At 34.0% G+C, this 69,378-nt stretch overlaps 11 protein-coding genes, 1 long non-coding RNA gene and 2 other non-coding genes across 25 annotated transcripts in view; 6 read left to right on the top strand and 8 right to left on the bottom strand.

Moving 5' to 3' along the window:
- LOC116346524 (myosin-IIIb-like) overlaps nt 1-3,998 on the bottom strand; it is a 31,096-nt gene extending 27,098 nt beyond the window's left edge. Inside the window, exon 1 of one of the 2 annotated variants that reach the window (XM_031776610.1) lies at nt 3,611-3,998. The gene's annotated coding sequence lies outside the window, so the exon portion shown is untranslated. The remainder of the gene's footprint in view (nt 1-3,610) is intronic. The other variant, XM_031776607.1, reaches the window with a different exon arrangement.
- A 4,936-nt stretch (nt 3,999-8,934) lies between these two features.
- LOC116346569 lies at nt 8,935-12,555 on the bottom strand. The gene is made up of 3 exons (XR_004201593.1): nt 12,395-12,555; nt 11,907-12,284; nt 8,935-11,834 (listed from the first exon to the last, which is right to left on the bottom strand). It is a non-coding gene; the product is annotated as an uncharacterized LOC116346569 (long non-coding RNA).
- A 2,105-nt stretch (nt 12,556-14,660) lies between these two features.
- Nucleotides 14,661-20,334, bottom strand: LOC116346539 (putative cyclin-dependent serine/threonine-protein kinase DDB_G0272797/DDB_G0274007). Of its 2 annotated transcripts, none has more exons than XM_031776647.1 (6): nt 19,835-20,334; nt 18,991-19,076; nt 18,494-18,601; nt 17,747-17,826; nt 14,983-16,203; nt 14,661-14,907 (listed from the first exon to the last, which is right to left on the bottom strand). In XM_031776647.1, exons 1-6 carry the CDS (start codon nt 19,877-19,879, stop codon nt 14,798-14,800), a joined length of 1,650 nt encoding a protein of 549 aa, XP_031632507.1. In that variant the 5' UTR covers nt 19,880-20,334; the 3' UTR covers nt 14,661-14,797. The 2 variants fall into 2 exon arrangements, with proteins under 2 accessions (XP_031632507.1, XP_031632508.1); XM_031776648.1 differs by having other exon boundaries at nt 14,794-14,918.
- A 5,190-nt stretch (nt 20,335-25,524) lies between these two features.
- Nucleotides 25,525-25,866, bottom strand: LOC116346511 (heat shock protein beta-6-like). The gene has a single exon (XM_031776592.1). The coding sequence runs from the start codon at nt 25,864-25,866 to the stop codon at nt 25,525-25,527; it is 342 nt and encodes a 113-aa protein (XP_031632452.1).
- Nucleotides 25,867-31,829: 5,963 nt separating this feature from the next.
- LOC116346562 (putative uncharacterized protein DDB_G0282133) lies at nt 31,830-32,546 on the top strand. The gene is made up of 2 exons (XM_031776703.1): nt 31,830-32,242; nt 32,309-32,546. The coding sequence occupies exons 1-2, from the start codon at nt 31,943-31,945 to the stop codon at nt 32,501-32,503; spliced, it is 495 nt and encodes a 164-aa protein (XP_031632563.1). The 5' UTR covers nt 31,830-31,942; the 3' UTR covers nt 32,504-32,546.
- Nucleotides 32,537-33,854, bottom strand: LOC116346552 (cytosolic Fe-S cluster assembly factor NUBP1 homolog). Its single transcript, XM_031776686.1, has 2 exons — nt 33,162-33,854; nt 32,537-33,089 (listed from the first exon to the last, which is right to left on the bottom strand). Exons 1-2 carry the CDS (start codon nt 33,630-33,632, stop codon nt 32,613-32,615), a joined length of 948 nt encoding a protein of 315 aa, XP_031632546.1. The 5' UTR covers nt 33,633-33,854; the 3' UTR covers nt 32,537-32,612.
- A 219-nt stretch (nt 33,855-34,073) lies between these two features.
- LOC116346560 (protein RER1) lies at nt 34,074-37,247 on the top strand. Of its 2 annotated transcripts, XM_031776700.1 has the most exons (6): nt 34,074-34,158; nt 34,281-34,500; nt 35,023-35,354; nt 35,689-35,890; nt 36,184-36,401; nt 36,482-37,247. In XM_031776700.1, exons 3-6 carry the CDS (start codon nt 35,286-35,288, stop codon nt 36,554-36,556), a joined length of 564 nt encoding a protein of 187 aa, XP_031632560.1. In that variant the 5' UTR covers nt 34,074-34,158; nt 34,281-34,500; nt 35,023-35,285; the 3' UTR covers nt 36,557-37,247. The 2 variants fall into 2 exon arrangements, with proteins under 2 accessions (XP_031632560.1, XP_031632559.1); XM_031776699.1 differs by lacking the exon at nt 34,074-34,158 and having other exon boundaries at nt 34,203-34,500.
- Nucleotides 37,248-38,533: 1,286 nt separating this feature from the next.
- On the top strand, nt 38,534-39,803 carry LOC116346553 (E3 ubiquitin-protein ligase RNF113A). Its single transcript, XM_031776687.1, has 3 exons — nt 38,534-38,703; nt 38,787-39,492; nt 39,563-39,803. The coding sequence occupies exons 1-3, from the start codon at nt 38,637-38,639 to the stop codon at nt 39,735-39,737; spliced, it is 948 nt and encodes a 315-aa protein (XP_031632547.1). The 5' UTR covers nt 38,534-38,636; the 3' UTR covers nt 39,738-39,803.
- A 607-nt stretch (nt 39,804-40,410) lies between these two features.
- Nucleotides 40,411-41,925, bottom strand: LOC116346554 (phosducin-like protein). 2 transcript variants are annotated; one of them, XM_031776688.1, is made up of 2 exons: nt 41,692-41,925; nt 40,411-41,605 (listed from the first exon to the last, which is right to left on the bottom strand). In XM_031776688.1, the coding sequence occupies exon 2, from the start codon at nt 41,577-41,579 to the stop codon at nt 40,686-40,688; it is 894 nt and encodes a 297-aa protein (XP_031632548.1). In that variant the 5' UTR covers nt 41,580-41,605; nt 41,692-41,925; the 3' UTR covers nt 40,411-40,685. The 2 variants fall into 2 exon arrangements, with proteins under 2 accessions (XP_031632548.1, XP_031632549.1); XM_031776689.1 differs by having other exon boundaries at nt 40,411-41,601.
- Nucleotides 41,926-42,079: 154 nt separating this feature from the next.
- Nucleotides 42,080-43,829, bottom strand: LOC116346546 (lipoyl synthase, mitochondrial). Of its 2 annotated transcripts, none has more exons than XM_031776672.1 (4): nt 43,634-43,829; nt 43,242-43,565; nt 42,736-42,950; nt 42,080-42,677 (listed from the first exon to the last, which is right to left on the bottom strand). In XM_031776672.1, the coding sequence occupies exons 1-4, from the start codon at nt 43,682-43,684 to the stop codon at nt 42,146-42,148; spliced, it is 1,122 nt and encodes a 373-aa protein (XP_031632532.1). In that variant the 5' UTR covers nt 43,685-43,829; the 3' UTR covers nt 42,080-42,145. The 2 variants fall into 2 exon arrangements, with proteins under 2 accessions (XP_031632532.1, XP_031632533.1); XM_031776673.1 differs by having other exon boundaries at nt 43,640-43,828.
- A 372-nt stretch (nt 43,830-44,201) lies between these two features.
- Nucleotides 44,202-49,610, top strand: LOC116346550 (neuronal membrane glycoprotein M6-a). Of its 7 annotated transcripts, none has more exons than XM_031776679.1 (6): nt 44,202-44,319; nt 44,744-44,840; nt 46,403-47,959; nt 48,594-48,913; nt 48,990-49,143; nt 49,216-49,610. In XM_031776679.1, the coding sequence occupies exons 3-6, from the start codon at nt 47,683-47,685 to the stop codon at nt 49,491-49,493; spliced, it is 1,029 nt and encodes a 342-aa protein (XP_031632539.1). In that variant the 5' UTR covers nt 44,202-44,319; nt 44,744-44,840; nt 46,403-47,682; the 3' UTR covers nt 49,494-49,610. The 7 variants fall into 7 exon arrangements, with proteins under 7 accessions (XP_031632539.1, XP_031632542.1, XP_031632538.1 ...); XM_031776682.1 differs by lacking the exon at nt 44,202-44,319 and adding an exon at nt 44,327-44,453 and having other exon boundaries at nt 47,392-47,959; XM_031776678.1 differs by lacking the exon at nt 44,202-44,319 and adding an exon at nt 44,327-44,453.
- A 1,890-nt stretch (nt 49,611-51,500) lies between these two features.
- Nucleotides 51,501-52,696, bottom strand: LOC116346563 (pheromone-binding protein-related protein 6-like). Its single transcript, XM_031776704.1, has 5 exons — nt 52,581-52,696; nt 52,414-52,489; nt 52,257-52,341; nt 52,010-52,196; nt 51,501-51,592 (listed from the first exon to the last, which is right to left on the bottom strand). Exons 1-5 carry the CDS (start codon nt 52,668-52,670, stop codon nt 51,575-51,577), a joined length of 456 nt encoding a protein of 151 aa, XP_031632564.1. The 5' UTR covers nt 52,671-52,696; the 3' UTR covers nt 51,501-51,574.
- A 7,037-nt stretch (nt 52,697-59,733) lies between these two features.
- Trnal-aag lies at nt 59,734-59,815 on the top strand. Its single transcript has one exon. It is a non-coding gene; the product is annotated as a tRNA-Leu (tRNA).
- Nucleotides 59,816-62,110: 2,295 nt separating this feature from the next.
- Trnal-caa lies at nt 62,111-62,221 on the top strand. The gene is made up of 2 exons: nt 62,111-62,148; nt 62,176-62,221. It is a non-coding gene; the product is annotated as a tRNA-Leu (tRNA).
- Nucleotides 62,222-69,378: the final 7,157 nt, after the last annotated feature.

The following is a 69,378-nucleotide window of genomic DNA, read 5'->3' as shown; positions in this document are numbered from 1 at the left end:
TCAAACCGGTCATAGTATCTTTCTTTTTTCTTGAGCGTTTTTTTTTTCTTTCGAGCTTATTTTGCACTTTTTGAAAATAGACATACGCGTCAGGCCATAAAAGGTCATCCTCGAAAACAACTGTTGTCTCATTATGGATCATACTGGGCAATGTTTTTCGTCGAATGACGTGATGAATTAGACTTTGGCTTTTTTCAAGACGTGAAAGAGAAATAGCGAGTAGAGAGGAAAGAAAACACACACACACAATTTTGTGGCCAGAAAATTATATATGGCGCTTGTGTGAATGATGAAATCGCATTTACGATTTTGCGGTCATTTACACTGCCACTGAAAGAATATGCCATTTCAACGAAAAACACGCGCGCGCGCGCACACAAATACTGCACAGTGTTCAATCGGTTTTTTACAATTTCAAGCTAGTGTATGAATGCGTGTGTGTTGAACACAAAAAAAATGTTTAATTGTTTGGCTCGAGTTTTTTTTTTCGAGAAACAAAAAAAAAAGAAATTAAATTCTTTCGCTCGCGTGTTTCTTTCTCTGCCTCGCAAATTGTAATAATAATAATGAAGCCAACAAAAGAGTCACCTTTATTTACATGTAAGCTGATTGTTGTCAATTTTGCCTCTGCGTGTGATTATAAATACAAAATTTCACTGTCTTCATCAACGCCGTCGTCGTGCTTCGTCGCCACAGACATAAAGGCGAACAAATTGCATTTTTATTCAAAATGAAAAAAAAATAATCATAATAACAAATGAGAACAATGAGCAACGAGATGAAGAATAGGCGCTTGCACAACCATATTTCAATTGGAATTTGTGTGTTTGCGGTGTGGTGTATATGTGTGTGTGTGACTGTGAGGAGGAGAGGGAGAGAAAGAGCACAAAAGTATCAGGCCGTATCGATCTAATACGCTATTTAATCTCGATTAACTAATTGACAATCAAATGTTCTTGTAAATATCATTCTATTTCAGAATACTGAAAAAAAAAACCGAAAATACAAAATTCTCTTTGTTATGCATCAACGTGTCATTGTCATCATCAAAGTTTCGGTTTTTGTTTTGTTTCGCCTTTCTCATTCGTTGTTCGCTTATTTTATCTCTTGCTTTAATTTTTAGTGTGTTTGTTGCGCAGTGTGTTTGCCCGGGTCCATGTGATACGAACTTGTAAATTTAGGCAGCAAGCACTTCTTTCGATCTCGACACAAGATTGTTGAAAGGTGAATAATTCGGCGTGCAGATAAAATACAATGGGTGAAATTCTCTAATTTACAAGCAATTTTACACCGTGTTCCGTCGTCGTTTTTCCATTCAATTTTCATCTCTTGAAACCATCGTTGGTGTGCCTGTGTGTGTGTGTGTGTGCCGAAAAAAAAACAAACTCATGGAAATGCGCCAAAAGAGCGCCATATCCATGCAATACACATTTTTCGTGCCGTTCAATAGACAAAGCGCACAATCTCGTCAAAATTAAAGACTAGCATTACTTGGAAACGGAACCTATGCTACTCACAGTTATTGAAATTGATATTATAATACCTATAAACAATGAAGCTGTAACAACAACAACAACAGCAGTGAAATACATTCATCCCGAAAAATTTATCTCTCTGAAGAGGCATTCTTTTCGAAAAAAAAATTTGTTTTCTTTCGCTGGTCATGAAAAAAAAAACGCCAAATGAAAAGAAATCGTGCTCTTTTCAATGGAAAGAAGCATTTTGCATGGTCAATGAAAATTTGCCAGCACATTTATTTTTCATTCATTCTTTACAATAGAGCAAGAGATTTTGATAAAAACTTTACTAAGTAAAATATGTTTTGATTGATATACGTGATGTTAATGCGAGAAATTAAAATAAAACCGAAAACAAAACTCCCATTGGAGTGGCAAACCTACGTGCTGTGCGATTTAAATTCGATTCGAAAAATGACTTGTGAATTTGTTGCTATTTTGCACATACACAAATTTCTGATTCATTAGGAATTTAAGAACATTGGCCCGTTACTTACAGAAACGAAAGAAAATGAAGAAAAGATACTTATATTACTAATCAATGTTGAAAATGGTATGTAATCTTTTTTCCATACAATTGTGATCGTGTTCTTATTATCTGAGCGGTTGTTGTTTTTTTTTTCTTCTTCTTCTTTCGGCGAATGTTCGAATGAATTACACATGACGAACATACAAGTGCTTAGAAGTTAGATCGTTCCGAATGATGTTGATGATGATGATGACGATCATCAATAATAAACGCCGCAGCAGCAAACACACCATATCAGTGATCTGCAGATCTATTTAGCACAATCGTCTTCTTTCCGAAACCACATAAGCACACCAACACACACACACACTCAATTTCCCCTCATAAACACCACAGCACACCACAGATAGAGAGAGAGAAGTACACAACAAAACCGAATGAATCGACTAAATCAAAACAAAACGCACGATGCGCTAAGTGAAACACAATTCCAACAGAATGGAATAGAGATAGAAAATAAAGGTTTAAATACTTTCTACATTGGCAGCAATATCACATGAGCGCGCACAAAGAACGCAACACAAGAGATGCAAACCACACAGCCTCAACACTCAAATATATAATGCAAAGAGCACTCAAGCACACCGAAAAATTCAACGAAATGAAAACTAGAAGAGTGAAATAATTTGCGCATGATCAATCAACACAATTTATATGGATTCAACTAGGGATCTATCAATGGATGCACACAGAAAATGAATAAAAGATGCGTCTCAACCGATCATAGGAAAAATTCTCGGCCACAGTCTCTGAAACACATTTTATAAAAAAAAAGCAAATCACAGCGTATACCGCGAATGGGCAATCGTTTCCGGAAGCCAAACATCAAATAAAACAAATGTTTGCATCACTGTCCATATATCTCTCTTCGTGTGTCCATCGCAATCAATTGCGCCAATCAACAATTACTGCTCATGCTACCAGCGATGTGACCTTCTGTGTGATCATCGCAAAATCAACACAAAAACACATTCACACACCCAATCACTGTATATATCAGACACCCAATCACAATATATCACTGGGTTACATCTCATGACGGCTGTTTTTTTTTTTTTGTTGCTCGCATCTATTTTTTTTATAACGCGTGCATCTGCATTACAATGATTTGCACTGTATATAATGAAATAGCATCGTTGGTCAGCCGTAATTGGATCAATATGAATGAGTTCTTTTGTTCTCGGCCCCTAGCGCAAATTAAAACTACACCCATATGCTATATTATCGAATTTTTGTATTGTTTGTTAGTGTTTTGTATTACGCGCAATTTTGCTCTTTCATCTCTTGATTAAACAATAACTGATCTATATATTGTGAAATTCTTTCGAAATTAATTGCTCCACCTGATGTTCCATTCAATTCAATCTAAAAAAAATTCGTTTGTTATCTTTAATTGAGAGATTTTGTTATCTTCTCTGTGTGTTTGTGTTTAACAACCAGATTAATAGTCGTTTCACTAGAACTGATGTGTTGAATGTTTTTATTTTTAATTTTTTGTTTTTGTTGCCGCCGTAGATTTTTTTCGCTTCTGCTGTGTAATTACGAAAGAAAAAAACAAACTAACCGTATTCTTCAACCGTTTACGTTTGCACGAAATACATGTGGACACACTGGACATGCGGTTTTGCGCGTTCTCGCGCAAACCTTTAAATAATAATGTTTGTTTTCAACACTTGTTTTGATAACGGGATGAACTGATTCTCTTTTCTTTTTTTTAATATAAATTATTGCATAGAACATAGAATTGTTAAATGAAATACACATATATACACACTCATGACATCGAATGGGATATTGGTAGTCACACATATACAATATAAATACAAAAACCGAGAGAAACTGGTTCGCGAGATCGCTACAATAGAAGCGCGCGATGGACGCGATTTTCGAACCAAAAAAAACGGGCGCACGCTTACTATTTTCTCTGTCGTCCCGAATAAATACACCAACCATACACGATCGAATCCAGTATACAACTGACTTAGCACTTCACATCAAGAGATGAGACTAGCTGTCGGCGCAATCGCACAACTCACCATGTACACAACCATTTCTCTCTGCTCTAACAGATTTGTGTTTATTGTTTGTTACTTCGTTCGCTATAACGGTTCGTTTGTGTATTTTGTTTCGGATTATTTCGTTCGTTCGTTTGCGTTAGCGCTGCATTTTTCTATATATTTGCCGATTGAAAGAATATGAGAAAACATTGGAAAAATTATTATGATGCGCTCTCTTCTTGCATCATCAACTTGTTTTTTTTTTCTTCTTTTACTTCTTCTTCGGTGTATGCAATTCGATTTTTCACCTGTATGCATAGCTTTTGCATTTGAAATTGTACATACATACAGGCCATTCAAGTTTCGGAAGTAATGTGTGTGTCTCTTTTGACAATTTACAGTGTTTGGTATTAGCTATGTGTTTTCCGTTAAGTCCGAAATGGGATGCATGCTGCATATTTAACCATCTTTTATTAACGTAAATAACTTTGGTCAGTTTCCATTTGGTGATCAATTTCCATTTTGGTGATCAATTTTGTTTAATGGCCACACAATGTATGTGTGTACAGCGGTGTGTTCAATGTATGCTGTGAACCGATTTTAAATACTTTTCCATCAACAAAATGTATCTACAGTTTACTAGTGTAAACACTATACATATCAAAATGTTCATGTTGTTGCCGCTTTTAAAAGCCAATTTTCCATTAATTGGAATTAATTTTTAACAGCAATTGCAGCATCTTTATGGGTACCATCCATACAAATGCGACATTTTGCGCTCACCACACTGCACTCTACAACTAAGTATATTACACTTTTATTGCTCGTTTGGGTCATGACACAATAAATCATGCCGCACGCACGCACAATACACTTTTTTTTCTCTTTCGAATCTATTGCACTTACTCATTCTCTATATCGTCTGTGTTCGCCACCACAGACACCAGCCAGCATACATCAATCAAAATTTGGTCATCAACATTACTTACTTACGATTATGTCTGTCGGTGCCTTTAATAAAATTCGAATTCACATCAAATTAACCATTTAACTCAACGTTTAATGCAATTTTGGTCGTTGAACATTCAGTTTTAAACGACTTTTGAACGACAAAAAAAAAGAATCGCAATTGAAACAATTTCATTGAGTGATTTCGTTTCTGGATAATCTAGACACTACGCACACCAAATGACTTTGAAGAGAAGTCATTTTCTGTCTCTTTCGATCTTTTACGATATTGTCACTGAAATATTAATTCAAAGCACACATGATGCATTCACGATAGCTACTACGGAAATTTTAGCAATTCGATTTGGTTGACTCAAACATCGCAAATCTATTTCCAAATACATTTTGTTAATAGCATTTTAAAACAAATTATTGCCAAATGCAGATATATTTATTGAATTGCTGTTTCTTTTTAATTTGGACAATTAGTTTTGAATGCTTCAGTTTTTAATCATAAACAAAATGGAAAATGTTCAATATAATCATTACAAAATGCGTTTGTTCGGTCATTTTTATGTTGTTGTATTTTGTTATGTTAAATCGGAAATCATGTTTCGCATCGTTGAATTAATTTTACAAAATTCTCAAACCACTTACACTCAGCACTACTGTATGACATTGCATTTTATGATTTTACAACAGCATTCGTTATGTGATTTAAAATTGCAGCATCATCAAACATTTGAGCACAATTCATCCTGACAGTGTTTTACATCTCCTCAGTTAGTAGCAAAAAATGTGTTTTATAGGTAGGTGTAGACTTCGAGACTCAAAAACGTAAACGTGTCAATAAATGTTGGTTTCGGTGAAATCTTTTCCTGAATTTCATAGTTTTTTCTCTTCAGAGGATTTTTGTTAAAAATCAGGAACTTCTCTTCTATTTTATGGCGCAAAGTAAAGGACATGTCAAAAATGGCAACAGTACGTATCACGATTCTGTCCCAAAAAAAAATTACGGATGCCATTCATCAGTTAAAAGCGACAGTGGATGTTTTGGACGAAAAACGCATTTCACTGTCTCTTATGGTTGATCAGAAACTGAGCAAAATCAAATGAGCATAAATCCATAAATAAACATAGATGTGAAAAGAAAGTTGTGCGAATTAGTTTTGTGTATTTGGCCAGCCGGTGTGGTCGGTCTCAATTTTTTTTGTTCGTTTTCTTCCGATTTTCATTCGATTTAATATACGATCTTAAGTAAGTGCGCGAAAGTAGCAACAAGATCCACCACCGATTATTTAATCATCATTTTGCAATCATCGTTCGATGCGTTGACCAAACAACTTATTAAATGGCCGTTAAACGGAAAAAAAGATGCTTGTTTTTTTCAAACATTTTCGCATGATGCTGTTTGTGCGTGGTAAGTGTACTTGTGAACGATTTTGTATGTGTGCGTGACAGTGCAAAATAGGTATCGAATGCATGATAACATTCGCTCAGATCCATTATCACCATACTTTACGATCAATTAACATTCAATGCAGCGTAGTTCAAAGCCAGGAAAATATGGCTCGAAGATATTTTGTATTCCGTTTAATATAAGCTTATGATTTTATTATAAATCGCAATGTAGAACTAGTTCCGCATGAGTATAGCATAGTTGAAGGTGATTTCTCCAATTCGATTTAATGCATTTGCTCGCCATTAAATTGCATTACAAATGGTTACATGTCACAAACACAACCGATTTGTGCCCAAGACACTTCTCGTATATAACACATTTTACGCAGACATTTTTATCGCAACGAAAAACATTTGACTAATTGGAGAAAAAAAAACAGCAATTTCAAAATAAACAACACACCTTTGAGGAAGTACACTATTTCGAATATTTTGAATTCATTTCATCACAAAATATGTCCCATTTGTCATTCATTTTCCAGAGATTTCATATCTAGAAATTATTTGAATAATTGAGATTACCATACAGAAATATTTCGATTTTTTATACTATAAAAACTGATAAATTCAATGTATACCCATATAACTCATTTGCGGAGTAATTTTGTCGATGACGGGACTGTGCGGAGTTCGGCGGAGATAGCATCCAAATGCTGTGTGTACGAGTGCAACAGCATTCTTTGCTGTTCATAGATTTATTTTGTCCAAACGAACATCTTAGTAGCCGTACACACAGCTAAGTTACTAATCATCTGCGTAAGAATGATGCACATAGAAGTGCTGTTACCCTCGTACACACAGAGCTTGTATTTCATCTCCGTCAAACTCCGCACAGTCCCGCCACCGTCAAAATTACTCCGCAAATGAATTATATGGGTAGTAATTCCGGTTCGTTTCATTTCGAAAAACATTGATGTATAAAACGGTCAATGAAAAGTGCAACTGATATTAATTTTATTTCAAATCTAACATCAGATTCTCTAGCGGAGAAACCTACATAATGTTTTGATTGAAAATAAATCGAAATGATATTTTAGAATTATTCCTCAGACTCTTTGAATATAGACTGCGAGGTCACATATGAGTGCTAGCTCAAAATATTCCCAGAACAAAAATCCTCTCAATGTGTTCAGAATATTGATTAATTTTATAATTCGATTTTTCCTAGTATTTCAGTCTCCTTCATTAATGAGAGTTCTTATTTAAAATGATTGACATCATTATTATTAAGTATAAAATTACCTTTGAAAAAGCATAACCTCTGTATAGAAAGTCTTTGGAATAAATTCAGGCGTTTATTGCGCTACATAACTGTCAACCAATGCACATAGGAGACTAGATGGGACTCCTACTCTACTGTCAAATACAAACCATTCAAATATATTCATTCGCGATGGTGTACAAATTGGATTTACGAAAAAGTGTCTCAAGTGGTTTTTTGGACAGCTAAGTTCAAAACAAATTCTGCATGCGCGTAAAGTTGAACCAATCTGTCTTCGAACCATGCATCGTGTTTCATGGAATTAGTAGGATCTTTAGGAATCAGCAAAATAAGTTACGAAAAAATTCCGAAGGGTGTCATAAATTGGGTGTTTACTTCACCTCATAGCATGTTGCACTGAAAAATTCATCATTTTGGACGGTGAAACATTCATCGCTATATCGAATCACGAATCAAGTGCAAGTGGTTTCTCTTGCATTGATTATATTAGGGCATTACTATATAAGGCTAGAGACGTCGACAACCCGAACTTTGATAAAGGGGTGTTGGTATGGTGGGATCTTCTTTGGAAGGTGTTTTAGAGCCATTATTCGAAAATTTAATGCTAAAAATGAAGGTTAAACCTCCATTACTTGCTCAATTATCAACCAAATATTGTTGAAATCGATAGAATTCGTTGAGAACTATCTGATTAAAGACAAAATTATGATTTGCAAGCAGAATAAACCACAATAATGGCTCACTTCTTGAAAAATATCATTTCCATGAAAAAAGGACCATCTTTTTAACTTCAGAAAAAAACACAAAATTAATTATTTCTAGTCTGTTTTTGGATGTATGTTATAGGTGAAGGTTCAAAATACTTGAAACGTGCAACAATTGGTTGGATGGATTGGTCCGTTCAGTGTAAAGTGAATGTGCTATTCGATAGCCTATGAATAAAAGTTTATACCAATAAAAAAGAATTTAATATTGTGTATTTGTTTTTCAAATGGCGAACGCCTTAATTTATTCCGAAGACTTTCTATACAGATGTTATTCCGAAAAATGGTAGAAAAAAAGATTTTTACTAACCGTTGTAAAACTGGGCTAAAAACTGTAAAAACCTGGAATGTAGAATGCAAACCTCAATTTGAAGTGTAAATAAAATGCATTTTGATAAATGAAAGTAACAATGTTTTTGAACAATTGATCTATTGAATTTATTTCGTACTGATGTTTTTCCAATAATGAATAAATAAATAACTATTTTTGTGTGTTGCAATTATTGGACTGAAATTCACTCAACACATCATGTTGCTATTAAACAATTGAGAGTAAATATGTAAATTTGTTTGCCGTTTCAATGGGTATCATTATCAGCTACAATATTGTAAGAAATATTGGCGAAAATTTTAATGGACCGAAGTATCGACCACAATCTCAATCGGTATATTAATTAGGCTATTGATTTCGCTTGCATTTTGTGTGCATTTTAGCGTGATCAATTTTCGATTTAATATTTATTAGAAGCACTTAATTTTACATAAAACAATTGCAACTCAATCAAATTCAGGATACGTTTCTCGACGAAAGAAGATTGAGAAATCTATAAAATTCAATGAAGAGAACAATTGTATAATATTGAATTGAATGGTTGTGGATCGAAAAAGATCTGATAATCTAAAATCGAGACCTTGAAATGATTTGGAATCACCCTTAGAAAGTGTGTTAGAAAAAAATGTCCAGTTTAGACAAAATATGATTCTCAAAATATGAATTTCAATATGTGAAAAATAAAGTGCATTACCCTTAGAAAGTGAAATCAATGACAAATATGCACGAGACAGTTTTTCCTGAACTACTAATATAACTTTTCCTTCATACCCGTAAAAATTGCGGATGTTTAAAAAAGCAGTTCTGAATAAACTAAATAAAAACAACAACTTCATTTATGATCATCTTCCTTCATTTTCACCTTTTCTTAAGCTTGTGTGTCGAAGTTTGATTTATTTTCAAAGCGAATGTGTGTTCGGCATCTGAAATTTGTTTAATGCTTTTTTTTACTTCCCAAATGTAATTAAGTGATCATATATGATGCCGAAAATGTGATTGAGCTTGTTAGAAGAAGCAAACAAAAAAAAATCAGCTCTTCTCACTTTCGAACAATAATTGTTGAACAATAAACAATTGAGCCAAGAGAAAAATCGTTTTATTTGTCTATTATAATTGTTTTTTCCATCATCAACGTCTTCATTTTCTTTTTCTAAATTTCAAGATTCAATCGTTCTCTCTCTTTCACTCGTTCAAGCATGCAAACAATGCTTTTGATTAAATTTGTCGGCCTGTCATTATTTTTGGTCGATCTTAAGAAAATCTTATTCCGGTTCAAATAAGTTTTAAAAGAACGTTTTAAAGCCACATTTTACTCCCCGCGCACTTGAATTAACCTAATTCGCGAGTGCGACGGTAAGATTTTTGCCGATGCGAGACGCCAGTAAATAATGTCTTTCCACAACAGACGAAAGTCATTAATACCGCATTTCAATGAATATATTATAATGTGAGTTGTTGTATTTTTGTTTCGCTTCATTCTCTCTCTCTCTCTCGCTCTCCCGGTGTGCGTTTTTTTCTCTTCAATTGGTTCAATGTTTTATTCCATTGTCTTTCTGCATACATGATCTCATGAACACACAAAAAAAACACAATAATAACAATTTTAAATGTGAACATCGTTCGAACGCGCGAGCGCGCTCTGTTTCTCCCATTTCATTCTCTGCATCTCACACACTGAACGCATTTGAACTTCATCGTCAAGAAAGTGAATCATCATCATCATCTGATCGCGCGTCGTCATTGTGCGTGCGCAAAGAATGGCAAGAGAAAATTGAAGGCGAAAAATCATGGAAAACAGTTCAACATCTAAATTATCTGGTCAAATTGGAATGTTTTTTTGTTCATCTCTTCTACATAACAAATAAACACAAAACACATCTATATCTAATCTCTTTGCCGTTTTGGGTGCGTGTATTCTGTTTATATTATTATGAAATATAATACTCTTTCACTGATGATCACAAACATGAACATTACTACAACAATGCTCGCATTTCACACACAATCCTGTCAATTCACAACACTTTCCCGCAATCGGCTCATTGTCTCTCAATCAATAATTAATTTTCACATTTAATGTAATTTCAGTTTCGTTTTGAATGGCTCATCACATTTCAGCAAACTCATTCATCACAAGTGATCACACTTATCAAGAGCAAAAAAAACACAAAACAAAAAAACATTTAAGGAGACTTTTGTTCAATTGGAGCTTCAAAAAGTTTTTTTATTGTTTTTGGTGCTGTTCTGGAAAAGCAACGGTGACTACAATTTAAACACCGTTTGGCGCGAACTATTGCATTTTGTTTTGTGTTCTATTTACTTTGGGTAGAAAATGATGCAAAAGAAAATTACTATTTCTTTCGCTGATTTTTTTTCTTTTCAGTTTTCGAATAGAAGAAATTGCCCAAGGAAGTAACGCCTTGAAATTTCATGAGAAAAAATTGTGTATTTTTCGTCGTTCACTCTATCAAGAGGTTTGCTTGTGGATAGTGCATGTCCTAACGTTATTTTTTCTGTAATATGAACCCGCTATTGATGTCGTAAAAGAAAACTCTGAGTCTGGGTGTGGTAAAAGTGAATTCATAACAAATTAATATTCCACAAAGTTATGCAAATGGTGCCATCGATTTTGATCAATTTTTTTTTGCGAATTTCAGAAGTTGCATGTTACATTTGCGTTTTGCGTCTAAGCTAAGCGTTTACATTGGCGATATGTCGATTTAATGCTGTTTTACATGAATTTTCATTTGTTTATTCAAAATCGATACAAATTACGCACAAGTCTTGTTTTTCATACAAACGTATATCCATACCATACTGTTTTCATTGCACGGTGCTTTGACAGGTTTTCAACGTTTGCGAATAAAAATGTATTTATCACTGTTTCTTTGTCAAGAAATGCCGAAAAAAAATCTGCCCATGTGAAGGTGAATGGTATTTATTTATGTGTGTGCTTCGTCCCTTTGGTGACAAACGAGCTCTGAGTTCATTGTGTTCTTTTTGTTCTTTGCAAAAATGTGATGCCGAAACGTCCGGTGTATTTCGTGTAAACCAAAATAGTGTTGCTGAAATGAAATAAATAAGAAATTCACGTTAATCCGTCTCTCTGATCCCCATCGTTCCGTTGAATGCACAACCTGATGCGTGTCATTTAAACTAAATGTGTGCGAGGCAATGTTAAATATTGTGGAATTTGGTTCAAGAATTGTTCTCTATGTGACCAAACATGAAACTGCTGCAGGATTTCTATATATGTTTGTGGTGATTTAATAGTGGCGACACTTCCAATGGCGACGATAACAGATGTAACAGAATCGAATTTCTGGAACACAGACCAATCCGCATGGGTCACAATACGAACGATATTTGCATGACCGCAAGCTGCAATGTGAATGCAAACTAGTACATGGTGAGCACGAGTAACACGATCCGTATGAATAACAGCACAAATCGGTACACATTTTCCTCTCTTTCTCTATTCTCTCTCTGTCTGTCTCTCGCACACTTCTTAACGACTTGCTTGATAACATCGCCGAAGAGTAAGGAGAAGAAGAAGAGGAAAATTCGAAAAGACGTTGATTTTAATTGCAAAATGAAAGTTTACAACAAACAAACAAAAAATCACCTCCAAGAAATGCTTTCCGTCCCCTTTTTTTTAAAACCAACAAAAATCGAACGCTTTGAAAAAGAGCTAAGAAAAAAGGTCCTTGGTCCGCCAAATCAGCGATATAGTCAACTGAAGCGCAAATTCGTTTCTTGCAAATGATGAAGTCACAATAAATTTTAGCTTGGTGTATCTGCTTCGATTTTCTCACTCGCGTACACATCGCGGTTGTTATAGAAACCATTTCAGGCATTGATATAACTTTCAGTGAACTTGATCTATATTTCGTGGCGCAAAAAAAATAATATGCTTTATTCATTCTAAACACGAACAAAGCAGAATACACACATTAACAAAACCAAGCGAGTCTTACAATTTGCGTTTATTTTGGCTTTTTGCTTTTCCATTCGATTTGCAAATAATACTTTTTTGTTTTGTTGTTTGCAATTTCTCAAAGTTCGTATCATAAATTCAGATGACAACAAATTATATGAATAGAATAATTCGAAATACTGAGCACAAACCACATCAGAATCTAATTACAAAATCAATTTTACATATTTATTTGGGACAAACTATACATTTTTATCGACCGAAGCGCGCGATTAGGCAAATATAGAGAAAGGGTTCCGTGCACCAATCATCTAATAAACGATTTGACAAGAACTTCAGCGTATTTATATTGCAATTGACAACCACAAATTATGCTCCACTGACATACATCCATACTTGTGTCGTGGATTTTTCATGTTTCACATTTTATTGCAATCTTTTTTTTCCCTCTCTCACGCTGTAGTTTTTTAAGTTCAATGTTCATGTAAATAGAAATGAAAATCACAACTTTGTTGAAAAATCTATTATAGAAATTGGTTGTGGTTTAATCACAAGACTCATTGAACATGGAAATTGTCCCGGATAGAATTGCTTTGCATATTTCATGGCCATTCATAATCGAATATTTAATGCTGAAGTTTTCTAAATCATATTTCTCGAAAAGAACAGCACTAATTTAGTTCTTACCTACAATCTTGTTCGGAGATAGAGAGAGAGAGAGAGAGAGAGAGAGAGAGAGAGCAAGAGGCATCATTTTGCGTAAGAAAACTTTAATAACGTATGAATGCCAAAAACATAGCAGTATCAATATCTTAGAATGTTATGTGAGATGCACACAATGTTGAGGAAAAGTTCGGATCGAATTTCGAAAGAAAACACACAAATTAATTTAAGAATAAAACGAAAAGTTTTCTTCGCTTTCGAAGACTTATTCGATTTGGAAGATTGGTCGGGATGGGTTGTTGAGTTATTCGACATAAAATAGGTTCGAACTTTGTTCAGATATATTTTTTGCCCTAGTTTATTACAACACACATTGTTCGATTCCAAGCGAATGCATAACGTCATACAATTATCTTGTCTTGCATATGCATCTCCTACAGTAGAAAATAATCGACACACTCACTTAGTTTTTAGTGTTTGAAATTCATAGTTTGAAGAGAAAATTTGAATGGAGCATTTTTTTGTCGGTGACAGTATACATATTACATAGTCTTTTGTGATGGTTCATTTATTTGCAAGAAATTCGATTCAAAACAAGTAAGTGTTCATTGTTTCAATTTGATTACGAACTGAAAGATGAACTTTATTGAACAAAAAAGAAGTTTATTTTGTGGGCGAAGAAAAACAATGGGTGTACTCAGAAGAGTGTTTTGAATTCAAAGCCTGAAATTGTGGTTTTTTAGAAATTCTCTGTGTTTTATGCACTTTTGCTCCTGTTTTAAGAGGCTTTCGTTCATATCTTTTCTTAGCAAGAGAGACTGCTTGTCAGAGCAATAAATGTGGAGCGCTCTGAGGAACTGGAATAGAATTAGATTAATGTTTTAAATTCTGATATTTTGACCCTCACTAAGGACTCCTCCTTACTTCTCCCTTGCTACTCATGGCTCCTCCGGCTCCTCGAAGCGCTCCTTCTTTTACATATACTAGTAAGGTGTATAAGCTCATTTAAGATATGTTTGAACAAATGAACAATTACATCATCGTGCTTAAGCTTTGCGTCGACATGTACCTTTCCAGTCATGAAAAGAATCAGACATAAGCTTGCTTTAAAATGTATCAATAACCTTCTATTTACACAATAGCATTGCTCTGATAAACAGTCTCTACTAAATGACGTCTGACGGACCATTAATATAAAAAAAGGTTCATTTAACCTCCAAAGAGATGTATTTATTTTGATCTTAATGAAATATAATCAAAAATTGCACTTTTCTACATGGTAAATGAAAAAGACGTATATTGTTTTGTATTCTTATCCATGTAAATATTACATCTAAACTAAATAAAAACGAATTTTCGACATCTAAGTCATTATCTAAATATAAACGTGCTATTAATTCCGTGCGACGCCTGCAAATGGCATTTTGTTTAAACGATTGTATTGAATTCACCGGAATTTTCGATAGCTCGTCGGTCCCACATTTTTGCCACCGATTGTACAAAACCAGGTTTGATCCGCACGGCTGAGTTCATTTTACCTGCAATGGAGCTGCAAATTTATCAAACAAAATCCAAGTGATCGATTATGAATATTCAAACAATTTGATACTTACGAAAATCAACTTCGTCGTCTGTACTTTGTGTGCAACATCCATTTTTGCGTGAATTCATTTGAGTGATTGGAGCATCAACATGTTTTCTTGTGCCATTGCGATGATAAACACTGTTGTCGTTTGAGTGATGATGTCGCCGATCGTCTAAATTATGTGCTGAAGTAGAAGCAACAGTAGTGTTTATCGTTCGATTGTTAGACATTGACATGGGTTGAGCATAGTTTCGAATGACCATCATTGGTGCCGGCTGCTGCTGCGGTCGTTGTTGTTGTTGTTGTTGTTGTTGGTGGTGGTGATGTTGATGCTGATAATGTTCTGGTGCCGGATCGCGATATCGGCTTAATTCTTCTGATCGTGTTATTTTGATATTGGAATGTTTCGGCGGTGGCCGTTCATAGTCGTTGTGATCATAGTCACGGCTCAATTTGTACATCGATGTCGAATGGTTTCTTGTTGGTGGTGGTGGTGAATAGGATGATTGATGATCCAAGTATTGCGGATATGCAGATGTTTGTTGACGTTGGATGGCAGCATATTTTGGCATTTGGTTGTAATGCATTGTAGAATCGGTACGATGATCACGACGATGATTTGTCGTCGGATCACCACGAATCACATATTCGTCTGGATGCACCGTTTGAACAATGGCCGTTTTATGTGTATCGGCCACTTTGTTAAATGTTGGTCGCTTCTTTTCTGGCATCAAAACACGTTCAAATACTGGCTGCTCAGCCTGTGGCAAATGTTGATACTGTACAAAATCGATTGTATCACCGCGATGATAATTGCCATTTTTCGCAATGTCATCCGACATCGATGGGGCGGCACTTTGGAGCGTTTGCGTTTGCACTTGAACTTGCGTCTCTTTTACAAGTTTCGATGATTTCATCGCATCCGGTGGCTCGTCGATCACATGGTGTGGAGTCGGTTCTTTCACCTGAATACCTATTGTTGTATTCGATGGAACCGTCTCTGAAACGGTTACAATTTTCTGCTGTTTTTGGGGCTGTTGTTGTTGTTGTGGTGGTGGGGTCTGTGACTGGTGTTGCGGCATGGTGATTTCGTTATCTGTTTGTGTGGTATCGGTCACATGTCGAGCCATCGGATCAGACAAATCATACAGCATGACCAATGCAACAAAGAACGACAAACAACCCAAAATGATGGAATTATCATGCAATTCCCATGGCACCTGATCAAAGGCGGCCAATACGATTCCACCTGAAAAAAATGAAGAAAACCTCAACATATAATTCTTTTTTTTTTAAGTTTGTTTTATGGTGAACTTTAGACACCCTTTTCCGTATGCAAACTTATTAAATATGAAATGTTGGACACAAAAGCATCAAAAGCTTTCAACATTGTGCAACTTTTGATTCTTCACATTGATTTTCTTTAGCGCTGTACATTTTTTTGCATCCGAGTGCAAGCGACATCAAAAAAAGTTTCTTTTAAAGGGTTCATGTATTTTTCATTTTAGTAGAGTCAATTAAAAATGTCTCGGTAAATATTATACTTTTACGCAAATAGTAGTGAAATTTTTACCGCTTTTTCTCAACTATATTACATTTGCTAATATTATTTTATGAAATAATACGGGTGTTACATGAATTCTCTTCTGTTATTCAACTTGAGCATAGCTTACAAATTTTCCATGCACCGAATATGTTTGTTTAATTTTCATTCTTGTTCTCGTCGCTAGATTGTTGATTTTATGCATTTAAGGGTTTCGCATTTTAAAATGAAAGAACAAGAAAAAGAAGGGTTTGCAAGTTGCAACATGAAAGTAAATATCGTTACCATTAAATTACTTTGGCGAAAGTTATGCGAAAAGTGTTGAAGCGTTATTTCACCTCAAATCAGTTGATGTGATAGTTTTTCGATAATATTTCACTAAAACGGCAATTTTCCAGCGATAAAAACGAGTTTTCGAGAAATAGTGGTTTGCGATCAAAATTTTGAGCTTCTGCAGATGGTAATGAGAAATGAATGCAAATATTGTAGAATGGCCAAACATCAACGGTGTGTATATTTTTAATGCATAGCATCAAAAAGTATTTGTTATTGTTGAAATCGTTGTTTTTTTTTTTACTGTGAATGACCTTGCGCACTGTTGTGAATTACACAAGCGCAATAATTTTCAGTGAGATTGTGTTGAGGCTGTAACAAGGCCGTTAGCATCTCGTTAAGAGTCACTTATTTCTTACCCGAAAACTCGATGACTTCTCGAAAATTGTGCTTTTTCGCCTCTTCATCTCTCCCCGCTTTTCCGTTTTCTTCTCTCACATTCGGCTCATTATATTATGCGCGATACAATGTAGAAAGAAGAAAAACACATCATGCAACAATAAAAATGTATTTTGATTGAAGCACGTGCTTCGTCTGAGTATAGATTAATTCAATGAGGGTTCATGTTGTTTATCAAATGCAAAATTACAAACTTGACACATTTTATTACCAAGTATTTTTATTTTTTCACTCTCTATGTCACATAAAATAGCAATGAAGAGAGCGCAAAACAAAAAATGTGCACACTGATTGATGGGATAAAAATGTATGAAAATGACGCCAATTTGTCGAGCGTAAATCGAATGGTTTTGTTTTTCTCTAAGGTAGGCAATATTGTGTATGTGTATGTGCAGAGTAGAAAAGGTCATTTATCGAGATTATTATCGAGTTTTTTTATGATGCAAAATTTCAACAACCAGCAACAACAACAGTAAAAAAAATAACTAAACAAATGAAACATGCATTCAATACATACCCATGGCAAAGAAACAGAGCATTCCGACGATTAGAAAAATTTTCTCAATTAGCGATGGTCTTGTATTGGCATCGATACACCTAAAGATTGAAAAAGGTGAAATAATCAGAAAGAAACAAATAAAACAACAAAAAAATAAAAAAAAGCAACGCAATCATCATGGAATAAACAAACATGCAAAACCATGTGCAAAAACAAACATTGGATACAATGTATTCAAAAGAAATATATGCTAAATGAAAGAAACAAACGAAATGAATGTAAGCGAGCAATGTATGGAGAGAAAAAAAGTGCGCAAGCATATGCACAGTCATAAAATGTGAGTGCATTTTTTTTCGCGTGTTTCTCTTCATGCATTCGTTTTACTTATGGTAGATGAAAACATTTGCATGTGTGACACACATTAAATGTATAGTGTATACGCAAATCGGTCGGTAGTGTGCCCGTGTGCTTGCAGCCAGATACACATGCCAAAATGCAGAATCAACGCACATATATCTGGTGGTGAATTACACGTGTGCATTGTGCACAATTTTTTTTTGTCTTCAATGTGAACAGAAACATGCGAATATCAATTACAATTATTCTATTTACAGTATGTTTCATTCTTTTCTTCTTATCTTCTTGTTTCTTTTTTGATTTTAACTCGTTTCTGTTGTTGCCTGCTTATATGTCGATGTATGTTCTTTGTTTTTTCTTCACTCGCTCGCTATCTCTTTCCATCTATTTTACAAAGAAGTCTCTTACCTTGAAATTAGCATAAGTGTGGTAATCAATGAGAATCCACCGTACGTTATATTCGCAAACGTATTTCCCGCCGAAGACCATGTTATATTGTGCAGCAGACTCCATTCTCTACAGTTTCAAATATGAGTTTTCACCCGAAATAAAAAAAAACACACACACACACAAGAAGAAAAGAATGTCAATAAATAAACATTGCCGTAGCATGCATATGTGCTTAATGCAAATGATAGCCAAACAATTCTTAGAAAAAGTTTTGAACTTTCCATCTCTTTATGTGTGTTTATCTTAACCATTATTCTCATGGTATAAATTTTGATAGTAAAAAATTACATGTATTAAAAGAATTGTGATTGTTTTTCTTCGCCAAAAAGGTTGATACATTAATAATATATATAAATTCACACAGTAAGAAAATCCAAAAAAAAAATATTATTCGATGCATTAGTGGTGCAATCCATTAATTAAAAATTCCATTAAAAATAAGTAAAAAGTTTCACCTGGAGTATTTTTGGTTTCGTAGGAATACACGTCGCGATTCCAGATCAGTAATTACTTTCGTAACAAAACAAGCAATGCAACCCAACTAAATCCCGGAGAATTATAGCAAAGCAAATAAAATTGATAAAAAAAACAAGGGATTCAAGGCAATTATCAGTCTATATAGTAATTATTGCACGTTTGATGTATTATAATAGAATTTACTTGCTACTGAATTACTAAAACGCTCATTGAATGAATACTTAAAAACGGTACAAGTTTTCGATCATTTATTCACAGACGATACAAGAGTGAAGCCTTGATGAGCAATTACGCGATTTCAAAAGTACGTATATAAAATTGATTTTTACAACAAAATCTCGACATTCCAAGTTTTTATTGTACCGGAAAGAGTATACGTGCCCTTAAATTGTGGATTCAGACTCGGAGGGAAATGGCAAGATATATGACTCATGAATGTTGGAGAAAAACATTTACTCTATTTTCGTGAGATTTACTTGAAAATCAAAAATTATTAATCGGTGACTTAATTTTTATCGATTCACTTTTCGGAATACGAAGACAAAAAGAAATTACAAAATGCTTTTCAGAAAAAAAAAAAAATACTTTTTTCCACACGAAAGTTTGTAGCTTTTTTTGTTACAACAGAAAAGTGGCGAAAAGACGTTTTAATTATTTAAATTCGATCCTCATGGAATGAAGATCTTTGTTGATAGATCATGGTTTTTGTTCTTCGAATGAATTCTATCCACGATTCCGTCTTCCAAAACAATTTCACGTATTTTTTTTTTTTTTTTATTATTCTTCTCACGAAATCATATGTGTCTGGAGAAAACTTCTCACCAATTCAATAATTTTAATGGTAACTCGTGCAATAGCCGACCGCATGCTGAACGTGCCTTCTTTTTCACACACAAACACTTCTCGTAAACACAACTACTTTAAACCGATCAACGATAATCCCCACAAAATCAAGTTGCCATTATTTGGCTTGAACATTATTATTTTGGTCCATTGATTTTAAGAAGTAAATTGATTTTTTTTTACCACCGAGTCACTACTTGCGGTAATTGATCTGTGTGATATCAACGCAAAAATACATTGAGTCACTTTTGTTCAATTTCTTGTCAATTTTTTTCGCACTGTTCGTCGATTGATTTGGATCGCACTTAAAAAAAAAATCGCATTGAGAAGAAAGAAATTGAGAAGAAAGAAAGGAATTTCTTCTTATGGGAAATGCGTCTCTCTTTTTGAATTAAAACCACGGCAGAATGAACATTTGGTCAACGTCAATCGATTGAATAAAATATTTAGCAGATGTAAACAGAACTAAACTGAACTGAGTGACAGAAAAATGCAAACTGCACCAAAGTGATCAGTTTTGGTTTTGTGGTTAGAAAAAAACGTGGTGTGTAGGGAATAGTTTTCATGTAAAAGATAAATTACCTGACGAATAAATAAAATAGACAGAAGCAACAGCGAATACGAGAACGAAGGAAAAAAAATCGCATCTGAATAACAATGAAAACAGTTTGTATGTGTCATTCATTCATTTACATTTACTTTATTGTGTTGTGAATATTTGTTGTTTCTTTTGAGCACATTTGAGATATGACCGAAAATCTAAGTTAACATATACTCACGTGGGACCCAAAACAATGGAATGTATATTATATATATTCTTGAACTGCGTTTATTTGCAGTGGTAGTGCGACAGACAGGCCCATCTATCATATTGCTTCTGCCTCTAACACTTGGCAAATTTATAGAAGAAACAAAAAAAATACATCATATACTACACAAATTTCTGTTTGTTATTGTTGGTTTTTTATGGCCAGAGACGACGACGACAACGACAAATACCGCTGCTACTATAGATATTGACTAACTGTGCAAAATATGTGTGCACCTCATAACATTTTTTGGTTTATATGAAATTCGTCGCATTTATTTCCCATGCCATGTGTGTAGTATCAAGAGTGAGTGAGTTCGAGAGACAGAGACCTAGCGATGGAAGACAATTGCTTTGAATGGGTTTGTTTTCAGTTTATGCAGTAGTAACAATTATTATTATTTTAGATGCATTTTTTTGTTGGTGTTCATTTTCATTCTATCGTCTCTTTATCGTTTGTGTGTTTGCCGGTGTTTTAAAACAATTAGTTCCCATTTGAAAATTGGACACGTCGTTGTCGTCAGGCCATTTAATTCGGATTGTGTAAATAAGACATTTTTCGTAACACAATGAAAACTGATTCGAAATTCGATTGTTTCGTTCATTTTATCGAAATGTGCCATATTTCAAATAATCTACATATATACATTTTGTGCAAAATGAAAATTCACAAGGTAGAATTTATTATGTGTCACCTCATTCAATTTGCCCGTGAAATGTGTGCCAGCCCACACCATACGTTGTTTTTCACAACGCATCGCTCTTTTGCCATTTTTTTACATTACTTGGCGACATAGCCACAATAGGACCATAAACGTTTATCTCTCTTTTTCTCCTGAGTATAAAATGCTTCAGGTAATTATAGCCATAGAGTTTCTATTTATTATTTTCGGTGCTTAAATACTCGATGGAATAGTTGTATGATTATGGCAAAACTATAACCAATATGTTACATTGAAAGAGAGTTTTCTTCTTTCTTTCTTTGCTCGGTCACATTTACAATGAGGGCACATATTTACTTTTACTTATATGGTGTATATGAATTGCATTATACTTTAGAAAAGCTCCAATGGACCAACGATACAAAAAAACACTCACACAAAAATTACAATTGCATGAAAATATATATCTCTGCAAAAGACTGAATCCATTATTTTAGCTTATTAGAATGCACAAAAAGTGGCGCTTCAATGAATTCAGTAGAAAAAAAAACATACATCTTCAAATAATCGGCTCAACAACTTGAATTGACTAATTTGCTTTTGAAATTCGCTCAAGTGGTTGAAAAGAATCCCTATTTCATCAACAACTCTTTTAGGATTGGATTGAAGTTTTTCTCTTTCTTTCAAATTGTAAATAGCGTGATGAGAATTCAAAGGAGAATAAATTTAAAAAGAGTGCAATAACAACCGACCGTATCTCAAACAGTCCAAGCATGAAAAAATAAATTTAAAAAAAATGATAAAAATTCGCTTGATTTGAAGTCCATGAAAAACAGTAGTTTTTCCAACTTTTTTTTTCTTTATGCGCTGCTTTAACCAAAAACAGGAAATGTCTTGCCTGCTCACCAGTAAACATCCCTAGTATTCCATAAATGAATGTGACAGATTCAAAATATGTAATTTGTTAAAAAAAAGTCCAAGTTTCATGGGGGCTGGATATGACGCATGAGAATCTAGGTAACAGATTATTTGGGTCAAATATATGATCGATTTTATTTTCTGAACAACAGAAAAATAATTTTCTAAACAACGTTTCATACACTGTAGCTTTTCCATCGATTTTGTTTACCAAATGTCATGCATTTGTGGAATGTTTACTGGTGAAGTTTAAATTTATATTAAATCATTTTAATTACTTGGCGATGTAACAAATAACGCTTCTGAAACACAAGCCCGAAGTGGAACTTTTAAAATAAACATGAGCGTCATTCACTGAAACGCTATTTCAAAATGTTAAATTAAATCATCTAAAATAGTTTTCCAAAAGCTTTAACAAGTCGGATTTGAAAAGTGCTTAATTTACCTTTACTGTTTATTTAGTAGTTATTATCATAATAATTCATAGTTTTTTCTTCAAATTTGATTAATTTAATGATGAGAAGGTCAAAAAAGAAGAAGTGCAAAAAAACTGGCGAAAGTCCTTAGCTTAGTTGAACATTTTATCAAATATTCAGCAAATACGCGATCGTGGTGCTGTATGGACTATGAAATTATTTGCGCAATGTGTTTTTTCACATAAAAATGATTGAAAATATGTTACGCTGGAAATGCATTCATCTGAAATTCCTTTTAATTAAAAATTCCTGATTAACGATATGGTACATTAATTAAAATCATAAAAGAAATTTCATTTCGTTTGTTAAATATTTGCGATTTTTTTCATTTGGTTAAATATTTATTTTAAATATTACGTAGGCTGCTCCATATATTTCTAGAAAAGCATATAAAACGCAATCGTTTTTTATCAAAAATGGCTTTATTGTTTTTCATAGTACTCTCCACGATGATCGATACACTTTTGCATGCGCTTGAACCAATCGTCATAGCATTTATGCCATTCCTCGTGAGACACCTTCAAAACGTGTGTTTTGAACGCATCAACTGCTTCTTCTGGCGTCGAAAATCGTTGACCACGCAGTTTTTTCTTTACGCTCGGAAACAAAAAGAAATCGTTGGGTGCTAAATCAGGACTGTACGGTGGATGACCCATTAAATCGATCTTTTAAGTGGTCAAATATTGAGTGGTTTGATGAGATGTGTGAGAGCTCGCATTGTCATGATGAAGAATTATTTTGCGACGACGGTCGTTTTTTCTTATTTCACCAAACATTCGGGCAAACAAATGGTGGTGTACCAATCAGAATTGACCGTCTTACGATCCTCTAGTAGAACTGTTGCCACATGTCCACTAATTGCGAAAAAACAGGCGACCATTTGCTTCGCAACACTTCGAGCGCGAACAACTTTCGTTGGATTATCTTCACTTTGGAAGACCCATACTGTGACTGCTGTTTACTTTCGGGCTCATACGCATATATCCACGATTCGTCGCCTGTGACGATGTTATATTTGTTGAGCATTTCTTTGCACCAATTCACACGAGCTAATTTTTGGTCATCGGTCAATTTATGTGGAATCCAACGAGAGCAAATCTTTTTTACGGCCAAATGTTCATGCAAAATCGTGTGTATGCTTCTCATACTAATGCTCAAGGATGCCTCAATCTCACGGTATGTGACATGACGATCTTGCTTTATCATGTTTCTGACAGCATCGATAGTTTCTGGAACAACAACCGATTTTGGACGACCTTCACGGAATTCGTCGATGAGCGAATGACGACCACGATTGAATTCAGTAAACCAGTGATATACAGTGGCCTTGCTTGGAGCTTCATCGCCAAAGACCAAAAGAAGTTGATCAAAACACTGTTGTTGAGATACACCCAATCTAAAGTCGTAGTAAATTATCGCACGAAAATTTTCACGAGTAAAATTCATTTTTTTGTTGAGACGCAATTTAGATGTCACTGTAAACAATACAAATAGCGCGCGTATGACAGAACGTTCTGAGATCGTTTATGCTACAAAATGTCAAACTTAACGAATATGACAATGGTTTGCATCTAGCAACGTCAGTATTGCCAATTCTAGAAATATATGGAGCAGCCCTCGTAATTCAATTTACATCATTTTTTAAATAATTGTGAATTAATCTATGAACGATGGCTTGAGGAGCGGAAGAGAGTGAGAATATTAAAATGGCGTATGAAAGGTGTTGTGCGCGGAATGTTCAGCTGAAACAAACAGCATCGATGTTATTAATTCCATATGTTCGATATACTGATTTCATGCAGATAATTATCCAACGTTTGGATGTATTTGTTTCAACGTTTTTTTTGTCATTGGCTATATTGAACAATTGCAAAAGTATTGCAATATCACTAATATAGGGGAAAAAAGAGCAACGCGACAAAATGCATATAACGATTCTCGGCTGTAGTTGGTTTTTATGTCACTTTTCCATGCTGTTACTAGTAAAATGGTCCAAAACGATGGGAAATTCTCATAATATATTCATATAAGTATGCAATGGTGAAAAAAGTGAGCCGAGCCAGAACGGGGGCAAAAAAGCATTCCATACACGACTAGAGGGAGATGTGTGTAAAATGTTCACTGTGCAATGCATTGTGGTTATAGCCATAGTGTCGCGCGCGTCCATTCTGAGAGAGTGCAATTTGTATTGTAGCAAGCAGTAGCAAGCGATAGAAAAAAATTCACGAAAAAATGTGTTGAATACATAAATCAGTTCGAAACAAATGCGGTTGACACAATTCAACTGTTTTCATATGCTTTTATATTTTCATTTCAGCTGATTATGTCGTCGATATTTGTCGTCAGCAAAGGATACCATGGACAATGTTGAGCCAAACACAAACAACAAGGTCCAGAGCACAAAGTAGCACGAGCATGTCATTAAAGTATTGCACATTTTTAGCAAAAGCAACAGCATGTCGAATAAACATTAGAAACAATGAACGATGTCCACCGGCTGCTGTTCGAAATTTAAAGACAAGTCTGGAAAAATCAAAACGTTTACGATATTTCTCATCAATAAAGAAAACGCATACCAGTGAAAAGTGATTTCAGTTCCATCGTCCATTGTGTGTTGGAAAAGCGAGAAAGATCAAAGACTGTTCGATTGTCCTTGGGCATTGACTATTAGAAGGTCTTAGTATGGAGCTCAAATAAAATTAAACACACAGAGATTTCGATTTGATTTTTTTCAATTTATTGATTTTTTTTAACAAATTTCTCTTAAATCTATCAAACACATTTCAATGCTCAATCAATTCCACTTCAATATTGGATGGGAGTATATTGAGGCGTATTGGGTGATGCACGGCATCTTATTGAAAGAATTCCTTCTGGTGATAGGCCTGATACGAGATTGTCTGCAGAGAATCCTGCTGGCAAATTAAAATGTTGATCGACCTTTCGTCGAATGTATTTGATTGGATAGCCAGGTGCCCGTTCTTCATGTTGAGCGAAAATGGACACAATGTTGTTGTTGACTTTCACTGAGATTTCTTCGGGTGCGAAAAATTTGCAATCAACGAGGTATTCAAAACCATCTTTGGTAATTTGTGGTTTTTGAATCTGGCTATTATAGAAATCGTTCCCGTATGGTGCAACCGACATGTTTACGAAATTTTTTTATACTTTTCACACAAAAATTCACTTAATTTTTTTCGCAAACAAGATATTATTCCTTCGACACTGTTTGTTTCGTTATGATTTTTCCTTGACTGACGAACGCGATGGTTCGCCTCTACTATTTATAAACCACACAAAGTTTCGCTGTTTTGATGAGAAAAATTAAATCATTTCTTCGAACGTGCAAGGAATTAGACGCCAACACACAATCGAATATTAGAAATTTCACTGTGATTTCTTATTTTTCTTTGACTTCGGTATTGAATACGTTATGTTTGTACAGCTCGCTACAGCTGATCAATAGAATCACTCATATTGACCTCTATATCGTGTGTGTGTGTGTGTATAATTCTTTATTTTTATTCTTTCATTAACGCACTCAAAAGACACTGTATATTTTTAGAATTTTTGCTTACTTGACGGCCTCTTTGGAATATTTAAAATAAGTTCACAATAACATGTAAGCGGTTCTATTTTAATATCATGTTTATCCTACAACAAATTTTGTGGATCTGTGTGAATCGCAACAATTTTTGTGGACTTAGTGAATTCTTTGCTCATCGGTATAAATTTGATAACTCGATAGTTCTACTGAACGTCTTTACGGTATAATTTCTAGTTGCTGGCAATTGACTGAAATTGATTTTACTTTGCACTGGGTATTTTTTCACAAAAACTAATATTCTGAAGGTTTGAAGGAATTTCAACGAAAATTATCTCTAATTTTTAATTGATAATGCTTCAAATTTGTTGAGATTTTGGTAAAAAAATAAAATTTCACAAGTTTTTACGGTGATTAAGTGACTGCCGGACATACATTTTGGGAAGAAATCGAATGAATTTCGAGTCAATAAATCAATATTTGTTGTAACTTAATCACGAAAGTGTCCAATATGAAATACTTTGATTTTAGCCGAAAGCGTTCGATATTTGAATCACAAAGAATAAATCAACATTACTAGATAAATGTCTTCAAATGCGTTACTGAAAAAAGTCAGTCAGCAAAAGCGTTATAAAATATATGGACGATGTTACGCTTTTGTTGGCGAACTTTTTTATATAACGCGTCACATACAGTTTTTGACACTATTGCTGACGTACTTTTTTATATAACGCATTTGAAGACATTTATCTAGTAATGCTGATTTATTCTAGACGGTTCATTTATGAATTGGGCTACAGCGCTTTCCTCCTTCTCATTGTTCTCCTCCTCAGAGAAGCAATCCTGAACAAAAAAAGGAACAAATGACCTTGTGATCGGATTAGATAAGTAAAACATCCATCGAGCCACGAATCGAACACATGCTCATAAGGGTCACGCATCAAACTGACGGACCCAGTATTAAATGAAGACAACAAAACGGCCCAGATACCGGATTTCAATGTGAACGGAAAAGCAAACAATATCAATTATATAGTTCGCTCGAGACGACTACGCTCGCACGCTGCAATTCACTTTAGACTTTGTCTAAACAATTGCAACAGAGCACAGAAGAAAAACGAAATGTCCACTTAAAACAATTGCACATTGTGGAGCACTTTCGGTTTTTTTGTTGCTTCGACCACACTTGTCTTTAACTCTGTCACATTTAATGTGCCATTCTGATCTCGTCTCTCTGCATTCGCTCACATTGGAAAAAGCTTTTAATTTCAATGCGACCGAAATGGATTCAACTACCACAGTTTTTCGCGAAAAGTTTCGCAATTTAGTTTTATGTGCGCGCCATTGCCTACATATTCAAGAAAAACTCTTGTTGGCTAGAGTTCTCTTCACCACCACCCCCTCCAAAGTCTGATTCTCTCTGTCTAAGTTTTTTCGATTGAAAAAAAAACGTTCCGACCATCAATTCACGTATTTTTTTCTTGTTCCGCGATATACAGTACGTTTTTTTTATATAGAGTCATCGATTTTTTAGACAAACATTTCAAATATTCTAAAAAAAATGTTAGTGTCGCTAGATGGCACTCTAAGCTACGGCGCATAACAAATTTGACACTTCTCAAATCAGTACAGTGTTATGTGTACATGTTTATGGTTGCTTCTGTGAAGCTGGTTTTGGAAAGTTGACCGTATTCACGGGCATTCTAAACGCCATGAGGATGAACCAACTTTATGCATCGACACTGTTACCCACCGCCAAGAAGTTCTATGGCATCGGTAATTCGAATTGGCTTCTACTAGAAGATAATGATCCAAAACACAAGAGTCGTCTCTGCACCGCTTGGAAAGAGGAAAATGGAATAAAACAAATGGACTGGCCGCCACAGTCACCCGATTGCAATCCGATCGAAAATGTTTGGGCCTTAATTTAAGGCAAGGCTTCGTGGTAAAACACACCGCAATTTGAAGCAGCTCAGTCCATTCATTCAACGCCAGTGGAAAGGTTTTCAACGCGAATATGCTGAAAATTTGAGCAAAAGTATGCCGAATAGATGTGCCCGTGTGATCGAGAAGGCAGGAGAATGGATTAAATAAAATGTCTAACATCCGTAAGATGAACTTTTTCGCACTGTGATCCACAACATGCATTTATTACCCTAAATATGAATTCATGAGAAAACTGAATCTGATATAAGTTTTGCGATACCAATAATTTTTGATAGACTTTTCAATGCCTGTATGATATCGTAATCATGTGAAAATTTACAGAGGTTATTTTTTGGTACCTTCCATACAAAATTTTCGTTTTTGAGCAAAAAATCCAAAATTTTGTTCGAGAGGTACCCCTATTATGCATTGAAATCTCTTTAAACCCTCGGAATGTTATTTTTGTGTGAAAAAAATGACTTGTGCAAAGTTTCAGCTCATTACGATATCATACAGGCATGGCTTCCACACAAAAATACAATTTTTTGGACATTTTTGTATGAAAGGTGTGTCGAAAGTTATTTGTATCACAAAACTAATGTCATATTCGGTTTTATGGTACCAAAAAACCCCCCAATACATATTTTTGAGTGTTTAAGAATACATTAAATATCACTTTTGGAGGAAAAATTGAATTTTTTCCATGGATGCCCATGGGCATCACACCAGACATTACACTTCACTCTATCAACCAAAGTAGCTCAAAATCTAATGGTTTCTATTCCTCGGCACCCCCAATCATCCTGTGAAATCAGATTTTGAATTACTTTTCTTGTTTGAAAGTTATCGTGTTAACAAATTTTTGCACATACATTCGGACATCGAAAAAACGCTAGATTCGTGTTTCCTGGCCCCAAAAACACCCAGAAAACACATTTTTGATGGGTGTTAATTTTTCGACCAATTCCAATACTTTACCTTACACACTAGGTGTGTGCGGAAAAGTAATATTGATTGTGTGCGCCGTAGCTTAGATACTAAATATGTTAAAATGTATATAAAATAATTTTGCAAAACTTCTGTGTTTTTGTCTGAAAAATCGATGACTCTATATAAAAAAACGTACTGTAAATTCCCATCCGCCTTTTATTTACACAATTTTAATAGTGACCGCTTATTATTATGATTTTTTTCTGTTGCTATTCCAGTTGAAATAAGCGTATTAAACGGTTTGTAAAATTCGCATTCAACAACATTACACAAGACCATTTACCATAGTTGGAAAACATTTGAATTTCACCTCCGATTCAAATTCGTTCTGTTTTTTTCGTCGTCGGAACGGTTTTTTTTCTTTCATAATTCATTCTGTGTTTGTTTTTGCGCCTGAATTTGGTGCACTTTTTTCTTCTTGCAAATTTTTTATCGAATTCTTGTGAAACGATTTGATGAATGCACCACGAATATTGGTGTTGCATTGTGTTATATATATTTTAAGTAATGTTCAACAAAAATCCGGCTTCGAAACATTGATAAATTTCCCGTTAACAAGGGATTTTACCATCTCATAATGACGCCAATTGAATCAAAGCACAATAACCACGTACAAAAAAACGAAAACAACAACAAAACTAACGGATGGCAAGGATTCGCACAATTTTCAATGCAGCGCAGATGAAAACATCATGTTTTTGCAAAAATGTTAACGATACATGCACACATCTTATTCACTCTCTCTTTTTCCATCTCTATCTCTCTCACTCTCTCGCACTGAATTCCAGTTCGTGATTTATGACCATTGGATAATAATAATGTACTTTCTGTGGTTTTCGCTCCAATCCACAGACTCACCACTCTATGTCGCATTTTCAACGTATATACAGAGAATTTTGCTGATTCATTTCATCTACATGCCGGATATAAGTTTGCTCACAGCTGTTTTAACAGTAAACAACGAACCATCTCTACCCATATAATATCAAATTGAATGTCTTTTGAAAGTAGCAAAAAAACACACAGTTCGGTGTTTGGTTTGAAATTCCATGAATCTAAATTAGAATTTTATAATTGCTGCCAGAAGTGCTGAATAATCAAATTGAAAATGTGCGTCGACTTTGATAATAAAGTGTTTAAATTCGAATTTGAGGCTACTTTGCACACGACCCTCATTATCCAATTTTAAACTGGAGCAGCATACAAAATATGGATTTGAACTCGGAATTGGAGATCTCGCTTTATTAGAAATTGTAAAAAAAAAACTTCTTTTAATGTTGCACTGAATTTGATCAGTATCTATCCGAATTTATCCCCGAGAAATTCCCAATCATACCCGAGAAATTGCAGAGACATACTTCCAAATTGATAATAATAAAAAAAAATGTTGAGTTGCGAATGATTATGCGCGACTTGCGCTCAAGTATTAAAATTAAATGACTTTAAAGATTTAACTGATTGTTTTTATTCTTCCAAATGTTTTGTGGGGAAAATAACCAGAATATGTTGTTGTTTCAGCGCTTTTCGATTGGAGTCTCTAAGTTCCCATGATGAAGAGCATTTTTGCTAATTTTTTTAGTGTAGGGAATTCATTCATTTTCTGCGTTTCAATTTCGAAGGCATGAATCTTATAATGAATAAAGCGGTTAATCATCCCGAACGTGTTATCAATTCTCATCCATTAATAAAGTTCTATTATTAGTTGCGAATCATTTGTTATATATGTTGATGTTGGCATAGTTCCATTAAAAAAAATATATCATTTCCCTACACTATAAAATGCATTTTTTCGTAAAAGAATATTGATCGATTTTCGGTGGTAAATTAGAAAGCTATTAGTTTTATTCAAAAAAAAAAAGAAATTAACATTTGAAATAGAACGAGTTTTAATTGTGCAAATATTGATTTTCATAGATTTCTTCATTCAAATGGACACTTTTCAAATATTTTGCATTCAGTTTTATTGGAATTCACCGGAAATGTTTCTCTTTTCAATCGATTTTCGTACGTAATTGTCTGTGCAAGAATAAATAATCGGCAGACAAGTATAATCGAACATCACATTAATAAGGTCATCATGAAAATCTACGATAACCTTTGTCGGTGCACTATATGATGATCGTTTTGTGAAATAATATTGTTCTCAGCACGTTTCTTTTTTTTCATATAATTATATCGACGTTTTCTATCAGAATGAATCTCATGAATGAATTAGAGAGAAAATAAAGATTAAAACAACATTGAAATAAAGTATTTCCTTTGCAAATATGCCAAATTATCAAAGCAATTGATTTTTTTTCAAAAAGATCCGAATATTTTGGTGCAATATAGCAAGAAATATGAATGAAATGGTCAATCAATTCAGAATTTTGATAATTACCATCGTTTTGGGCTCAAATTTGAATGATTCGCAACCGAAAACAATTTATCGTTAATCGAAAATATCACCACGTGAAAATTGAGACAATGAAATTCATGTTTTTTATTGAAAACATTCATCAAAGTTGAAATTATAGACACATTAGCGCCATCTATTCAAAATAGTGTGCAAAAGAATTGTACTTGCTTTGTTGTTTACAATTTGAATTTATAGAGTGCACGACGGTAGATTTATGACAGCTACAATTATTTGTAACAGAGTCATTAGTCTAACAATCATTAATGCTTAAGTGTCAAAGTCATGATACGAGAGTAAACCAAAACAAATCATATCAAATGTGAATCAAGTGTTGTTGAAGCAACTAAAAAATAACAGCCATTGAAATGAGTTCCGAATCGCAAAATACAGTAGAAAATTCCGATTTTTTGTCATTCAACACAAATCGAACGAATGATGATGGCAAAAATAATCGAAATAATTTCCAATATCGGCCGTACAATCGGAATCGAAACCAGCGAAATCCAAATTTCCGACACAATCAATACATGGGCGGTCCAAATGAAGGCGATCCACAATTTTCACCAGCCAATTTCAGTAGTCCGGTTAGTGGTTATCAGCATCGAGGTTTTCGGCCACATCACATGAATCAGTTTCCAAATCAACGCAATTTCACACCATACAAAGTAAGTTAAGACACATTGTTTGGCGCGCGCTCATTTTATTTATTTATTTATTTTTTTGTTTTGTAGAAATTTGGAGGTAATCATCATCGCGGTGGTGGTGGTGGCGGCCATGGTTCGCCAAGAGATATACCGATCCAGCAATATTTTCATAAGACCATGCTCGAAGATCCATGGGCTGATTGCCATAAATTCAATGGTACAGCAAACGAAACTAACTGTCAAACTGAACCCGTACCGACTGAATTAACCGTAGAAACTTGAGCATTTTTTGTGTATGGAATAAAACTCTTTTTCTGATAAACAATGTCTTTTATTTACATTTTTTACGTGTTTTTTGTTGAATTACATTCATTCATCATCTTTTAAAGGCTTAATTTTCATTAAAAAATTTCATAATACCGTCGACGGCATTGTTTAAAGCTTTGGTCGCATCGGAGTTGGCATATTCTTCGATAAAATTTGTGCCTTGATCACAGGCCCGTGTTATTTGTGGATCAAGTGGTAATTGGGCCAATAAATCAATATTCATGTCGTTGCACATTTGTGCAGCGCCACCAGTTGTTGCTGGAAAAATGTCCGATTTAACGGTGCACTTTGGGCATACAAAACCTTTCATATTTTCAATGACACCAACAATTGGCATTTTAACCTTTTTACAAAAATTAATCTCCTTCCGCACGTCCAACAATGAAATCTCTTGTGGTGTGGTGACCACAACGGCACCCCAATTCCCGGTTTCACTCAGATAATTAATGGCGGCCAAATGTTCGTCAGATGTACCAGGCGGTGTGTCGACGATCAAACAATCCAATTTTCCCCAATCCACTTCGCTCAAAAATTGACGAATCTATTATTTGATTAAAAAAAAAAAAAAAAAAAGTCAATGACAATTTTCAAAAAGATTCCTTTTGTTACAAACCATTCCATTTTTCTTTGGTCCTCGCCAAATAATGGCCTCATCTTGGCTACCAAGTAAAAATCCAATCGACATCAATGATAGATTATCGTCAATGTAAACCGGTGACCAACCCGAACCGGACTGATGAATTTGTTCATTCAAAACGCCGAACATTCGTGGCTGTGATGGGCCACAAATGTCAATGTCCAACACAGCAAAATTCTTTTCGGGATATCGTAGTGCAATGGAACGAGCCAACATTGATGTGACCGTACTTTTACCGACACCACCTTTGCCCGACACTACAAGCAATTTATTTTTCACTTCAGCTAGTCGTTGTTTTACCAATTCAATGGCTGGATCGGGTCCTTTTGTTGCGCCCGATGCGCACACATTTTGATTCGGACAACCGGCACATGCCGATGATTTACCAGCATCATCACTTTGTGTACCCGGACAATGTTCAGCTGCATTCTCTGGAATGTCTGACATATTTTTTTATTTTGAATATTTTCACAATTCAATTCGATATTTTGATTGTTATTTCGTTCTTTTTTTGCAATCTTTAAATGAACAATTCAATTGATACTACTATTGAACAACAATGACAATGGAATTTTTTTCCTCAATACGATAGTGCTTGAAATGGTCTGTGTTTAAAAATGTGTGATTTTGCTCTGCTTACATATCTAATCAAAAGACATATATACACGCGCGCTATCTCTCGTATTCGATTGTAAACCGCAACCAACTGTCAACAAAATCACAGAGATAATTATGAAAAAAAGTGAATATGGACACACATGCACACACACACACCCATTTACAGTGATTGTAAGACTCAGTGCATATAATGTCAAAGTGATGTGTTCACATTGGAAACGAAATGATAGAATGTTTCTCCTGCATATATTGTGTATACAAATGGCTGTGCAACAGAGCGAGATAGAGTAAGAACAGTGGCGACACACGAACAACGACGAATCTCTCCAATTTGTCATTTATGGTTCACTGTATAGTAAGTGTATATTGTTTTTGACGTGGTGCTTTTCCTTCATTCTATTGACTTTTCTTGTGTAGTGCTACCAAAAAAAATTATTTTTTTTTGCTGTAATCGATCAATTTTAATTTATTTTTTAGTTTTTTCAACATTAAAAAATGAAGTGATTTGAATTGAGACCATTTACATTCACCTTCAATTGAGATCATATTTTCATTTCTGGACATTCAATTTATCGTAGTGTGTATATTGTTGAAAATTATCGGATCATTTTTGACAAGACAGTGCTCGATAGATAAAAAAAATATCGACGGCACTGAAACCGGCCGACGACAAACGACCACGATAGTGAATATTGAGGTGAGACTCATTCAACAATCGAAATCGAATTAAAATCATTTGGTTCATGTGTCGGCGTAATGTGTCCCTTTTTTGTTTCTTATCACATTGTTTCAAGTGCACGCGCTTCAAAAGCAATTTCAACTATTTCTTGCTCACTGAATGAGTATCCACATTTTCCGATTGCATTTCATTAGACACAATTCCAATTCATGCAATGCATTTTTTTTTCTTTTGAATTGGTTTGTCTTTAATGAGTGTATTCCTTTTTTATTAAAAAAATGTGTCAAAATTCTTTTCTATATGTGTCAGCGATAATTGTGTAATGAAAGGAACATTGATTGAAATGTAAAACAAAACCCAATGTACAATTAGCATGTTTCAATTATAACGAATGTTGTTGAATTGCTTGTGTCTCAGTTGAGTGTACATGTATGTGTGCGTGTGCTTGTTAGATTTTGTGATATCCTAACAGAAAGACCATAATCGTGATTCATAAATGTTTGATTAAAATCGTTTCTTCTATTTTTTTTTTTATTACAGGTTTGACATTTAAACACACAAACACAAAATAAATTGTCGTTAAAAATTACAACTTGCCGAAACTGTCATCGTTTGCGGAAATTGGCCACATGATTTAAATGTACTCGATAACAAAAAAATTGATGACTGAAAGTGAAAAACCATATTAAAGGTCTTTGTGGATTTCATTTCGTGTATGCAAAAACAAATCAAAACAGATAAATTAGCAACAAATATTGAGTGATAGAGAGAGAGAGACATACACACATACCATCGTTTGAAAAATGATGAACGAAGAGTCAACGACACCATCGCGTAATCCGATTTCAGTGTTTTTTCAACGTTTCTCACAGGTTTATATCTTTTACTGACATCAATTTTTTTCCGAAGGGTTTTCACTTATTTTGAGAGAGATTGTGTGACACGCGTGTGGCTCTATTGGCAATGATGACAGCTGCCGTTTGGATTCACATATGTTTGTTTGGTGATTGATCCAATTCGGCCGCGATAAACAATAAATATATTTCTATGCCTGTCAAAGTGTTTGTGCATATACATACACAATGTAATGACAGCAAATCTTATTAACCAATATTTTAACTTTGAAAAAAATGTCACACACACACACTCTCACTCCGTTTTACTCTTCATTCCCAATTAATCTTCTTCTCTCGGTATCTTCAATAGATTTATCAAGGATTGCTAGATAAATGGACACCACACACTAAAGTGCGATGGGTAGCTGCCGGTGTGCTAGTATGTTTGTTTTTGTTACGTGTATTCCTCTGCCAAGGATGGTATATTGTATGTTATGCATTGGGCATATATCATTTAAATTTGTTCATAGCATTTCTAACGCCAAAGATCGATCCAGCGCTTGATCTAGATGGTTTGTATTGATTTTTTCTTTCTGTTTCTTTTTTTAATTTCGGTTTGTTTTTCTACAACAACCATTGTTCCATTTGACGTTCGGTCTATTTATTTTCTTTCGTCAAAAATGATTGTATCAATTTGTTAACTTGTTTTTCGTGATTTCAATCCATTAAATTTATTTTTGTATGCATGTTTTTCATTTTCTGTATGGGATTTTTTTGTTCACATTATTTGTTTTTATGTCAACTTGAAAAAATGTACATAACTAAATGTGGTTGTTTTTTTTCGAATCTCGATTTTATTGAACAGATGATCAAGGACCCGAATTGCCAACGCGATCAAATCAAGAGTTTCGACCGTTTATTCGGCGATTACCTGAATTTAAATTTTGGTATGCCATCTCGAAGAGCACCGTCATCGGTATTATCTGTACGTTTTTCGAAGTGTTCAACATTCCGGTATTTTGGCCAATTCTTGTCATGTACTTTATCACACTGTTTTGCATAACAATGAAACGGCAAATTAAAGTAAGTATACCAACTAATCAGAGTCTGAGCGCATTTTTACAAAGATTGAACGAATTTAAAAAAAATGTTTTTAATTTCAGCATATGATCAAATATAAATATATCCCATTCACGTTAAATAAACCGCGATATCAAAGTGTACCTCAAACCAATTGACAATTAAAAGCACAAACGCTGTCACCCGTAAACAACACATCGTCGCCTACAACATCAACAATAACCGTGACTACTGCAGTAGCACTACCACCACCATCAACGGTTGTTATTGATGGAGCATCTAATAATGCAAATCACATAACCGATATCTAACAAACTAAAATCTCAATACCAGGGACTAATTTGAACAACAAAAAAACATCAATCAACAATCACCACAACCACCACCACAACAACAACAAAAAGAAGAACGACAACATAGTCCACGAACAACAATGTCAAAAAGGGAATAAAAATCAATCAGTGAATGGAGTAATTCGGAATGCAGTAAATTTCTTTGAAAATGAAAGACGTCTACTCAATTATCGAACCATAACTGTGAAACAGTTTACTTTGAATTTGATAGATATTTGACTAATTCAGTTTTTTTTCTCTTAATTTTCTTTCACTCTTAGTCTCTTTAATTTTTTTAACTTATGTTTGCTTTCGTTTCCTATCATTTATTTTTTGTTGTTTAACAATAGGTGCTAGCTTATTAGTTAACCCGTTCTCTTAGCTCCTTGATCATTATTTCGATATCTGATTTATGTTGTGCGACTACCGACAGCCTTCATTTGTGCTTACCATGTGAAAAGACCCCATATTAAAAAAAAAATACAATTAATTACTATTATTATTGTTATTATTATTATTATTTCATTTTTTATTTTCGTTTGCGCCGAGAAGAGATTGCTGGACGAAACAGTGACACTAGTGGATTTCTTATTGTTCCGATTCATTGAAACAGATGTGACAATGAACCGAATGAATTTATGGTCCAACCATATGCTCATAGAATCGTTAACTATTACCAAAAAAAATCAAATCACTTCAATAGCATCAATTGTATTTTCGATTCATTTCCCCAAAATAAACAAATTGTCCAACCAAATATTTTTACATATTCGCCGGAATTGCATGTGTATGTGTACGTGTCTTACAGAGGGAATCATTCACACATCTTTTGAACCATTGTTGAGAACAAAATTAATTTCACTCCGAAAATTTGTCCAATTGAAATAGAATCACGGCACACGAGCTATGTGCAAAAAAATTATTCAAAAAAACAAGTCGGTTAATCATCGAACCACCAAAGTATTGAAGCACAGTATTTCGCAAAGCGAATTTGAAAATTTTTTCTTAAAGAAAAAATCAGAAATGTGCATCAAAAAATGTCCGAATAGAAAAATATCCGGAACTGATAAAAAATATACACGAAAAAAGTTCTATGATCAACTAATATCTCTTTCACACACACACATATATATATATATATATACACGCAATGGTTCACAAAATGTGTGATATAATTACATGCCTAAAAACAAGAATTGTAGCATTTAACTATTTAAAGAAGAAAAAATGAAGAAAAATAAACTGAAATTTGAATGTCACATTCAATGATCAATTGTCCGATTGCTTTTATACCTAAGGAAATGTGACCTTCAAATTGCATATTTGAACAAAATAATAAAAAAAAACAATTTTTCTTTTCATCATCAACGATTCCGAGTCGATAAGAGAGAAATAAAGCCCGTGTTTATCTCTTGGCAAACATGTAAAAATCACCGGTTTAATGTAGTAGAACTAAAATGTAATGATCATTAGATATATTTAAAGAATAAATGAATGAAATGATTATTTATAAATAAAAGTTCTAATCCGAAAAACTGATACCAATTGATTCGATTGTTTTATTTTTTTCATATTTATAAAAATATCGTTTTTTCCTCTTTCATTTTTTTCTTTAAAAAAAGGTTTGGAAGTTGGATAAAAAGTTGTATTAAAAAAATTGTCTACCCTTCCAATTTCCATCTCTCCAAATCGGAACAACGTTTACCGTTCTCATGTTTAATATAAAAAAAAAATCAATCCAAACCACAACGGACCGTATTTGATTTGTACGAACTTCACATCGCACACATACCAATATGACAGATGACTCTAAACTGTCAAACATTTGAAGATTTATTTATTTCTTCATTCGTAAACGTTTATAAAGCATTTTTGTTTGATATTTTTGTGTTTGATTGGAGAAATTATGTTTAAAAAGGTGGAAAACAAAGCGAAATTCTCGCGAAAGCGACAACACAGTTCATCCGAATCTGGTAGGTTGCATTTTTTCGAATTTCTTTGTAAAAACTTTAAAAAGAAGAGACATTATTAACTTATTTACTAATTATTCTTGCAGGTTCTGAAAGCGAACCAGACACGGCTGTGGTACGGGCAAAAGCGCACAAACAAAAATCCAATCCAAATATTCAAAAGACGGCAACGAAAGCGGTGCGAAAAGGTCGCCAGCCAGCCGATTCAACGTCATCATCGAGCAGTGATGAAGCAGAAAAGGTGACCGTTTCGTATAAATCGACGAGAACGAGCACAATTGATGGGCCTAGCGATCAAGGTGCAACAGCAACCGTTGAAATTGACACGGAAATCGATCGAGATGCACAGGCCATTTATCAAAAAAGTATCGAAATCAATAAAGAACTTGAGGGAAAGGCCGACGATAAAATTTACCGTGGTTTAAACAATTATGCACAATATATTAAGAAAAAGGATTCGGTTCTTGGCAATGCTAGTTCAGGAATGGTGCGCAAAGGACCAATTCGAGCACCGGCACATTTACGAGCCACCGTTCGATGGGATTATCAACCGGATATTTGTAAAGATTATAAAGAGACGGGCTTCTGTGGTTTCGGTGACAGTTGTAAATTTTTGCACGATCGTAGCGATTATAAACACGGTTGGCAAATGGAACAAGAGCATACAGGCGGCTCACATGGATGCGATTCAGACGGCGATGACACCAAATACGAAATTCATTCAGATGACGAAGATTTACCCTTCAAGTGTTTTATATGTAGAGAGAGTTTCGTCGACCCCATTGTTACGAAGTGAGTTGAAATTATCTTTTCAATTTGAATGTTAGATTACTCAATTTAATAACTTTCTTTCCTTTTTTAGATGCAAACACTATTTTTGTGAAAAATGTGCACTAAATCACTACAAAAAGTCAACCAGGTGCTTCGTATGCTCCGTCCAAACGAATGGCGTGTTCAATCCAGCCAAAGAACTCATTGCAAAACTTAAAGCCGACCAAGAAGAAGCTGAAATACATAGTAACTCTGATAGCGATTGAATCATTCACGAATTGATTGAAGTGCTTAAATAATTTTTTTTAATATAATCAATGAGATATAAACAAGTTCTTGTCTTTTTTCTATTTCTCGATGCATTTACTTCGATGCTGCTCCATTGTTCGATTTAGATAAAAAGTTGTTATAATAAGGAAATTTTCGCGTATAAATAACGAAAATTCGATTTTTCTCAATTTATAAATTCCAAATTCGTCACTAAAAAGTTATAAAATCTTTAAATTTCTGTAAAAAGGCGAATAATAAAAACAGAAACACATTATTATTGACAAACAGGCACGTTTATTATAAATAAATTTTCATATAAATAAAAATAATAATTTTTGATTAACCCGAATCTTCCTTCTGATTTAGTGGTAGAGCTAAATCACAACCGTTAAATATACAATGTGATCAAGAATGATGTTGTGATATTGATTTATTATTTCAATTTCAACAATATAAAACAGTAAAATTGTAATAAAAGCACCATTTATAGTTTTTTTCTAGAAAATGTTTGAAAAATTGTGAAATATTAACTAAATGCAAAAAAATTCGGACAATCCGGGTTAAATATTCATCAAAAATTCCACATTCGATCGATCGAAAGATGTACTAAATAAATAATGAGAAAGAAAAAAAACCAGTGAAAATATGAAATAAATGATAAGGCGTGTGTTATTTATTCTAATGGGTCTATATTTAATTTTCTTCTTTTTGTTGTTGCATGAATTCAAAGCCAATTCGGAAGAAGATGATACAAGTTTTCAGCGTTTATTTATGATAGATTCTCATTTAGTGACAAAGACATAAAAAGTGTGTAAACATTTTTAGCACGATTTTAGCGATTTTCGTTTGCTTAATGCCTAGAGTATGAAATACATGAGATTCGTCTCTGAAAAAACTTGAAATTCAAAAAAAAAATTATGAAAAACTCGAGCTGCGACCGAAATTCAATCGTCGTCATCATTGCCGTTGGTGTTCTTGGTGACAATGATGGGCATGTGACTGTTATCGGGTAACATTGCGTGTTCGATTAAAAATCCTTCAACATCGGATGCAAAAAATTCATCGCCGCCCAACTCGTCTGACAAACGAACAAAATTCCCGATTAAATTTCCACTTTTATACACTAACAATGCGGGAATGCCACCGATTTTAAAGTTTGCACTCATACCAGCTGCCGAACCGGCAATTTTACAAAATTTCACCCGTTTATAATTTTGTGCTAATTCATCGAGACAACGGTTCATCGTTTTGCATGCCAACAATTTATTTTCGTAAATGTGAATGATTATCGGGACGGATTTATCTTCATTATCGATTGCATTTAAAAATGCATCACCATTGACCAATGAAATCACTGAACCGAATACTTTTTCTTGTTTTCCACATCGTTCGAGCATTTCACGCATACGTTGCTGTTGAAATTGCAATAAAATACTGTCATCATTCATTAGTTCCGCCAATTCGGCATCCAGCTCATCCTGTTCGGTTTGTTGACCATCTTCGGCTACCGTTTTGGTTGTAATGCATAATTTCTTCATGAGCGCCAATTTTTCGGTTTCTTTTTCATTATTTTTTTCCGTTTCTAATTGCTTGAAGCGTTGCCAGTCTTTGATTACACCTTTTGGACCGGTATTTGTTGAACTGCCCGACCATTTGTCGGTTTCACGCGTGAAATACGTTTGATTCGGCTCATGCGATGCGGATAATGATTGTGCACCAGCCGTTGTCGGTGATCCATCAGCACTTTCATATTGATCGTCATCGCCTTCACCCTCATCCGAACTACAATAATTCTGCCGTTTATCATCACCCAATATTTTATCCTCAAGCGTTGCCATTGCGTCTTTCTTTTGCACTCTGCTTTCTTTGAATGAGAGTAATCGATATATTTATAACTATATAAATCAGACACTCACAAAACTTTAATTAAACGATGGAATTTTTACTAACCTTAATTTAATTTACAACACTGACGAATGCGATTGATTTGTTACTCGATGTTTCAATTGCTTTGCGGGAAATAATACAGAAACCGATGGAATGATCAAAATAAAAAAACGTCGAATTAAAATCACGATTTGTTTATATTTGGCAGTCGTCGTTTCTTTTCTTCTTTCTTCTCTCCGTTCACACTTGCAACACACGATTCCCTCTCTATTTCACTGCCTGTGTGTGTGTGTGTATGTGTGTGCATTCCGCTTGTTTTCATCTCGCTAGCTTACTGTACTGCTCGAATATTTTCATAGAGGGCCGTACAATCGAAACGTATGCGATTAAATATAGTGCTGCCATCTAAAACTAATGATGTAACTTGATTGAAAAAAAAATTTTTTTTTGCTTATTTTTGAATAACACATTTTATTTCCCTTGGAATACAAGACTATACATATTTACAAAGTAAACTTTACTTTGGTATATCGTTTTTGGTTTGTTGGTATTTTTGTCGCTTCTTTAGAATGCTTGTGATGAAAAATTCGCCCGCCTTATAGGAACTACGAACCAGCGGACCGCTGGCTGTATAAAGAAATCCAAGATCATTGCCTTTCAATTCCCAATGCTTGAATTTAGTTGGTTCCACATATTCTATAACTTTGAGATGTCGCGTTGTTGGCTGCATATATTGGCCCAATGTCAAACAGTCCACCTCAACGCTGCGTAAATCGTTCATTGTTTGTTCGATTTCTTCGTCGGTTTCACCCAAACCCAGCATTATTGATGATTTTGTTACTAAATTTGGATTGATTTGTTTTGCTTCCTTCAGAACGCTCAATGTTTGACGATACGCAGCACGTCGATCACGAACAAATGGCGTTAGTTTTTCCACTGTTTCGATATTGTGTGCAAACACATCAATGCCGGACTCGGCAATCAAACGAATTGAATTGATATCGCCACGAAAATCTGGCGACAAACATTCAACGAAAATTCGAGGATTTCTAGTGAAAGAAAATGAAATTAGACGAGAAATAAAGGTTCTACATTTTCTTCACTTACTGTCTTTTAATTTCTTTGATGCACTCGGCGATGTGATTGGCGCCGCCATCGGGCAAATCATCACGATCGACTGATGTCAAAACGATATAGTCAAGACCCCACGATGCAATTGCTGAAGCGGTATTTGTTGGTTCATTTGGATCTAATGGTGGTGGTTTTCGGGCTGTTTTCACTGAACAAAATCGACAGCCTCGTGTGCATGTATCGCCCATTAACTGAAAATAAAGTCAATCATTTAAATTCTCGAAGAATTCATCAATTTTCGCATCGATCACTATTTTTTTACATTCGACCTTGAAATAAATATATGTTTGTTCGAAGTAAACATGTTATTCCGATTATATGTGCATGTAATACATGTTGCCTTATCATGCATCCTTTCACACACACACAAATCCAACTTACGTACACCCCGAATGGATGTGTATTGACAATTCAAATGCGATTATATAATCATTTGAATCTGAATGTAAAATGAATGAAAAAAAACATTTCCAATGTCATACCATAATTGTAGCCGTTTGTGTGCCATGTTCACCGCCGCCCCAGCATTCGCCAATATTTGGACATCGAGCCTCTTCGCAAACGGTGGCCAATTTAAGATCACGTAATTGTGATTTGATTTTATTGAAATTGGCGCCAATCGGAATCTCTTTTTTCAACCATGGTGGCAATCGTAAACGTTTCTCATCGCCTTTTTCACGTTTCAATTTTCCTTCATAATCCCAATCGTCACGAAGATCATCCGAATCTTGTACAAAATCCTGAAATGTTGGTCCATTCGCTAAACGCTCACGGATTTTCTCCAATTTACTACTCGAACTACAATGCTTTTTTGAATAAACAATTTCAAATATTTTGAATGGAAAAATTTTCACAATAATTTAAAATTTCTTACACATACTCTGACTAGATTCAATTGACCCGTTGATAGACTTTTCTTTAACATTTTTACACAATCTAATGTTGTTTTTCTCAATTGAAATGCGACTAAATTTTTTTGATATTATTTATCAGAAAAGTGTTTGAGCACGAGCTAATCAGTGTATATTTGTGTTTATGGATGTGTGTGTGTATGTCGTATGTCATGCAAGACAATTGACATTTCGAAAATCACACAACAATTTACCTGACCGTTGGATGATATGTATGTGTATATGTGTGCAAGAGAATTGAGCAACTCAATCGGTGACATCTATTGGTATATCGTATAAAGTGACTGAGATGAGCCATTCAAATTCAAAGTTTGTACAGACAATTTTTAATGGTTTTTCCCAACTCTTTTATTCCCAACATTTCAAGATTCTTTCCTCTAAAAATCCTTTGTAATCCAAAAAACAGTACCAATTACCCATGAAATCATTGGAATGTTTGACAGGCGCCTTATTCATGGTTGCCATAACAATACGTCATCGATGTATTGTCAATGTCTGTGTTTCTTCTACCTGCGTCGTTTCGTCAGTGATTCGTGCCTATGACCATGTTGCATGTGTGTGCGTAATGTTTTCAACGATTTGCAATTGTGTGGCGTGGCTCGAGCCCATTCAAACCTAGATACAATTCATAAATGATCGTATGAAAGTGGTAAGTCTGTGTACTTTTGTTTCATGTTCTCGCGTAAATTTGATTGTAAAATTGTTGAGTTTGGCGTACAACAAAAACAATAATAAAAGTAAAAATTTGTGCCGTGGATTTTGTTAAATACTAAAACAAAAGGGGTTAGTCTTAAAATCGAATTTGAATCGAATTAGAAGAGATAGAAAGAGTTCAACTGGTGTGCAAACAAACTGGAATACAGACCGATACACACCTACTTCTCCATGAAAGTGTATCTCGACCAAAGAACAAAAAACAACAACACTTTTGAATGTTAAAAACTTTTGTTTCTTCTTTTCTTACAAATACGTGAAGACGCACCATATTTACGTGCAGCAAGTGACATTTTAGCGAAGAAATTAAGAAAAACCTCTGAATTTATGTTTGTTTGTTTTTTCTTGTGTGTTTACAGAGTGCATGTAACTGCTGGCAGCTAAAAGTGTGAGAAAGAGATAAAAAGTGAAACGAATTTTTCTTCTTAAACACATCCAACACAGATAAAAACATGGGTAAGTGTGCATTAATGTCGGTTTAATTGGGACATTGTTGACTTTCCCATCTCTTTAAATGTAACAAAATTGTGTCTCATTTAGTGAGATTGCCACTAGGATTGCCATAACAATAATAATTTTTCGTGCGATACACAATTTCCACGGTGAAAAATGAAAGTTGGTGATGCTCATTACAGCTCTTTTTTCCTCTACTTTCCGTTGCAAAAATATCTTTGTTATTCCGTTGCTTCGTTTCGGCTCATAGAGCGTTTCGGTGTTTTTTTCTATAGATGAAAAGATTTCGCACTAATTGAGTTGTCTTGTGAATTATTGTCTTTAATTGCTTGCAACTGAAGCCTTGCTATTCTGGCTGATGATGATTGGCATCGTTGTCAATAACCCAATTACAGTTCGATTAATTGATACATTTATATGCTATTTGCCACAATTGAATCAAAGTTCAAATCACATTCATTTGCATTTATTAGCGCAGAATAATTTGCACCATATGGAATTTGCATTAGATACTATAGAAGCGCCAAGTAACAGATGTGCATGCAACCCAATTCAGCAAAAAAAAAGCCACTTTTTTCAAGTAATGTTTTGATGACAGGCAAAATGTGTTTATTACATAAAAATTGCTGACGAAAACCTGTAAGTAAACGGTATAATTTAATGTTTGGCTTTTTGACGGCTCGTCGTTTAGTTTGGCGATTTTATAGTTCAGCTTTGTGTGTGTAACATATTTACAGTAACATTCATCATATGAAATTCCGTGAAGAAAAGAAATTCGTGATCATTTTCGGTATTTGATCGGCGACAAACATTTGTTCATGGTTAAGTATCGGCTTCGGAAATGGATCAAATTTTAAGAATTCGTTTTTTTCGTCGAAATTACGGAGAAAAACCGATTTGCAACAAAAGCCGAAAAATCGAATTTCATATAAAATTTTGATTTTTGGTGACAAAGTCAGTTCCATTTCGACAATAAAACAATTTAAACAGATTTCAAGCAAAATAACACGAAGCAAATCCATTTTTCTCAAGATTTTTTTCAGAAAAATCCGTAATCGGATTTCCACAAATTTTAACCAAAAACTTGATCAATGGAATTGTCCAATGTTTTCTTTTGCACAGAGTTATAAGAAACACAGACGTGTTCATATGTGTGTTGTATCTGTTACCATTCCGAAGATTGTGTATGTGTAAGCAAATGTTCCAAGCTCGATTGTATGGTTGACAGTGGAATTGTTGTTAGAATAAAATTGTCTTCCGAATGTTGTAAGACATGTAATATATAAAGTGTACTCTAGACTAATTGGTGTGTACAAACGGTATTGGAATGCTTTCACATAAATGTGGCCCCAACGGCGATGAAGATATATATGTGTACTTACAACATCGGAACACACGGTGATGATTTTTGTTGTTGTTGTACCGTATCGGATTCAACCGAGAACATAATATATAGAAGCAAATTGTAGTTATAGAATGGTCCAAGTTATTTTCGACAATAATAAAGACCGATTTTTAGATGTGAAACACTTTCTTCTAAATCATTCTTCTTTCTTTCTAACAAGTCGAATGAGAAAAAAGGTAAAACGTCGGACACTCTCCAGAATGACGGATATACACGTACACGTAGTTAACTATTATACACAAGCACACGGCGTAAGCAATGAAATAGAATAGCGAAACGATTGCAGCGATTGAAGTGCAGACGAGCGAGAAAGAATGTCATGTACAGCAATAGTTCAATATCGTTCGGTTTAACGACGTTCAGTGGCGTTCTATTTAATGAGCGTATTGGTCACGTACAGCAAGCGCACAACCAATTTATAATATTCACTGAGCGATTTCGATCATCGACTCAACAAGAACAATACAATTTATGCATCGGTTCATTTCGCATTTTGATTGAGAAAGTTGAGTGCAAGTTTTCGGTTTAAAAATTCAATTTTGTATCAATTTTTCTTTGATTAAAGTATGAATATAGAGCACTGAGTGGGTTTGTCTCGCTTGGTTCAAAACCAGTTCACAATATTTGGCAGAAAGTTGATTTCGAATGAAAAAAAAAATGGTGAAATTATTCCTCATTCTGATATAAATATACACGAAATATAGTTAAATAGATCACAATACAAACATTGATGAAATACCACCAATAGATAAGATACAAAACGATAACACACCGAAACGAGTGCTTCGACGACAAATTGAATAGTATAACGGTTTTAACTGCGTTTGCTACAAGAACCAAAAAAAAGAAAGAACAATTTTTTTTATATTCGAGATTTGATTTTCGTTGTTTCAATCATTTGTTTTCTCTCTTTTATTTCTTCTGCTGTGAACGTGCTTTAAATCAAACGTATATGTTATGGCAATGAACAATCAAAGCTTTGAAGTGAACGGAAACTTACGACGTGCGAGTGCAAATGCAAAATCAGAATAATATCTATCATAAGACGATTTAGCTTAGTCACAGTCTGTGCAAAACAATAAAAATATGTTAGAAGTATAAACAATGGAAATCATGACGCACCATTGATTTTTTTTTATTTTGCTTAAGTAATTGAGAGAGCACAGCGAGTGATTATGCTGAAGTGTGAAATTCTCGGAAACGATTTAATTTGGTTCGGTGTGTGATTTGAACGGAGTTAACGGTTGGAAATATTATTATGAAAGAAAACGCAACGAAATGACTTTACGACGGAACTAAATTTGAAGTGAAAGATGAAGTAAAATCGTAATCACTTGATTGTTTGGAGTTTTTTTCGAATTCAAAAGTAACTGAAAAACTAGAATATTACTTGAAGAAAAGAGACATTTTCTGTTTATCGAACGGTGTTAAGTAAAGAGGATGGATATGCGCGGTAGATCTGGTGCTACCGGTGGCAGTGGCGGCGGTGGTGGTATGCACGATGTACGCGAAGACATTTTATTGGAAACGAATTTCGATGAAGATGGCGTTTTAACGCTTGCTCATGCAACCAATCAACCGTCGATCGGTCATCATCGATCGAAAATTACAAATGGTGAAAATCCATTATTGCAACGAACGCGACGTAGTCTTTATCGATCGGACACATCGATCGATCGTTATAGCGAATATTCGTTGCATGGACGACGTGATCCAGGTTAGAATCTCATCATCATCATCCAGTTTTCGTCTGGCAAACACACAAATTATCACGCAGTTTTTGTTCCAAATGCTTTTGTGTATGTGTGTGTGTGTGTGTTACATTCAATGGATAGTGCACGACTAACAAGACAGATCTTGTTAGGCACAAGAGATTTTTATATTTTTGTCAATATCATTTGAGCAAGAACTGTTTCTTTGGCCTGGTTTCTCTTACTGAAACAAAAAAAAATCTCCATAAGAAAAAACAAAGAATCGTGAACAGATCAGATTGGTTGAACGTGATGTGAAAATTGCTTCGCATGCTGTGCGATTTGATGTAAATCATTGCCATGAAACAGTTTCTCGCCAAAATATCGTTTTTTTTATTTGTCAACTCGTCTATTTTGTGTTTATCCAATTCGCATTCAACACAAACTCATCCATGACTTTCTATTTGTAAATCATTTTCATGAATTCGTATAAATTGTATGATTTTTTTTTCAATGTTAACACAACATCACTTCTATTATTATGTCAATCATTTTGTCAAATTTAAATTTGCTTTTTTATAAAATTCTCTATTTTGATTTTTCACACAAAATGTACGCAATTTTTGAAATATTGTTTTTTTTTTGTCTTCTTTGATTTAGGAAATTGCTGTAGATCATGTATGACACGAATACCATACGCAACAATGATTGCGACGGTGATGTGTTTGATTGGTGTGGCGATATTTTGCACATCAATGTATCGTGGAGCATCGCTGATGATTATCATGTTTGATCGTGTATTTCGCTTTCGAATCTTTTGGATTGAAGCCGTACAAATGATATTCGTTACGATTGGCGCATCAATGGCCGGCCTCGGATTTATGATATTATTTGTTGGATGTTTGGCCACCGGTTCAACGCGATACAAAGTCTATCGAGCATGGCGATCACGTGTTGGCGGCCGTATTTCATGTGCAGTTGTAAGTTTCACAATTGTTTGATTAAATATTCGAGCCAACGAACTTTTTCATTTATATTTTGTGTGATTGTTTACAGTTCATGGCGATTACCTATATATTGACAATCATTTGGACGATAATGTTTTGCTTCTTGTGCATTGTAACATTTGTGTACACGATATTTTGGCAAATGTGCAACGAAAACAGTCATGAAAATCCACGCGAATGCTTAATTGATTTGGTCCAGTTTCGTAAGTACTTAACCTCGATATTATTAGCGAAAACGTTTTTAAATAATTTCATTCTCTTTCTCGTCCATCCAGATTTCCTATTCCCGGCCGGATCCCGTCAACAAGATATGAAAGTATGCGATAAATTCCAAATCAAGGCGTTCTGCAAGGATGGCGTTGAACCGGCCGAAACAATGTTTATAATAGCGACCATTTCGTGTTTGTTAATCATTTTAAGTTTGGTACATTATTTAATGTGCTTGTCCGCTAATTATGCGCATATACGTGATCATGAAAAATTCCAAGAGCTGCAGGAAATTCAAAATCTCAACGATATGGAATACAGTGCGGCGTCAAAAGAACGTTTCTAAGCGTATCGCTGCAATTAATACCAAACACGTACAAAAATATACATACACCGAGATATTTAGTATATGTTCCGGATCAAAGAGATTTTTTTTATTCCAATTTTTTTTTTGTTTTCAATCGAAATCGAAATATGAAAAGAAAAACGAACAAAAGACAATGTTTTCAATATAAGTGAGAGAGACAGAGAGCAAAATTGAAACAAGTATCAAGGATATAAATTCCGTCCAATTTAGGAGTATATTCAAGCATTTTTTCTATTGTAATCCATTTTTGCCACACCATTTATGACGTTAACATTTCTGTTTTAATTTTTAACCTGTAATTTTTATTTTTTTTGGACCGACGACATAATTACCGTTTCAGCATTCTATATATGTTCACTGTAGTAAGAATCATCGACCGTTGTTGCGTTCAAGCAAATGGATCGATTTGATCTCTCGAAGTGAACAATAATTTAGCAAGCATTTTTTGTTTGTGTCCGCTTTTAGATTTAAGTTTCGTTCAATATACCGGTTAAATAGACACAATGATCATGCTTTTCCGTCGTACATTCCATTTTAATTAAGATCATTTTATTGAATCACTTTGCAAAGCAATATCCATTGAGCTTTTATTTACAGACAAAAGCAATTTAGATTAAATCACAAATTAAGGAATAACAAATAAGTAAACCATGGGCCAATCTAAGCATTTTGAGCATTTTAATCCCGTCTAAATTCTATCTATCTTCATTTATTGTATAAAAATAAGAAAATAATTTTTTAAAAATATAAATGAGAAACGATCTCATGCTCAATAAAAAATTTCAACAAATTTTCAAATAGATACGAAAAACGTCTTTGAAACAGAATTACAAGAGCCCAACACCCTTTGCAAATATAGTTCGAAATCGATTTAAATGAAAAAAATATTTCTTTTTATCAACAAATTTCGAATTACTTCTTCAATTTTCATATCCACACAGCTATGAAATCCCTACTTAAGAGCTAGATGGTGTCGACACGAGTGGACGGATTTTTAAATTCATTTGAACGACGACATGTTACTATACTTGTCCATTATAACGAACATGTAACGAACATGATTACAAAGTATTTTTTAAAATACCATCACCAATGTCGACATTATCTGACATTAAAAATACATGTCAATAATATGTTGTTGTCGTTTCATAGCTGCGCAATGCGCATTTACACACAGAGAAATTTTACAAAGAAAACTAGATGGCATGTCGTATAAAATTTGGAACTAGATGACAATACATATAAAATTGTATTTATCCATATAATCTTTATGTAAAATATCGTTTTTTTGTATTCTCTTTTGTGCGGATCTTTTTCAAAAGACAAATGAGTGTCAACTAGTTCCGATTTTTATACGACAAGCCATCTAGTTTTGATTGCAATATTTCTCTGTGTGTACCCCGCAATAAATACACAAATTTTATGGAATTTGATATACTTAACATCTAGTTTCATTACTGCCAATTTTAGAATCAAAAGTTATTTGATCATATAAGAAATACCTAAAAAATGTACCCCGAGATGGTAAGATTTATGGAAATGCACAAAATTTGTTAGAACAAAAAAGAATTGGCCGTAAACAAGGGAAAAAATGGAAAATACATTGTTTTCTGATAATTAAAAACGCCCCGTATAACGGTGTCCAACCGTCCATACATGTCAGAACATAAAGTACGTGTAAATTAGGAAATTTATAATTTATTTTAAAAAAAAAATTCTGCCAGTGAATCGACCGATTCAAAATAATTGTCCAAGCTCAACAGGAACGATTTTATTTCGATATTTTTCGAATACAAAATTATATATATAAATATTCATTTCGACTTAGATTATAAGCGATTTATCGTATAAATAAATTTTCTTGTAATTTTACAATTCATTTGAAATAAAACGAAATATTGAAAATTTTGTTTTGATTTATTTTATTATAAACGTTAATAATTTTTTTTTGTGCAAATATTATTAGTGAAAAAAGTTTTTTTTTTATTTGTTGCAATCAACGTCTTTAATTTCAAGTCACAGCCAGGGAGAAATTACTGTATTCAGAGATTGAGAGCTACTCAAATCAAAAAGTAGATCTGTAAGAGAGAATGATAATTTATTTTACATTCTCTAAAATAGGCTTACACCATTTTAAACTTTGTTTCATATCAACGCCGATGCTGGCCATCAACTGGAAATTCAGGTAGCTGAGTGTGCGTCGAATGCAAGTGTAAATCAAAGATTCGGTGTTATAGCAAAAGTTTTACTCATTGATTTTTGTTGAGAGAAAAGAGAACTTTTGTCAAAGATACACGAATAAAAGTCACCAAGAACTTTGAAGTTCTCCTTAAGTCTTTTATATAATTAATAAAGCAAAGGTGTCGCATCCCCATTGAACACTCAACTTTTCTGAATTTTCGGACAACAGTAGCTCTGATGAGTGAAACTCGGTTTTGTTTTCATCAAAAGTTGATACGTTTGGTTATTTTTAGCAACAAAAAAAAACGAAGTACCTTTGGGTCCGCTTCCTTCATACATCTACTATGAAGATATATTCTTTCGCAATCGTCTTCTGCAGTCATATTACCCGGGCAAGCGACAAATAGTTTACCAAGAGCCGTTTTGAGTTCGTCACTCATATTAGAAAGGAGCGGTTCGAATGTTGACATATTCACATCGCCATTCGGAGCAATCGCATTGCTGAAAGAAAACCTCAGAATTAATATTTCTTATTTAAAAAGACGAACATACACTACTTACGATTCCCGGAATATACACGCCATATAACATTTAACTGATTGTTTGGCATCTAGACTATCGCCGACATCATATTCTTTGATAGCCTCTAAAAATGCACATTTGAATTTATTATAAATATCTGTGTTTCAAGAGAAATCGTGACATAAACTGTTCTTACCATCACTGATACCAATTTGAGCTTGGCATTTCTTGCGAATTGGTGCTAAAAACTTCAGAAGCTCTGGTGTAGGCCACTAAATGAAAATTTAAAAACACATGTTTTTTTTTTATTTTTCGTCTCGGAAAATTATCAATAACAATATTTCAAGTGGAAATAATATTTACTTCGTCGTTACGGAGCACTTCACGGGCATTTAGCTGACCCAACTGTAACAGTGTTACAAACACAAATAGCGAAAATGCAATAAATTTCATTTTGAAAATTTTTCTTTCGATTTCACTTCGATCACTGATGTTCGAACTGCTTTGGTTTCCCCTTTATATACAGTTTCCAATTTGAATGCGTATGGTAATTGTGGTGAATTTTTCGCATTTAATTATTAGCAATTAAAACTGTCAATTAGTATCAGAATAAAAAACCTCTCTTTGCGAGGTTGAAAGAGAGTGACGCTGTGTGGATAGATTCGGCATAAAAAGGACTGATATCAATTTGTGTCCATTGGAATAAAAGCGGCAATACAAAAACGGAATCTGAAGAACTTTACATAATTTTTTTTACATAGTATAACTCCATACAAAAAAAATTTATGTAACGTTCTTCAGATTCCGTTTAACACATTTAAATGCCGCCCATAAGAATAAACAAAATTCCGAATAGAACCAAAAGTGTTATAGTTAACAACATTTCAAAAATAAATCGAGAGTCAAGCGCAATAAGGGCACACTATATAAACGCCATCTAATAATAACCGACTAACTACAATGTAAATCAAACGTATCTGTTTCCCCTTTTTATTTACTCCTTTCTCCTCCCTCCCGTCTTCATAAATCCACAAAATAAAACGAAACAGTGCGTCACAGTTGGGGTTTACATTCAATGTTAAGATTTCTAAAATTCGCTGTATATATAGACGTGACGCAAAATTGACATTTTTTGTCAAAGTTTGCTGGGAGCGTCACTTGTCGAAATACCGTTCTCTATGATATTCAACCAAATGATGTGCAATTGGGCAGAATTTTTTATTTCTTTATTGACGTCTGAAATTCAATTTTGAAAACTAATGATCAGTAATTAAATGTTATTATTTTCAAAATTGATTTATTTCTTCGTGTTAATTAATTTTTAATCAGATTTTACGTCGCTCATTAAAATATCTCAATACTGAACACAACCTAGATCTTGATATACAGTCATACGTTTTATGAAAGTCGACGAAACACAAATATAACTGAAACTTTTCTATTGGTTATCTCATGCAAAAATGTTGATCGATAGATTTTCATCCAAAACCTAAGAAGATTTTTAGAAAGTCAATCAGAGATTGTCAATTTCCAAAACAATGGAAAATCGGTGAAACTATCCCCATATTCAAATGTGGTAAAAGATCTGATATTAGGAACTATAGAGGTGTAACAATTGAAGCGAATTTGGCTAAGGTCTTTGAGATTATTATTCATAAAGAAGTGAAATTGTCGATAACGCCATTACTGTCCAAAACCTTACATGGATTTCTTCCAAATCGAAATATCGAAACCAATCTAATGGAGTTATCATTGCTCGCGACCAAAGTGTTTGAAGAAAAAAAGCAATTATACATTTTTTATGCTGACATCCAGAAGGCGTTTGATGTGGTAAATCAATGATTCGCTTCGTTGGTTTATTTCCTATTTCTCAAATCGTAAACAATATGTGAGACTAAACGTCTCGTCATTAAACTTTGCCGATGACAAGAAATTACTCAGAATAATCAGGAAAGAGGACGATGCATTGGATCTTCAAAATTCAATTGATGATTTCATGAGGTGGTGTGATCAGAATGGGCTTCAGGTAAACATTGCAAAGTGTTAATTATTGACATTGACACATATGAGAAATTCCATAGTTCATAATTATTTCATCAATGGGAAAATGGTTGAAAGAGTCACTGAAATGAGAGAATTGGGTGTGTTGATTGATTCTAAGCTCAGTTTCTCTAAACATATTGAATTGATGAAAAATAAATCAGCGTCAATGTTGGCATTTGTTAAGAGAACTTGTAGACGGAAATTTGACATAAAATGTGCCAAACTACTATATAATCACAAAAGCTACAAGATTTCGGTTGAAAGTGTGCAGAAACAAGCAGTTATCTATCTAAATGGTGATTATTTGAACAGAAAAGAGAACAACTATCAACTAGCACCGTATGTTGACCGTTGCAAAGAGTTGGAGCTAGTGACATTAGTTCGTCGTCGTTTAAACGCAGCAATTCTGTTTCTGTATAAAATTATTTCCGGAAAATACAATGATCCAATGATTCTTAATCAAATTCAGATAAACACTGGAAGAAGAACCATCAGGAATCCTGAATTCATTAAAGTCCAATTTTATAGCACGGCTGCCGAGCTTTTAATCAGGCCTCGATGTTTATTGATCCAACTTTACCGTTCATTGAATTCAAATACAAACTTTGACGATTGCCAGACATAGTTTTTGACGAGCTTTTACGGGACTATATCTGCTGCTAAATGAACTGAGTTTGATGAAGGAATCGATTGCCCATGATAACAGAAACAGACTTTATGACGATGATTGTCAAAATGTGATAATTTAATTGATAATTTTATTTTGCTTAACGTAGTGCAAGAGACTAATTTTTGTGATATCTATATTACATATTTTGATTTGATTTATTATTGACCAGCAACTATTGTTGTAATTTTTATTAACATTGAATTTTGTTTTGAATTGATAACTTATTTTGCTATTAGTATTATACTAATTACATGTTGAAATTTGAATTGATTTTGATTGAAAAGATCTTGGTTTTTAATGAGGGTATATTCCACTCTTTTCCAAGCATAGCTATTGTACTGTCGTCCTGCTTTAGTTTGACATTAAAACCTCAAATAAATAATAAATAAATAAAAATAATAAACCGATTCGACAATTTTTCTAAAATTGCACTATAGAATTTTCTCAGAACATCAAATATACGTTCCGAGCGTTTCTTCATATTTTTTTTTGCTTGATGATATGACAAACGACAGAGGAAATGCATCGTTCTTTAATTTTGGCCACTTCTTAGAAATAGCGGGCAACAAAGAAACTATCACAAACACATCACTTTGAGTTAAAGCAGCTTCAAACAGCTCAGTCATTAGGTCCAGAGCCACTCCTGCCTGTGGAATATTCACGAGAAAGAGGAAGCTTGTCTACATGGCTTAAGGCTCGAAGCTTATATAACTGACAAAATCCACTAATGTGTGAGCAGACAAAATATTTTGTCAGAGCTCCATGTGGAAAAGTAACGAAACAACTTATGAAATTTATTTTTTATTTTTATTCATTCACCGTCTGATCACAGACTGTATTTATCACAAAATTTTGTACAATACCATTCACAATGAATCACTATACCCGATCGAATATCCAGCTACCAGCCTTTTCGACTTCGGAGCAGCAGATATCGATTGTGTTCATTGTTTTAATCTCTAATTTTCAATACAATTTTTATAAAAACGTACTAGACACTATTTTACCCAAAAGAAGATCTGTGTACAGCACATCCGTTTGACATTTACTGACCATTGAGTCCATCGTGAAATTTACCATTTGCAGTAAATTTGTCGAGGTTGATCGATTTTTCACGAATCCATGTTGATTGTGGATGATTTGCGCATTAACAAATGTGTCGATTTTGTCATAGACAACATAGGACTTTTTCAATGCATCTGGAACACATCCTTGTTGAAATGATTTACGAAATAGCGCTGTTAACGGTTTCGACAATGAGTGTGCGCAGTTCTTCAACACTTTCGGTGATATTCCATCTGGACCGGCTCCTTTGTTCGCGTCAATGGATTTCAATGCCTTTAACACATCGGCTTCAGTGATTTCAAAGTCAAATGATACGTCTCCGCATTCATCCAGCAATTCATCCAAGTCGATAATGTTGCTTCGTGTGTACTGATTTTCGAAAAAATCAGCGAATAATTCCGCTTTCGATGTGTCGGTGTTCGCTGTCACATCATTATACTCAACGATAGATGGAATATCGCTCCATTTTCTCCGATCATTCACAAATCGCCAAAAGTGTTTTGGATTTGATTTGATTTGTGATTGTATGCGGCTGATGTACGATTTAAATAAATGACTTTGTAATTGGATGAACGAATCCGTGATTTTATTGTATTCGTCGAAATTGCCAGTCTGCCTTGCTTGCTTGTATGCTTTTCTTCTGACATCTTTCATGTGTTTCTATTGTTTCGTGTACCATGGTGGATCAGTGCCACTTTGAACGGTTATCCTCGGGACAAATGAATCGATCGCCTCGTGTAGAACATTTCCAAAAATGTGAAATGCATTCTCGAGGTCATCTATTCGATTAATTTCTGACAAAATGTGATTTCCAACGAAGAATGAATTCATCGCATCGAAATCGGCCGAGTTATACGCATACATTTGTGAAAACTGCGGTGATGTGATCTCACTTTCATCAATTGTCACTTCCATTACGAGTGCTTTGTGCCAAATGTCCGATTTTACCAATGGCCTTGTTGATTCAATCAACGACATTTCGTAGAACCTGTTTAAACAGGTGAATACAAGATACAAAACATTGCCGGCTGGATTCACGATATTTGACAGTTGGTGGAATCTACAGTCGAACATTGTGTCAAAAACAGCAATGCCACCTTCTGTCGACACATTACTCGTAATTGGCAAATAATACTCACCGTCATCGGCTTTGACCCATTTGACACCTGGCTGATTAAAATCACCACATACAATTACAATGTCATGTTCATTGTATGGAATCAGCTTGACGATCTCAGCAAATTCCAAGAATTTTGCGGTTTCATGTACCGACCGAATGTACAGGGTGTGCCAGTGAAACTGATATTTTTTTTCGTAACTACGTAGCTACAACTATATTGCTTTCCAATCACTCTTTTGTTTACCGTTATGTTTATTCATGTTTTGGCTATGTTCTGTGATGATGCACATTAGTGCGCAGTTCTTGTTTACTTTGCAACAACAATGGATGTCAAACGTCAACTCGTTTTGAATTTGCATAAAAAAGGTTTGCGACAAGTTGATATTTTTCGGCGGCTTCAGAACGACAATATCAATTTGTTATTTATTCATCGCACCATAAAACGATACAAGGAACGCGGAACAGTCGATGTGAAGCGAAAACCAGGCAAAAAAAGATCTGTGCGAACAAAAGATCTGGTGAAAAAGGTACGAGACAAAATTCGTGGAAATAACAAAAGAAGCGCCAGAATCTTGGCTCGTGAGCACAATATCAGTCACACTTCAATGCGACGAGTGTTGAAAGAAGATTTGGGAGTGAAACCATTCAAAAAAAACCCGAAAACACGGATTGACAGTCAAAAATAAGCAAGATAGAAAGCGAAAATGCAAAGAAATGCTACGCCGGCGCGCAAACTCAAACATTGTTTTTTCAGACGAGAAGTTGTTCCTTTTGCAGCCAAGTCTCAATGTGCAAAATGATCGTGTTTATGCAGCGACAATTGAGGACATTCCTGAAGATGATTTAGTCGTTGAACGATTTCAAAATGTGTCAAGTGTCATGGTTTGAGGTGCCGTTTCGGCCGGCCACAAATTTCCCCTTGTTTTCGTTGACAAAGGCGTTAAAATTAACGCAGCTGTGTATGAAGAAGAAATATTGCGCAAAAACTGTCTGCCACATGCCGAAACTGTGTTTGGTGATGAGCCATGGGTTTTTCAGCAAGATGGAGCACCGGCACATCGAGAAAACAAAGTACAACAGTGGTTAAGAGAAAATGTGCCTGATTTTATTGACAAAGATGAGTGGCCGCCATCGTCTCCAGACTTGAATCCATTGGATTATTTTGTGTGGGGCTACATGCAATCGAAGCTAAATGATCTGAAGATTAAGAAAATCACAAAATTGGATGCATTCAAAAAGAAAATCGTCAAGATTTGGAACGATATTCCCATCAAAATGGTGCGCGCCGCGTGTAAATCGTTTTTACGACGTTTGCGTTTGGTGGTCCGTGCAAATGGAGGAAGAATCAAAACCAAAACATGAATTCAAAATTTTGGACCCTATTCTAAATCTCAATAAAGTTTTTGTTCAATTTTTGTAAAAAACAATACGTTTTTTAAGCATATATAAAAATATCAGTTTCACTGGCACACCCTGTACACAGCAAATACATAAATATTGCACGAATCGAACGAAATTTTTACACATACGTGCTCAAGTAATTATCAAAAGGTGAAATCAGAATTGTTATTGGCCTCTTGACGGGGCATGCAAGTCTGCGACTCAGAGACGATCCGGGCTGCAGATTATGTGGAAGAGAGGTGGAAACTACTTTCCATCTCATTCTCAGGACACCTGAGTCAGAAAGGTTGGGTGCTTCAACGAATGATCTTGATCGATGGAAAGTTTGCCAGCAACCTGAAGTGTTAGAAATTTTCAAACTTCTTTAAGAGGGCATGTGAAACAAACCCTTGCCTAAAAAAAACCTGAGTTTTTCAAAGTTCAGATCCAATCGCAAACACAGCAATGTATGTCATTCTCATATGGACTGATTTTGGCATATGGAATTAATTTGACGGGGAAAAATAATGTCAACATACATAATACATGAAGAAATAAACCAATCTTGTCAATTTTGAAATGGATCAAGGATATTAATTACATTTAACAACGATTAATGATCATTAGTTTTCAAAATTGAATTTCAGACGTAAATCGAAAAATTATGCACAATTGTACATCTATTGAATGACAGTTTAAATACTTTAGTTTTACTAATTGATTTAGTTTTATTAATAATTAAATGCGAAAAACTCACCACAATTATCATACGCATTCAAATTGGAAACTGTAAATAAAGTGGAAACCAAAGCAGTTCGAACAACATTCGATCATAGGTGAAAGAAAATTTTTCAACATGAAATTTATTGCATTTTCGCTTTTTGTGTTTGTAGCACTGTTACAGTTGGGTCAGCTAAATGCCCGTGAAGTGATCCGTAACGGCCAAGTGAATAATATAGTACATATGATATGTGAATTTGATGATAGATACTTTAGTTAACGATTCGAGAAGTTTTGTGTCATCATTGCCATTCACTAAAACATCATGGTATCTTGGATTCTCTGAAGTAACTATCCACCATCACTAAGCGGCGGCGATTCGCTAATCACTTCTGCATTCAATCCAGAATTAACGTCTTGTAAAATTGGCTTTACTTGAGAATCTGCCACTTCCAAAATGTCATTGGGCCAAGCGGGTGATTCGATCGATTCGGTTAAGATCGGCGCCTTAAACATGGGGTAACGTGGCCGAGCGGTCTAAGGCGCTGGTTTAAGGCACCAGTCTCTTCGGAGGCGCGAGTTCGAATCTCGCCGTTGCCAATATATTTTTTAATTCGTTTTTTTTTAAACTGTTTTTTTTTCATATTGGACGGTTACTCTTTATTGATACAAAACTATTATTTTAAACCATAATGGAGTTGAATTCATAGTAACTGTGATCGCATGAAGTGCAAGAGTAGTTTGTATGTAAATATTGTTTATGGAATGAACGAAAAACGTGAAACTCCGATAAATAATCTAATTAAATAAATTAAAACACCTTAAGTTGAGTTCACAATATGAAGAAATTTATTTGATTAATTTCTAAAAAACTTTTGTATGCATTTCGACAAAATATATTTGTCATCTTCAGCAACACGCAAAAGAGAACAAAGAGAAAAAGTATATGCGACAACGGAGTCGGTGTTATGACTAAAGTGATTTGTTTACAATGTAAATGCGTAACGCTATGAAAAAAAATTGTGGGGTGCACAATACAATTAAACAAATTTGAAGAGATCAGTGTCTATGTTGCCGTTATCTATATTGATGTTATTATCGTCTCGTTGTAAGTAATAGAATTCGTATGCGTCTAAACGACTTGGTTCGTTTACTTGTTTGAGTAGCTTAACGTTATTGATTGATACATCGAGATGACTATTGTAAAGAGCATGTTGAGCGAACGCTGACTTCTTCGGTTGATTTAATTTGATGCAATCGGTGTGTTCTTTAAACCGTTTGGAAAGTGTTCTTTTTGTTTGGCCATAGTATTTTTTCCCACAATCTGTGCAAGTTATTACGTATATGCCAGCCTTGTCTAAATAGTCGTTAATTTATCTTTGGTTGAGCCTTGTAATTGTTTTAGTTTACTACTAGGCTCAAAAGGAAGACACAACCGTTTCAAATTATTATTAGTAGATCAGTGTTGGGTAATTGTAAAATTTTTGGTATCTAGATAAGATGAGATTTTTTTAGTTTGCGAAAAATTTATCTAGGTATGATACCATATCTTATCGTAAAAACCCGCAAAGATAAGATAATATCTTGGGTGTATCTTAGATACTTTCAAAGATATTTTTAAGCAGAAAAAATCAGAAAAATTTTGGACTTTAGATACTCAAAAGTATCTATATAACTCTAAGATAAGATATAAGATATCATCTTATCTGGCATCTTATCTGGTATCTCATCTTATCTAATATCTTTTCCCAACACTGTGTTAGACCACGATGGCCGACCTCAATAACCGTGTTAAATGATGTTAAAATCGCTTAATTCGTCAAAAAATTTCATTTTAAACCATTTACAACGGTCCATCATGGTCGGACATCACGGTTAACACGGTTTACCACGGTCCATTCTCCTATTTTATCAACAAAAACTATAAAATACAGGCTAAATAACGCTAAAAATACGGTTTTTTGACCATAGTGACCGTGTTAGACCACGATGGCCGGTCCCGATACTTCTATATTTTTTTTACATATGGGACGGTTACTCGATCGCTTTGCTAACTCGTAACCTTATCTCTTGAAAAATTTCAAAAGTATTATTAAGGCCATTAATTATTATGGTTTTTAAGCCGTTTACCACGGTTTGACACAGTCCACCATGGTTAACCCAGGCTTCAACCGTTGGAAATTGATTAAAATCGGTCATGTTGTTAATATTTCACGTATTTTTAAAATTTTTACCATGATGGCCGACTCCGTAAACCATGTTAAATCATGTTTCGACGTTTTTTACCATGATGGTCGACCTCGGAAATCGTGTTAAACCATGTTAAATGGTTTTAGACTACGATGTACCATTATGTCCGACCTCAATAACCGTGTTAAATCGTCAAAACTTTTCATTTGTCAAATTTTTTCATTTTAAACCATTTACCATAGTCCATCATTCTCACCTTTTGACAATAAAATGTGCAAAATTTAGGCAAAATACGGTAAAAATACGGTATTTTGACCATATTGACCGTGTTAAACCACGATGGCCGACCATGATAGTGCCTATGTTCACCGCCGGGCCGAGACCTTTCCAACGGTACCACTTTTATCCGGATCGGTTGAGGCGTTTGGACGCCAACCCCGGACATTCATACATACATACATACTTTCTGATTTATAGATATAGATAGAAGATAGATAACATAATGTTTTAATATTTTTTATTCGAAATCTTCCGTGAAAGAACCAAAGTATTTTAAATGCAATTAGAGAATAAATCGGCGAGGAAATTTTAAAAATGATTAACTTTCATTAATCAATTTTAAACAAGCAAATTTACTTCTAAGATTGTTTTAAATCAATATTTAACTAACAACAAACTTGCCATTGAATAGTTTGATGTTCAAGTGTCAGGATGGCCGAGCGGTCTAAGGCGCCAGACTCAAGATTAATCTTGCTCATGAAATGTGAGTCTTCTGGTCCACTTCTGTGGGCGGGAGTTCGAATCTCCCTTCTGACAATATTTTTTTTTTGCTTTTTTATTGTTCATTCTTTTTTTAAAGATTTTTTTTAGTTAGTTAAATTTAGAAAGTATACATTTCTGATATTGACCTGACTTTAAAATAGGATATTCTTTTTAAGAAAAAATAGAGCGAGACATTTTCGGTGGTGTCGAAATGACTTAAAAGAAAAATTAAAAAAATGTAAAATTGTAGGCGTTGAAATTAATCTCAGCTAATCTGTTGATATTTTGTATCAGCAGCAGACATTCGAATTTTATTTCACTTAAAACACAGTTTGCCGAAAAACTTTTAAAATTGAAAGCTCAAGAGAAGACCGAAGGAGAATTTGATTGAAAAAAGTTCAGAAAATTTGGCGAATGATTTTATTTAAATAAATAGTAATATTTGAACGATAGTAATAGTTATCAATATTTGTATACATGGTATCTTTTCTACATAGCTAAACAATAGAGAAAATTATATTAATCTTCCGATATGGGAATTTTAGACATATATAAAATACCAATATCATGTATGTGGTCGGTATGCCTTCCTTTCGGCAAAATTGCATCCACTGCAACATATGTTTCCTGCCATACAGTGTCCTTGATTTGCACTCTTTTGCCACCATGATTTACATTCACTCGTCCAACGTACACTTGACATGATGTCACCGGCACAAAGGAGCTCGAATACACCGGTGTGCGGATTCTGGACCTTCTTCAGCGTCTTGAATATCTCCGTTCTTGCCATCAATTATCGCCAAAACCGATATCAATGAACATGTTATGTCAACCATAAACATTGATGTGAAGAAAAGGTGTTTTTTTTAAATAGAAAAAATGTTGTTAATTGTAAACCAAGGCCAAACCAATTTTATTCATTAAGTTGGATACACAATAATGCTTCTATGCAAAATATCTGAATACATTTTATGATAGAAATATAACTTTCATAACTTTCTATCTTCATTTTTTTTTTCAATTGAAATTGTGATTATACACACTTAAAAATGATACTTTAAATGTTCCAATACAATTTTGACTTAGAAATTATGGAATGGAATTTCAAATGTTTGTTTTGTTTATTAAAAAAGTCTGCCATTAAGTAGGTATGGTTCCGGTCGATCATATTTCAATATCAGAAGAATATATATATTTGTTTTGTTGTAATTAAAGAAAGAGAAATGCATCTCTCATAAGATGAGTTCCATCAATAGAAGCACGTTGTTCGACGTGCATAATTGTGTTACAAATGAATCGTTGCGGCGAAACAGTAGCTCTTATTTTTCTCCAAATAATACTGCAACATGAAGTTTTTTTCACACGGTTTATTTGTTGTAATACAACAAATAAACTATTCATAAAAAACTTTATGTTGCAGTATTATTTGGAGAAAAATAAGAGCTACTGTTTCGCCGCAACGATTCAAATGTGAGTTTTGATTGAAAGAGTTAAGCACAAATGGTCGGCGACACATTTTATTATTATAATAAAGAACTGACCACTATGCATTACCTTGAGTACCATAAATTATTCGCTGGTTGTCTTCAAGCAATTATACATTGAGCATACTATTGAGTGAGTGGTGCACTTAACTAATCATAAATTGGCTACAAGTTTTTTTTCCTTTGGAAATGTGGCAGTGCAAAAGAAATCGCTTCAAACATCTTAATAATTTTCTTTTTTGGCTTAATTCGCCACACAATTTATCCCATACAGTATGTGCATATAAACTCGACCAGCGATACGCTTTGTGTGTGTTTAACACTTGGTGTAACATAAATGCATGTGTTTGTAATATAATATAAGTTATAATTAGTAATTTCATTCGTTTTAATTGATTTTTTTTTTTATTATATGTGTATATGTGTTAAACATGAATTTATTTAAAAATAAATTGGTCTAACCTAATGGAAAATGCCACAAATGAATTGAGAAATATATTGAGAAAATGTTTTAGCTTCGTAATGAATAAAGGGGGTCACTCTCTCTCTCTCTCTTAACTCGATATAACTACATAGATGTTGCTATTGGCAGTTGATATTCATCAGAAGTTTCTGAAATTGAGGTCCACATCTTTTGATTACTTGCGTAAAAGAATCAATGAGCAATTATTTATGGTAGCAACTGGCTTGAGCTAAGGACTGTCCATCTCAAGTTTCAAACACAAACTACGGATTCAATCAGAAGAGATTATCAAAGCTAAGTAAGTATGTTTTGCTGTTCAAGCGTTATCGCTTGGTAATACATGGCTGGTGACAGTTTCAAATGACGATTATATGTTATTTTATTTGATTATAAATTAAATTATAATATTAATAACCGGGGATTGCGTTGACATATTTATATGTAAACGTCAGTGGCATCTAAACCGAAAACGCCATCTTTGGTTACACACCAGTAGCTTTTTCTGTGACAAAATTTTCACTTTAATTTAAAATAAAATAAAAGAATTCAATTTTAATCCCACATTTTTTGGAATAAATGATGAATTTTAATACTACGCTTTTCTTTTTCAATACCGCAAAATAATGAAAATATCTGTGCATATTAGAGATAATTTTACTTGAAATAAAAATTAAATTAAATTGAATTTGCATTTTTTTACCGAGCAAAATAGCATATTTTACTCATGCGCGAATTTCATTTTACTGATACATTTTTTCATTTAACTGTGCAAATAAATAAATAACTTAGCATTTTATATATCCCCATAAATCCTCATTTAAATTATTGAAACCATTTTTAAAATCATTTGTTGAAACAAAATTCATTTTACTATTAATTGCCATCGATTTGAAGGAGCGAAATTGAGAGTACACTGTAGAGATTAAAGAAACAATACATACACAAGCATCACATGTACGCTTAAAGTGGCCATCACAGAAACGAAGCTGAGTATGCGCACATGTATAAGTATTTTCATACACAGCATGTTTCGTTCCTCTGTTTTTCTATATGTTTTACTCCATGAAATCGACGACAATTAAAAAAATGAATTGGAAAAAAATTGTTTCAAGTTTTGTTTTAATATTTTACCTGAGGATTTTTCAAATAGTCGGGATTTGACTTGAACCCTTTTTGAATGTATATTAAACTATTTAATTTGAACCAATCAATATTGGTTGGTTAAAAACTAGGGGCTTTCATCATTCGTTCATACAAATTTATACACAATATTCACGTCCTATTCATCATATATACGATTAAAATTTCTCGCCTATACCAGTGAATAAGATGTATTTCAAACTTCAGTGTACACACACACATACAGTATTGCTACACAGAATCGAAGAAGATCCGCACAAAAGAGAACAAAAAAACATGCCATAGACGAAATATATACGAAATATACACGAAATATACACCAAATATATGCACTTATGCACATTTATTTGCGCGTATTACAGATGATTTTGCAATATAGTTCACTATTTAGAGTTTAAATCGTATACATTTGAAGATAAAAGCCCCTAGGTTAAAAAAACTCGCAACAGATGGGGAACAAGAGATGGCGTTGTCGTAGATTTAGGAACGGACAATAGTCATCATATTACCGGGTTTAATATTAATTTAATTGTTTTTCTTTTCTAATTTTCATCATTATCATTCAATCAAGTAACTCATTTTAGTTAGTAACTAATATAAAATTTGATTTTAACGGCAACTTTTTCATAATATATTTATGTGAAATAGAAAAACGGTGTGATTTGGCCAAAAATACAAAAACTCATCATCAGCAGTTAGATAGACGTTTTTTGATTTGATTTCTTTTTTCTCTTCTTTTTATTCAAAAGACGCTCTCAATTTGATGAAATCAGAGCATGCAATTGCATTTGTGATGTAACGCGCCACCGTGCCCACAAGTACTGTTTCAGATTCAACACTGGGTCGTCAATGTTCAATGTCATGCTCTGGTTAAAATGCTATGTTCTAATTATGTTCCTAATTAAAATACTGTAGTAGATTTTTTTATTGTTAATAATATTAGCCTTAGTTTAATTAAAATACGTGTGTTGTATACTTAATAAATCTATTCCGTTTAAAGTCCTTTAATATCATTATGTTGTTGTTTTCAATAAGTTAACTACAATGGTTAAAAATTTATAGCACCAATGAGCTATCACATCAACTCTCATTTAATTAAATAAATTTTCAGCGCCAATAAAACCAAGAACTGATGCCTATGTTGTGTCATAAAACCATTTTTAGACTTTTTTTTTGTCTGACATGATGCTGAAAATAATTGCCATTTCATTCTCTTATTTGGCACGTAGTTGATGCAAATATTCAAATTGGTTTCGCATCCAATTTTTTTTGTTTAATTCGGTTGTACTAATTGTTATTTTCAATCCATAAACATCAATTTAATTGAAGTGAAAAAAGAACGAAATTCGTTTAAAAAGTGCAAAAATACAAAAAATTCGCTATATTACTATAAGGCTTAAAAAAAGTTGCGTGAAAATAAATGGTCGTCATTTCAAAGACTGAGAAATTCGGTTTTAAAACAAAATAAAACTTCTTTTGCCCCTTCCCTTTATGTCGTCGATCTATTTGAATTATCAATTTGTTTATCGATTTGCTTGAATGAATCTGTTTAAAAAATTGTGTTGAAAAGAGTTCGTTTTTGCGACTATTTGAACTGTGAATAAGAAAATAGCATTTCTTATGTAACAAATTGTGCCATTTTCTTGCTGTTAAGATTACGAAGTGACGAAATGAGGTCTTAAATGGAGCGAGAAAAAGTTCTGCGGTTATGGTACTGGTGGAACGGAAGCAAATTGGGCCATTTTGACGTATCAATAAATTTATCGTGATTTGTTCAGACAGAAAAAAATCGTCCCTTTTCATTGGTTTCATTATGCTTCATTTGCGTCCATAAAGTATCCAATTTGCAAGAGCAAATGGCATGATTAAAACAACAGCCGAGATTAATGTGATCATTAAAACTACCATCAAAAAATAACAAAATGAAAATTCTCCATTGAAAATTAGTTTCTTTTGAAAATTGTGCATCGAATTTTTTTTAGCTTCTCTCAATTTTATCTACAATTCTTTGTGCATTCTCCCAAGGAGGTACGAGTCGATAACAACAATAACACGCTTTTTTTAAATGGAAATAATAAATGATTTTGACTATCACATAACCATGCAATGAGCCTTCACTACTTATGTCCGTGCGACTAAACATTGTACAACGGAGACTTAGTTCACGTGAATGGACTTTTTGTATTATTAAATCAAGCAATACTCATCGCATGGCAATGCATGTCGGTCTAGTAGTATGGATATTCTCAAGCTAGGTGTATTGGGGATTGACTACAGTGTGTTTTTCTTGTGTGTGTGTGTGTGTTCTCATTTGATAAAATCTTGTTCAAGATCATTGGCCTCAAGCCAATTTAGAGAGCAAACAAGATTTGTTCGAGCAAATAAGCACAGTTTTCATACTGTTTTGTTTTTATATTGCAAATTGGATTTTGGTTTTAGTGAAAATGTTGAAGAACTTACGTGTTTGTTGGAATAGAATTTGTTGGAAAATTTGGGACGAATTATGCGACTGGAAAAATAAACAGTTTACCTTTTTTATATAAATCCCCGAGTATAGAATATAGAGACTAAATCGAATGCATCATTGGCAAATAAAAGAAATGGCCGATTCAAAGTGTAGAAAAATGTTATGCGTTTTTCCGACAAAAGGAAATGGTAAAGTGGTTTGTTGTTTTTTTAAAGGTATTTTGAATTGTTTGCCATTTTGATCCATGTTGATAGTTTGTGCAGTTTACGTTAATAAAGATACAAGCTGATTGAAAATGATAGAACCGATTATTTTGTTTTTGTTTAATCTTAAATTTTTGTCAGATGTCGGCACAAAAATAGATATCGGTCGTTTTGACGAACACTCCATCGAAATTGAAAAGCTTCCGCGATACTCGTATGCAAAGTGTTTATGTTTTAAGTCCAAGTGCGCAAAGGATATAGAAAGAGAGAATAGATAAAGAAAATAGAGAACTCGCTATCATCTCGTTAATTATATTCTAATAATAATATTTTTTTAATACTTTTATTCGATTTTTTTTTCACATTTTTTTGACTATACGAGTTGGATGAGAATATTATAGTATTTTGTTTTTTGATAGGCTTTCTGGCGTTAAAATTGTTGTTTTTTGTTTTATAATTTCTTCTTTTGATTTAAGAAAAAGTGTTCTTTTTTTGTTTCATTTGTTGTTGTGATAAAAAAATCGATCTTTGTTATTCATGTTGTTGTTGTTGTCTGTGTTTTGTTCATTTGTATTTTTTTGTTTATATATATTTTTCGGAAACATTTAATTCGACACGCGACGCGACGCAACGCTGGTACACACACTTATACGTTAATTAGCTGTGTAAGAGAAACGATTTTATATGTATATTAGATAAAATTAATATTAGATATTCGCATCGTGAGAAACGGAAAAAAGTTTAAAGAGGGGAAAATGCTGTTTGGAGATGTGATTTTTTTTTTCAAATAAAAAAAATGGAACTATTCAGGATTGGAGGTGGTTAAATAAAAGACACTTGATTAAAAACGTATGCACTGGATCTATCACTTGGCGAATTTCTAATTAGGCTAACGATTTTTTTTTCTAGAATTAAACTCTATTTCAATTTTATCTACTTGTATGTGTGTATATGTGTGTTTGTTTGTGTTTTGTTCTTCTGCTGCCTTTCTTTCCACTTTCACTATGTCTCAATAGTTGTGTTTAAATACTTTTTATATAATTTTTTTGGTTCCCTTAAATATGTACTCAGTCTCCGTACTATTGCTGCTGAGTTCCTTTCCTACATATTTTGTTTTTATTTCACATAATATTAAATATTCATACGATTTTCGTCTACTATATGTAAAGTTGTTTTTTTTTTGTTTATCTTACTTGAATTTATTTTCCTTTGGCTGATGGCTTAATATATTAACTATAATTTTTCATTAGATAAGATTTGTCATTTCAATTTTGGAGGAAGGAGGAGTGAGCATGAGTGTGTTCAGGTTTTTTTGTTGTTGTCATGAAACAAAACAGATTGAAGTGAGCAATGATAAAAACGAAACAATTCATTTTGATTCGGCCAAGAAATACGAATTTTTTAAAAATAGGCGAGAGAAAACTACAGTGAGCATAGTCATGTTGATCAATGAA

The sequence above is a fragment of the Contarinia nasturtii genome, unplaced genomic scaffold (genome assembly GCF_009176525.2).
Source record: "Contarinia nasturtii isolate CC-2019 unplaced genomic scaffold, AAFC_CNas_1.1 Cnas_scaffold_1565, whole genome shotgun sequence".
Lineage (NCBI taxonomy): Eukaryota > Metazoa > Arthropoda > Insecta > Diptera > Cecidomyiidae > Contarinia > Contarinia nasturtii.
Note: the sequence above shows the minus strand (reverse complement) of the source record. Positions and strands in the feature narration are given on the sequence as shown.

Coding starts and splice junctions, on each gene's coding strand:
- LOC116346539 (XM_031776647.1), bottom strand. CDS start 19,879: ATGCGGTCGGCTATTGCACGAGTTACCATTAAAATTATTGAATTG. Junction 18,602..18,990: donor CGAAACCAAAAATACTCCAG/GTGAAACTTTTT, acceptor TTGAAACTGTAG/AGAATGGAGTCTGCTGCACA. Junction 16,204..17,746: donor GCTCTGTTTCTTTGCCATGG/GTATGTATTGAA, acceptor CATTTTTTTCAG/GTGGAATCGTATTGGCCGCC.
- LOC116346511 (XM_031776592.1), bottom strand. CDS start 25,866: ATGTCGGTTGCACCATACGGGAACGATTTCTATAATAGCCAGATTCAA.
- LOC116346562 (XM_031776703.1), top strand. CDS start 31,943: ATGAGTTCCGAATCGCAAAATACAGTAGAAAATTCCGATTTTTTGTCA. Junction 32,243..32,308: donor GCAATTTCACACCATACAAA/GTAAGTTAAGAC, acceptor TTTGTTTTGTAG/AAATTTGGAGGTAATCATCA.
- LOC116346552 (XM_031776686.1), bottom strand. CDS start 33,632: ATGTCAGACATTCCAGAGAATGCAGCTGAACATTGTCCGGGTACACAA. Junction 33,090..33,161: donor GACCAAAGAAAAATGGAATG/GTTTGTAACAAA, acceptor ATCAAATAATAG/ATTCGTCAATTTTTGAGCGA.
- LOC116346560 (XM_031776700.1), top strand. CDS start 35,286: ATGATGAACGAAGAGTCAACGACACCATCGCGTAATCCGATTTCAGTG. Junction 35,355..35,688: donor TTTTTCAACGTTTCTCACAG/GTTTATATCTTT, acceptor TATCTTCAATAG/ATTTATCAAGGATTGCTAGA. Junction 35,891..36,183: donor TCCAGCGCTTGATCTAGATG/GTTTGTATTGAT, acceptor TTTATTGAACAG/ATGATCAAGGACCCGAATTG.
- LOC116346553 (XM_031776687.1), top strand. CDS start 38,637: ATGTTTAAAAAGGTGGAAAACAAAGCGAAATTCTCGCGAAAGCGACAA. Junction 38,704..38,786: donor ACACAGTTCATCCGAATCTG/GTAGGTTGCATT, acceptor TTATTCTTGCAG/GTTCTGAAAGCGAACCAGAC. Junction 39,493..39,562: donor GTCGACCCCATTGTTACGAA/GTGAGTTGAAAT, acceptor TTCCTTTTTTAG/ATGCAAACACTATTTTTGTG.
- LOC116346554 (XM_031776688.1), bottom strand. CDS start 41,579: ATGGCAACGCTTGAGGATAAAATATTGGGTGATGATAAACGGCAGAAT.
- LOC116346546 (XM_031776672.1), bottom strand. CDS start 43,684: ATGTTAAAGAAAAGTCTATCAACGGGTCAATTGAATCTAGTCAGAGTA. Junction 43,566..43,633: donor TGAATCTAGTCAGAGTATGT/GTAAGAAATTTT, acceptor TATTCAAAAAAG/CATTGTAGTTCGAGTAGTAA. Junction 42,951..43,241: donor CACAAACGGCTACAATTATG/GTATGACATTGG, acceptor CTTTATTTTCAG/TTAATGGGCGATACATGCAC.
- LOC116346550 (XM_031776679.1), top strand. CDS start 47,683: ATGGATATGCGCGGTAGATCTGGTGCTACCGGTGGCAGTGGCGGCGGT. Junction 48,914..48,989: donor GCCGTATTTCATGTGCAGTT/GTAAGTTTCACA, acceptor GATTGTTTACAG/TTCATGGCGATTACCTATAT. Junction 49,144..49,215: donor AATTGATTTGGTCCAGTTTC/GTAAGTACTTAA, acceptor TCGTCCATCCAG/ATTTCCTATTCCCGGCCGGA.
- LOC116346563 (XM_031776704.1), bottom strand. CDS start 52,670: ATGAAATTTATTGCATTTTCGCTATTTGTGTTTGTAACACTGTTACAG. Junction 52,490..52,580: donor AAGTGCTCCGTAACGACGAA/GTAAATATTATT, acceptor ATTTTCATTTAG/TGGCCTACACCAGAGCTTCT. Junction 52,197..52,256: donor GCGTGTATATTCCGGGAATC/GTAAGTAGTGTA, acceptor GTTTTCTTTCAG/CAATGCGATTGCTCCGAATG.